Raw genomic sequence first — 72,089 nt, 5'->3', positions numbered from 1 at the left:
CTTCATGTAGTGAGTCTCATATCTTGTGCTTCAAAGTAGCACCATGTTCTTCATATAGATTTTCTCCTATGTTGTCACTTTCATATACTAGTGGGATTTTTCATTATAGAACTTGGCTTATATATTCCAACGATGGGCTTCCTCAAATGCCCTAGGTCTTCATGAGCAAGCAAGTTGGATGCACACCCACTTAGTTTCTTTTGTTGAGCTTTCATACACTTATAGCTCTTAGTGCATCCGCTGCATGGCAATCCCTACTCCTTGTATTGACATCAATTGATGGGCATCTCCATAGCCCGTTGATTAGCCGCGTTGATGTGAGACTTTCTCCCTTTTTGTCTTCTCCACATAACCTCCGTCATCATATTCTATTCCACCCATAGTGCTATATCCATGGCTCACGCTCATGTATTGCGTGAAGGTTGAAAAAGTTTGAGAATACTAAAGTATGAAACAATTGCTTGGCTGACACCGGGATAGGCATGAGGGGTACCTTGTGTTAAGAAAAGGGAGCATACAAGACTATATGATTTTTGTAGGGATAACTTTCTAAAGCATTGATGTTTTGAAAGACATGATTGTTTGTTGGGATGCCCTAAGTATTATTGCTTTTATGTCAAATGATAGATTATTGCTTTGAATCACTCGTGTCTTAATATTCATGCCATGATTATACATATGATCAAGATTATGCTAGGTAGCATTCCACATCAAAAATTATCTTTTTTTATCATTTACCTACTCGAGGACGATCAGGAATTAAGCTTGGGGATGCTGATACGTCTCCGTCGTATCTATAATTTTTTATTGTTCCATGCCAATATTATTCACTTTCATATACTTTTTGGCAACTTTTTATATTATTTTTGGGACTAACATATTGATCCAGTGCCCAGTGCCAGTTCCTGTCTGTTGCCTGTTTTTTGTTTCACAGAAACCCAATATCAAATGGAGTCCAAACGGGAAAAAACGGACGGAGATTTTTTTTTGGAATATTTATGATTTTTGGAAGTAAAATCAACGCGAAACGGTATCCGACGTGGGCACGAGGTAGGGGGCGCGCCCTACCCCCCCAGGCGCGCCCCTGACCCTCGTGGTCCACCCGTAAGGCGGTTGACGCTCTCCTTCTGGCGCAAGAAAGCTAATTTTATGAGAAAGATCTGGGCGAAAGATTCACCCCAATTGGAGTTACGGATCTCCGGATATAAAGGAAACGGTGAAGGGGTAGAATCTGTCAACGCAGAGAACGCAGAAACAGAGAGATAGATCCAATCTTGGAGGGGCTCTCGCCCCTCCCAAGCCATGGGAGCCAAGGACCAGAGGGGAAACCCTTATCCCATCTAGGGAGAAGGCCAAGGAAGAAGAAGAAGAAGGGGGGCTCTCTCCCCCTTGCTTCCGGTGGCGCCGGAACACCGCCGGGGGCCATCATCATCACCGCGATCTGCACCAACACCGCCATCATCTTCACCAACATCTCCATCACCTTCCCCCATCTCTATGCAGCGGTGTAACCTATCTCTTACCCGTTGTAATCTCTACTTAAACATGGTGCTCAACGATATATATTATTTCCCAATGATGTATGGCTATCCTATGATGTTTGAGTAGATTTGTTTTGTCCTAATGGCTATTTGATGATCGTGATTGGTTTGAGTTGTATGCTTTATTATTGGTGCTGTCCTATGGTGCCCTCCGTGTCGCGCAAGCATGAGGGATTCCCGCTGTAGGGTGTTGCAATACGTTCATGATTCGCTTATAGTGGGTTGGTGAGTGACTGAAACACAAATCTGAGTAAGAGGGATTGTTGCGTATGGGATAAAGGGGACTTGATGCTTTAATGCTATGGTTGGGTTTTACCTTAATGAATCTTTAGTAGTTGCGGATGCTTGCTAGAGTTCCAATCATAAGTGCATATGATCCAAGTAGAGAAAGTATGCTAGCTTATGCCTCTCCCTCAAATAAAATTGTAATAATGATTACCGGTCTAGTTATCGATTGCCTAGGGACAAATAACTTTCTTGTGACAACAAGCTCTTTACTTTTACTAATTTAGTTGTGTCTTTATCTAAACAGCCCCTAGTTTATGTTTACGTGCTCTTTATTATCTTGCAAACCTATCCTTTCACACCTACAGAGTACTTCTAGTTTCATACTTGTTCTAGGTAAAGCGAACGTCAAGCGTGCGTAGAGTCGTATTAGTGGCCGATAGGACTTGAGAGAGTATTTGTTTTACCTTTAGCTCCTCGTTGGGTTCGACACTCTTACTTATCGAAAGAGGCTACAACTATCCCGTATACTTGCGGGTCATCACCCACCACCACCCAAATTTCCTGATCATCGCATTAAGGGTTTGCGAAAACCTCTAGGAAGCTTAAAAATGACATAGAGAATATATGCACTACTTGGTAAAATGGACTTGATCAGCACTTCTTTCCCTGCCAAAGACATAGTTTCCTAGATCCACCATGTACCTTGTCCCGTAAGCGGTCCTTGATATATTTAAATGCCCAAGTCTTCTCATTGAAGGATTCATTAGCACCATAAAGTATACATTTCACCTCCTCTCTAACACCAATGGGACATCCCTTGCTGAAGAAATAGATGATTTCTCACAATTTATGGGTTGACATGAAGCCTAAAAAATATATCAAATATTTTGTTAACATCCACTATCCCCACACCATTTGCTCAGAAAAATAACAGGTTGTCATTTGCAAACAATAAATGGTTAAATAGTGGAGATTGAGGCACCACCTAAATACTACCCAGATTATATTACTTGACAAGAGGCATGGAAGTACCTGTGCTGCTAACAAGAAAATGGATCATGAAATAGGGCCCCCCTGACGGATACCGTGAGAGGGTCTAAATTCATGAAGCTTCTTTCCATTGAACAAAGCTGAGAATTTCACTCATCTAACCAAACTCGTCACAATAGACACCCACCGCTCATTGAATTTTTGGGGTACCATAAGTATGGTGGATGTTCAGATTGCTACAGACTGTTCTGTTTTTGACAGATTCTGTTTTTGATGCATAGTTTTCTTGTTTTGATGAATCTATCAATTTATATCAGTGGATTAAGCCATGGAAAAGCTATATTACAGTACACACAATGCAAAAACAAAATATGAATTGGTTTTCAACAGTACTTAGAGTGGTGATTTGCTTTATTATACTAACGGATCTTACCGAGTTTTCTGTTGAAGTTTTGTGTGGATGTAGTGTCTAATCGAGGATGTCTCGATATGAGGAAAAGGAAGAGAGGCAAGAGCTCAAGCTTGGGGATGCCCGAGGCACCCCAAGTAAATATTCAAGGAGACTCAAGCGTCTAAGCTTGGGGATGCTAGGGAGACATCCCCTCTTTCTTCAACAAGTATCGGTATGTTTTCGTGTTCGTTTTGTTGATGCATTATGTGCAAGTCTTGGAGCGTCTTTTGCATTTAGTTTTCATTTTTCTTTTATGCACCATGCTGGTATGAGATAGTCCTTGGTTGATTTATAGAATGCTCTATGCACTTCACTTATATCTTTTGAGTATGGTTTTATAGAATGCTTCATGTGCTTCACTTATATCATTTGAAGTTTGGATTGTCTGTTTCTCTTCACATAGAAAACCGCCATTTGTAGAATGCACTTTTGCTTCACTTATATTTGTTAGAGCGGGGGCATATCTTTTGTAGAAAGAATTAAACTCTCTTGCTTCACTTATATCTATTTAGAGAGATTACAGGAACTGGTCATTCACATGGTTAGTCATAAAATCCTACATAAACTTGTAGATCGCTGAATATGATATGTTTGATTCCTTGCAATAGTTTTGCGATATAGAGGTGATAATATGTGGGAGGTACTAGTAGATGGTTGTGTTTAGTAAAGATGTTGGTGTTAAGGTTTGTGATTCCCGGAGCATGCACGTATGGTCTACTAACTATGTAACCAAATTGGCGTGCATTGTATTTTGATTGTTTATCTTTGCGTGAAGGTCGGGGGCGCGCGATGGTTAACTCCTACCAACCTCTCCCCTAGGAGCATGCGTGTAGTACTTTGTTTCAAGGGCTTCTAAATTTTTGCAATAAGTATGTGAGTTCTTTATGACTAATGTTGGGTCCATGGATTATACGCACTCTCACCCTTCCATCATTGCTATCCTCTTCGGTACCGTGCATTGCCCTTTCTCACCTCGAGAGTTGGTGCAAACTTTGCCGGTGCATCCAAACCCCATGACACGATACGCTTTGTCACACATAAGCCTCATTATATCTTCCTCAAAACAGCCACCATACCTACCTATTATGGCATTTCCATAGCCATTCCGAGATATATTGCCATGCAACTTCCATCGTCATCATATTCATGACTTGAGCATTCATTGTCATATTGCTTTGCATGATCGTAAGATAGCTAGCATATGATGTTTTCATGGCTTGTCCGTTTTTTGATGTCATTGCTACGCTAGATCATTTCACATCCCGGTACACCGCCGGAAGCATTCATATAGAGTCATATCTTTGTTCCAGTATCGAGTTGTAAGTAAATAAAAGTGTGATGACCATCATTATAGAGCATTGCCCCATAAAAAAGGAAAGGCCAAAGAAGCCTAAATAAAAAAAGGGGGCCAAAGAAGACCACCAAAAAAAAAGGGGGCAATGTTACTATCTCTTTTTCCACACTTGTGCTTCATAGTAGCGCCATGTTCTTCATGTAGTGAGTCTCATATCTTGTGCTTCAAAGTAGCACCATGTTCTTCATATAGATTTTCTCCTATGTTGTCACTTTCATATACTAGTGGGATTTTTCATTATAGAACTTGGCTTGTATATTCCAATGATGGGCTTCCTCAAATGCCCTAGGTCTTCATGAGCAAGCAAGTTGGATGCACACCCACTTAGTTTCTTTTGTTGAGCTTTCATACACTTATAGCTCTTAGTGCATCCGCTCCATGGCAATCCCTACTCCTTGTATTGACATCAATTGATGGGCATCTCCATAGCCCGTTGATTAGCCGCGTTGATGTGAGACTTTCTCCCTTTTTGTCTTCTCCATATAACCTCCGTCATCATATTCTATTCCACCCATAGTGCTATATCCATGGCTCACGCTCATGTATTGCGTGAAGGTTGAAAAAGTTTGAGAATACTAAAGTATGAAACAATTGCTTGGCTGACACCGGGATAGGCATGAGGGGTACCTTGTGTTAAGAAAAGGGAGCATACAAGACTATATGATTTTTGTAGGGATAACTTTCTGAAGCATTAATGTTTTGAAAGACATGATTGTTTGTTGGGATGCCCAAAGTATTATTGCTTTTATGTCAAATGATAGATTATTGCTTTGAATCACTCGTGTCTTAATATTCATGCCATGATTATACATATGATCAAGATTATGCTAGGTAACATTCCACATCAAAAATTATCTTTTTTTATCATTTACCTACTCGAGGACGATCAGGAATTTAGCTTGGGGATGCTGATACGTCTCCGTCGTATCTATAATTTTTGATTGTTCCATGCCAATATTATTCACTTTCATATATACTTTTTGGCAACTTTTTATATTATTTTTAGGACTAACATATTGATCCAGTGCTCAGTGCCAGTTCCTGTCTGTTGCATGTTTTTTGTTTCGCAGAAACCCAATATCAAACGGAGTCCAAACTGGAAAAAACGGACGGAGATTTTTTTTGGAATATTTATGGTTTTTGGAAGTAAAATCAACGTGAAACGGTATCCGAGGTGGGCACGAGGTAGGGGGCGCGCCCCTGACCCTCGTGGTCCACCCGTAAGGCGGTTGACGCTCTCCTTCTGGTGCAAGAAATCTAATTTTATGAGAAAGATCTGGGCGAAAGAGTCACCCCAATCGGAGTTACGGATCTCCGGATATAAATGAAACGGTGAAGGGGTAGAATATGTCAACGCAGAGAACACAGAAACAGAGAGATAGATCCAATCTTGGAGGGGCTCTCGCCCCTCCCAAGCCATGGGAGCCAAGGACCATAGTGGAAACCCTTCTCCCATCTAGGGAGAAGGCCAAGGAAGAAGAAGAAGAAGGGGGGATCTCTCCCCCTGTGACGCCTCCGATTCAATCGTACACTAATCATACACGCAAACCTGTACGGTCAAGATCAGGGACTCACGGGAAGATATCACAACACAACTCTAATGCAAAAATAAGTCATACAAGCATCATAATACAAGCCAGGGGCCTCGAGGGCTCGAATACAAGTGCTCGATCATAGACGAGTCAGCGGAAGCAACAATATCTGAGTACAGACATAAGTTAAACAAGTTTGCCTTAAGAAGGCTAGCACAAACTGGGATACAGATCGAAAGAGGCGCAGGCCTCCTGCGTGGGATCCTCCTAAACTACTCCTGGTCGTCGTCAGCGGGCTGCACGTAGTAGTAGGCACCTCCAGCGTAGTAGGCGTCGTCGACGGTGGCGTCTGGCTCCTGGGCTCTGACATCTGGTTGCGACAACCAGTTAGAAAGGAAAGAGGGAAAAAAGGGAAGAAAGCAACCATGAGTACTCATCCAAAGTACTCGCAAGTAAGGAGCTACACTACATATGCATGGGTATATGTGTAAAGGGCCATATCAGTGGACTGAACTGCAGAATGCCAGAATATAAGGGGGATAACTAATCCTATCGAAGACTACGCTTCTGGCAGCCTCCGTCTTGCAGCATGTAGAAGAGAGTAGACTGAAGTCCTCCAAGTATCATCGCATAGCATAATCCTACCCGGCAATCCTCTCCTCGTCGCCCTGTTAGAGAGCGATCACCGGGTTGTATCTGGCACTTGGAAGGGTGTGTTTTATTAAGTATCCGGTTCTAGTTGTCATAAGGTCAAGGTACAACTCCAAGTCGTCCTGTTACCGAAGATCACGGCTATTCGAATAGATTAACTTCCCTGCAGGGGTGCACCACATAACCCAACACGCTCGATCCCATTTGGCCGGACACACTTTCCTGGGTCATGCCCGGCCTCGGAAGATCAACACGTCGCAGCCCCACCTAGGCCTAACAGAGAGGTCAGCACGCCAGTCTAACTCCTATGGCGCAGGGGTCTGGGCCCATCGCCCATTGCACACCTACGCGTTGCGAGGGCGGCCGGAAGCAGACCTAGCAACCTCCATTACAAAGGAAGTCACGTTACGCGGTCCAATCAGGCGCGCACCGCTCAGTCGCTGGCGTCACGAAGGCTTCGGCTGATACCACGACGCCGGGATACCCATAACTACTCCCGCGTAGATGGTTAGTGCGTATAGACCAAATGGCCAGACTCAGATCAAATACCAAGATCTCGTTAAGCGTGTTAAGTATCCGCGAACGCCGACCAGGGCCAGGCCCACCTGTCTCCTAGGTGGTCTCAACCTGCCCTATCGCTCCGCCACAAAGTAACAATCGGGGGGCCGTCGGGAACCCAGGCCCACCTCTACCGGGATGGAGCCACCTGTCCTTTCAGCCCCCTCATCAGAATCACTTGCGGGTACTCAACGAGCTGACCCGACTTTAGTCACCATCTGTATAGTATGTAAGTATGTATAGTATACCCGTGATCACCTCCCGAGTGATCACGGCCCAATAGTATAGCAAGGCAGACTGACAAGAATGTAGGGCCAATGATGATAAACTAGCATCCTATACTAAGTATTTAGGATTGCAGGTAAGGTATCAACAGATGTAGCAACAATGTCAGGCTATGCATCAGAATAGGATTAACGGAAAGCAGTAACATGCTACACTACTCTAATGCAAGCAGTATAGAGGAGAATAGGCGATATCTGGTGATCAAGGGGGGGGGGCTTGCCTGGTTGCTCTGGCAAGAGAGGGGGGTCGTCAACTCCGTAGTCGTACTGGGTTGCAGCGGCGTCGGTCTCGATGTCTAGCGGAAAGAAGTAACGGAGGGGGAACACAATAAATATAAAGCAAACATAGCATAACAGGACAACAAGCAGAGCTAGACGTGTTCTAACGTGGTGCTACACGATACCGGCGAGGGGGGGGAGTCAACCGGGAATGTTTTTCCGGTTCCGGACCTGTGTCAGACAGATGACCGGAGGGGGAAAGTTCCATGTTCAGCATGCTAGGGGCATGTGACAGATGAACGGACCGCGTAATCGAATTCGTTGGATTTTTTTGAACAACTTTCAAATAGAAAACATTTTCATCTGATTTAAGGTTTAATTACGACGAATTTCTAAAGATTTAAACATTTTCTAAAATTCCTATTATCTATTTACTCTAATAATACTAGATAACAGAATACTTTTCACACCAACTAGGGGGCTAGCCATGTTTATGACAGCGGGGCAAGGAGTTCAGTTGACCAAGTCAATGTCCAGTCAGCAGTCAACTAGTTTGACTGTTGACTGAGTCAAACTAACAAGGGGCCCGCATGTCATAGGCCCATGTTCAGATAGAGAAGTTTTAATAGACTGTTTAAGTGATGGGGCCACTTGTCATATACACTATTTTTGTTAACCCAATAAATAAAAGATAATCAACAGGGGTGGCCCACTTGTCATCTACACATTTGACTAATTAAACAAATAAACTAACCTAATCTATTTCTAGACTAATCAAACTCTAGCCAAATACACCGGCCAGAAGCACAACCGGCTGTGCACATACGCTCGGGCACAAGAGGCACCGGCGCCACAAGCATCAGCAAACACTAGGCAGCAACGGCACATGCAGCAACATCAAAACAGCAGTGGCGGTCGCAGGGAACAACGAGCAGCGGCAGCAGCAGCCGAAGGCAGCGGCTGAGTGCAGCAGCGGGGCTGTCGACGGAGCAACACGCGGCTGGCGAAGGCGGCTCCCGGGGCAGCCACGAGCGGCAGTAGGAGCAGCGCCGCAGTAACGCATCAGCAGCAGTTTCTGCGCGTACATGGAGCTCCGGCCACGGTCGCGGGACAGCGTCAAGCGCAGCAGGGCGCACGCGGATGGGGACGGCTCCGGCCAGGGCGGGCGATGACCGGCGAGCGGGCGGCGCGGGCACGGACGGCGAGCAGGGGGGCCAACACGGCGCGCGACGACGGCAACCGCGGCAACAGCAGAAGGGAGCAGCGAGTGGGGGCGCGCGGGCCTGAGGCGGGGGCGGGGTGAGGCAGCAGCGGCGGTGGCCAGTGACGGCAAGCAACAGTAGTAGAGCAGCATCAGATGGCAACAGCAACAGCGCAACGAAGCAGAGCAGCAACTGCACGCATGTACGCGTACGCGCGAGTTCGGACACGACGGTGACGGCGCCCTACGTTGTTCAAATCGAAGGGGAAAAAGGAGGATTCGAGGGATGAGCTCACCGCGAACTCGGAGGTGTGGTCTGGGAGGCCTTGGACGGGGCGGAGCAGTGCAAATCGACGGAGTTCAGTGGCGGTCGTAGTTGGGGAAGAAGATGCAGTCGACGACGGGGTGGCGGCCTCCCAGCTCCGATTCGGAGTTGTAGCCGATGAAGTCGACCCCCGCAGAGCTTCTGGACATGGAGAGGCGGCGAGGGGCGTGCGGTGGCTGCGCGTACGACGGCGGCGCGGCCATGAGCGCCTCGGGCAAGAAGAAAACGAAGGGGGCAAGCGAGGGAGGGGAATGGGTGACCTAGGGTTTGGTCGAGGGGGCTCTGGGGATGCTCTTATCCATCCCCTCGACCGCGGGATGAACGATAGCGGCGGCATCGGCGGCCATGGCGGGGTGGATGCCCGCCACGCCATCCCCTAGTGTACAGAGGAAAAGGATGAGGGGTACTGGGTTGGGCCTTGCACTGTGGTCTTACGGCCCAGTCCATAGTAGGGGCCTTTTACTTTCCTATTATCTTTACTGTTTCATACTTACACCGTTGTTTTCTATTTTTAGCTACAACTTGATATTTATTTGAGTGAGCAAACAATTTTTGTTATAAACAAAACTTGGCACATAATACAGTACGTTAGCATAGGGCCACACACAAAGTTTCTTGTGGTTTGGAAAAGGTAGGAATATATGTTGGAATTTGAACGACCAAATTAAACGTTGTTGGTCCACCAAAATATTTCCATGGGAAAAATAAAAATCCAATTTGAGTTGATTTCTTCATGACAATTAATTCACGAATACTTGCAACCCATCAAACATTTTTATTTGACAGAATAAAGAAATAAGAATTTGACTTGTATTTCAAAAGGAATTTGGATTTGATTTTTCTCAAGTGGCAATGTGGCTTAGTCAAACTTGATGACATGGCATCATTAGTGTGAGGTTACTGTAGTTCAACTACCGGGGTGTTACAAATCTCCTCCACTACAAGAAATCTCGTCCCGAGATTTAAGAGGTGGAGTAAGGGAAAAGACTCGGGAAGGACGAAGCTCAAAACAAGATAGGTACGCGGGGACTATGAACAAAGTCACCTTACGAGTTGAAATTCAAAAAAGTCATCGAGAGTAAGGTGAGGTGCAATAAGGAGTTTCAACCTGGTAGACAACCGCTTGTTGCCTGAAACAAGGGGTGAAAGAGGTTCAGAGCAATGGTAATAAGTATTGCGTGTGATAGCAGGATAGATCGCCTCTCGGAAGGCGGCTCAGGATTTTCATATGAAGCCAAGCGTGAGAAATAACCTTAAAAACAAGGGTGTACAGGAGAGTCGGGTTTCGATCTTGTGGAACTATGGGTTATGGGCCCACCATGTGGGTTAAAAGCAGGAAGGCGCTAACATCTTGAATGGTTATGATAGCGAGGCAGGTTAGCGGATAGCCTGTCAGTTATGTTGGCAACAAAGTTTGGTACCAAGGGCGTGGGACAAAGATAACCATTTTTCTGCTCGTAAGATGAGGCAGACCAATAGGCAAAGTTCTTGTCCATCGGTGGTTACCGAAATGTCATCAACAATAGTAACAGGGTCTTACTGACAGAATTGTACACCGAGGTGCTTACTTAAGCAGGGATTTATCTTTGCTCAGACAAGTTAGATTACAAGAAAGGTGAAACGAAACAATGGAAAGGAAAATGTGATTATTATGATAATCAGACCAATGGAAAGGAAATGTGTTTATACCCAAGTATTAGAGTATAACTTTCCCAAGGAAAGGCAGTGCATGATAGGGCTCCAGGTATTAAACCTTTAGACAAAGGGGCAAGGAATTTATGAGGTTTACCCATACAACGGTGTTTGGATATTGATCAAGAACAGTTAGCATTGCGCTCCCAATGTTCTTGTTGATGATCGGAGTACCACACACATGCTTCGGAATAGTGTTGACATGGTCATCAGGGAAAGGCCAGACTTCGGATACACAAAGGATCCATCGGAACAACTTATAAAATAAGTCATACAATTTCAGCAAGAAAAAGATGATTTTGTGGCCGGCGGGCTCAGAAACAATTCATCGAGGGGGCAAGGATGGTATTTCTCATCATGAATTCGACTGATATCCTGGAACAGCGCAGAATGTTGGTGATGATCACGACACATTTGTCGAGAGATTTCATGAAGATGTAATTGATCGGCGATGACATCAAGTCAAAGGAATGATGAAACGAAAGGTTATTGGAACCCTGGGTACAATACAAACTCAAAATCAAGCTTTCTGTTCAAGGCGAAAAATGATAAGACAAGGAAGATCGATGTAAGCTTAGCTCATCGCGAAAGTGGTGCTCCGGAAATAAGGACCAGGTAGTACAGTCAAAATCGGCACGATACAGATACAAAATGACGTGATCGAGTACAAACTCGTAAGTAAAGAAGATTACTAATAGTTGTTTAATCGCGATGTGGACTCGACTCAGTTATCGGTGTCCTTGAGTGTTTAATGACTCAGAGCCCGTGAAAAATATTGGAATCAATGAGAATGTAGTACTTGATGGAGAACTCATAAGAAGTTATGCAGTTCTGTGATAATCTCGAGATACCGGGGTGTAATACTCGACGAAAGATCAAAGTAAAGGTTAGACTGGTGTATTGATCCACAGAAGACAAGTGCTTAAACTTGCCCGAGAAATGGGATCAAAGAAGAACATATGGTCGGAACCACAATTGCAAAAGATCAATTCTCCGATACCAAAGGATATTATGTCAAGGAAACAACTATTATCGCAAGAAGCTTCCATGGTAGGATCTACATCGTGTCCATGGGCATGAACACAAAGGTTCAAGGTCGACCCCCACTTCCTCAATGCATAACCTTCCATTCACCTCTCGTATTTCAAAAATGACATTAGTTGTTGAACATTTTACCTGGTACAATACCAGATAAGTATGACCCGTGAAATCTTTCGGGTTCGCACCGATTAGGGAAGGTAATGGTTCAACCCATCGGGGCATCTAGGAATATATACCACAAACTTCAGAGTAAAGAACTCAAGCTCGGGAGCTGAGCATGGTTGACAAAAGCAGGGGATACAATTTATCAAAGGCCTTATGTATCTGAGGAAAAGCTCACAAGGTTAATGAATACGAAGGACGGTGTCGGACAAAATCCAACAAAGGACCTGGCGGTCCCTAAGGGATTTGATGTGAGCATCGGTACTCAACCGGAAGAAGAAAGAATGCAAGGAGATCTGATTATAGAAACAACCGACTAAGTCAAGCTCAAATGCAAAAGGAATTAAGATTTCCAAACGAAGGGATCAGAAGCAAACACTCTGATAAAGGATGGATAATTTGAATACACTTAGGGGTACAATCGACGGCAATTTAATTGGCTGAGAACCAGCTCATGTTCAAAATGACGTCTAAGCCGAAAGGATAATTTTCAGGGAATAAATGATGATTGTGTGCATTCACACACATGTTGAATTAACAAGATCAGAATGTCGATCACAAAGTATTTTAATGAATATTGCTAGACATATGGAAGTAACCATTATGCAAGCAGGTAAAGAAGATCAAGAGCAATAGGCTACTAAGGATTTTGGAAGAGCCAATGGCATTTAGAAGCATTTTGCGAAACACCTAAACAACTGGGGATGAGCGGATAATCGATAAGTGCGAGGAATTATCCGTAGGGGTATTTATGAGGAAAAGGAGCTGCAAGGCAGCAGACACAAAGGATTCTCGGAATATCCGAGGTATTTCAGGGTATCTTGTAATATCAAGATAAAATTGGAAATGAAGTTATGGACGACAAGTGTATGTAGCTTTCCATAGGGATTTATCGGTGGTATGAAATTGCAACGACGAAGGGCACAAGGGTCTCAAGGAAACATCGGAGAGTATCTTCAAAATTTTCTGGTGCAGCAGGCGATCATCTGGACTAAAGGGGCTCACCGGGAGAAAGTATTATCAAGAACCTAGAGTCAGAGTTTGTAAAATCGTTTAACCCAAATAGAAGAGATGTCAGAGTCCCAGAGTATAGGTCGAGGAATAAAAGATCATAATTCCACCCAATGGCGACGTGGGCCCATAAGGCACACAGCCATGTTAGTAAAAGTTTTTCAATAACTAGACTCGACTTCGGCCAAGAAGTTGGAAAGGGGGATTCCTACAGGCAGTCGGCTCTGATACCAACTTGTGACGTCGCCGATTCAATCGTACACTAATCATACACGCAAACGTGTATGATCAAGATCAGGAACTCACGGGAAGATATCACAACACAACTCTAATGCAAAAATAAGTCATACAAGCATCATAATACAAGCCAGGGGCCTCGAGGGCTCGAATACAAGTGCTCGATCATAGACGAGTCAGCGGAAGCAACAATATCTGAGTACAGACATAAGTTAAACAAGTTTGCCTTAAGAAGGCTAGCACAAACTGGGATACAGATCGAAAGAGGCGCAGGCCTCCTGCCTGGGATCCTCCTAAACTACTCCTGGTCGTCGTCAGCGGGCTGCACGTAGTAGTAGGCACCTCCAGCGTAGTAGGAGTCATCGTCGACGGTGGCGTCTGGCTCCTGGGCTCTGACATCTGGTTGCGACAACCAGGTAGAAAGGAAAGGGGAAAAAAGGGAAGAAAGCAACCGTGAGTACTCATCCAAAGTACTGCAAGCAAGGAGCTACACTACATATGCATGGGTATATGTGTAAAGGGCCATATCAGTGGACTGAACTGCAGAATGCCAGAATATGTGTGGGATAACTAATCCTGTCGAAGACTACGCTTCTGGCAGCCTCCGTCTTGCAGCATGTAGAAGAGAGTAGACTGAAGTCCTCCAAGTATCATCGCATAGCATAATCCTACCCGGCGATCCTCTCCTCGTCGCCCTGTTAGAGAGCGATCACCGGGTTGTATCTGGCACTTGGAAGGGTGTGTTTTATTAAGTATCCGGTTCTAGTTGTCATAAGGTCAAGGTACAACTCCAAGTCGTCCTGTTACCGAAGATCACGGCTATTCGAATAGATTAACTTCCCTGCAGGGGTGCACCACATAACCCAACACGCTCGATCCCATTTGGCCGGACACACTTTCCTGGGTCATGCCCGGCCTCGGAAGATCAACACGTCGCAGCCCCACCTAGGCCTAACAGAGAGGTCAGCACGCCGGTCTAACTCCTATGGCGCAGGGGTCTGGGCCCATCGCCCATTGCACACATGCCCGTTGCGAGGGCGGCCGGAAGCAGACCTAGCAACCTCCATTACAAAGGAAGTCACGTTACGCGGTCCAATCAGGCACGCGCCGCTCAGTCGCTGACGTCTAGAAGGCTTCGGCTCATACCACGACGTCGAGTGCCCATAACTGTTCCCGCGTAGTTGGTTAGTGCGTATAGGCCAGTAGCCAGACTCAAATCAAATATCAAGATCTCGTTAAGCGTGTTAAGTATCCACGAACGCCGACCAGGGCCAGGCCCACCTGTCTCCTAGGTAGTCTCAACCTGCCCTGTCGCTCCGCCACAAAGTAACAGTCGGGGGCCGTCGGGAACCCAGGCCCACCTCTACCGGGATGGAGCCACCTGTCCTTTCAGCCCCCTCATCAGAATCACTTGCGGGTACTCAACGAGCTGACCCGACTTTAGTCACCATCTGTATAGTATGTAAGTATGTATAGTATATACCCATAATCACCTCCCGAGTGATCACGGCCCAATAGTATAGCAAGACAGACTGACAAGAATGTAGGGCCAATGATGATAAACTAGCATCCTATACTAAGTATTTAGAATTGCAGGTAAGGTATCAACAGATGTAGCAACAATGTCATGCTATGCATCAGAATAGGATTAACGAAAAGCAGTAACATGCTACACTACTCTAATGCAAGCAGTATAGAGGAGAATAGGCGATATCTGGTGATCAAGGGGGGGGGGCTTGCCTGGTTGCTCTGGCAAGAGAGGGGGGTCGTCAACTCCGTAGTCGTACTGGGTTGCAGCGGCGTCGGTCTCGATGTCTAGCGGAAAGAAGTAATGGAGGGGGAACACAATAAATATAAAGCAAACATAGCATAACAGGACAACAAGCAGAGCTAGACGTGTTCTAACGTGGTGCTACACGATACCGGCGAGGGGGGGGGAGTCAACCGGGAATGTTTTCCCGGTTCCGGACCTGTGTCAAACAGATGACCGGAGGGGGAAAGTTCCATGTTCAGCATGCTAGGGGCATGTGACAGATGAACGGACCGCGTAATCGAATTCGTTGGATTTTTTTGAACAACTTTCAAATAGAAAACATTTTCATCCGAGTTACGGTTTAATTACGATGAATTTTTAAAGATTTAAACATTTTCTAAAATTCCTATTATCTATTTACTCTAATAATACTAGATAACAGAATACTTTTCACACCAACTAGGGGGCTAGCCATGTTTATGACAGCGGGGCAAGGAGTTCAGTTGACCAAGTCAATGTCCAGTCAGCAGTCAACTAGTTTGACTGTTGACTGAGTCAAATTAACAAGGGGCCCGCATGTCATAGGCCCATGTTCAGATAGAGAAGTTTTAATAGACTGTTTAAGTGATGGGGCCACTTGTCATATACACTATTTTTGTTAACCCAATAAATAAAAGATAATCAACAGGGGTGGCCCACTTGTCATCTACACATTTGACTAATTAAACAAATAAACTAACCTAATCTATTTCTAGACTAATCAAACTCTAGCCAAATACACCGGCCAGAAGCACAACCGGCTGTGCACATACGCTCGGGCACAAGAGGCACCGGCGCCACAAGCATCAGCAAACACTAGGCAGCAACGGCACATGCAGCAACATCAAAACAGCAGTGGCGGTCGCAGGGAACAACGAGCAGCGGCAGCAGCAGCCGAAGGCAGCGGCTGAGTGCAGCAGCGGGGCTGTCGACGGAGCAACACGCGGCTGGCGAAGGCGGCTCCCGGGGCAGCCACGAGCGGCAGTAGGAGCAGCGCCGCAGTAACGCATCAGCAGCAGTTTCTGCGCGTACATGGAGCTCCGGCCACGGTCGCGGGACAGCGTCAAGCGCAGCAGGGCGCACGCGGATGGGGACGGCTCCGGCCAGGGCGGGCGATGACCGGCGAGCGGGCGGCGCGGGCACGGACGGCGAGCAGGGGGGCCAACACGGCGCGCGACGACGGCAACCGCGGCAACAGCAGAAGGGAGCAGCGAGTGGGGGCGCGCGGGCCTGAGGCGGGGGCGGGGTGAGGCAGCAGCGGCGGTGGCCAGTGACGGCAAGCAACAGTAGTAGAGCAGCATCAGATGGCAACAGCAACAGCGCAACGAAGCAGAGCAGCAACTGCACGCATGTACGCGTACGCGCGAGTTCGGACACGACGGTGACGGCGCCCTACGTTGTTCAAATCGAAGGGGAAAAAGGAGGATTCGAGGGATGAGCTCACCGCGAACTCGGAGGTGTGGTCTGGGAGGCCTTGGACGGGGCGGAGCAGTGCAAATCGACGGAGTTCAGTGGCGGTCGTAGTTGGGGAAGAAGATGCAGTCGACGACGGGGTGGCGGCCTCCCAGCTCCGATTCGGAGTTGTAGCCGATGAAGTCGACCCCCGCAGAGCTTCTGGACATGGAGAGGCGGCGAGGGGCGTGCGGTGGCTGCGCGTACGACGGCGGCGCGGCCATGAGCGCCTCGGGCAAGAAGAAAACGAAGGGGGCAAGCGAGGGAGGGGAATGGGTGACCTAGGGTTTGGTCGAGGGGGCTCTGGGGATGCTCTTATCCATCCCCTCGACCGCGGGATGAACGACAGCGGCGGCATCGGCGGCCATGGCGGGGTGGATGCCCGCCACACCATCCCCTAGTGTACAGATGAAAAGGATGAGGGGTACTGGGTTGGGCCTTGCACTGTGGTCTTACGGCCGAGTCCATAGTAGGGGCTTTTTACTTTCATATTATCTTTACTGTTTCATACTTACACCGTTGTTTTCTATTTTTAGCTACAACTTGGTATTTATTTGAGTGAGCAAACAATTTTTGTTATAAACAAAACTTGGCACATAAATACAGTACGTTAGCATAGGGCCACACACAAAGTTTCTTGTGGTTTAGAAAAAGTAGGAATATATGTTGGAATTTGAACGACCAAATTAAACGTTGTTGGTCCACCAAAATATTTCCATGGGAAAAATAGAAATTCAATTTGAGTTGATTTCTTCATGACAATTAATTCACAAATACTTGCAACCCATTGAACATTTTTATTTGACAGAATAAAGAAATAAGAATTTGACTTGTATTTCAAAAGGAATTTGGATTTGATTTTTCTCAAGTGGCAATGTGGCTTAGTCAAACTTGATGACATGGCACCATTAGCGTGAGGTTACTGTAGTTGAACTACCGGGGTGTTACACCCCCTTGCTTCCGGTGGCGCCGGAACGCAGCTGGGGGCCATCATCATCACCGCGATCTTCACCGACACCGTCGTCATCTTCACCAACATCTCCATCACCTTCCCCCATCTCTATGCAGCGGTGTAACCTATCTCTTACCCGTTGTAATATCTACTTAAACATGGTGCTCATAGATATATATCATTTCCCAATGATGTATGGCTATCCTATGATGTTTGAGTAGATCTGTTTTGTCCTAATGGCTATTTGATGATCGTGATTGTTGCTACATCTGTTGATACCTTACCTGCAATTCTAAATACTTAGTATAGGATGCTAGTTTATCATCATTGGCCCTACATCTTGTCAGTCTGCCTTGCTATACTATTAGGCCGTGATCTCTCGGGAGGTGATCACGGGTATATACTATACATACATACATATTATACAGATGGTGACTAAAGTCGGGTCAGCTCGATGAGTACCCGCAAGTGATTCTGATGAGGGGGCTGAAAGGACAGGTGGCTCCATCCCGGTAGAGGTGGTCCTGGGTTCCCGACGGCCCCCAACTGTTACTTTGTGGCGGAGCGACAGGGCAGGTTGAGACCACCTAGGAGACAGGTGGGCCTGGCCCTGTTCGGCGTTCGCGGATACTTAACACGCTTAACGAGATCTTGGTATTTGATCTGAGTCTGGCCATTTGGTCTATACGCACTAACCATCTACGCGGGAGTAGTTATGGGTATCCCGGCGTCGTGGTATCAGCCGAAGCCTTCGTGACGCCAGCGACTGAGCGGCGCGCGCCGGATTGGAACGTAAGCTTGCTCTTGTATTAAGGGGGCTAGTTCTGCTTTCGGCCGCCCTCACAACGTGCAGGTGTGCTAAGGGCAATGGGCCCAGACCCCTGTACGCTTAGGTTTAGACCGGCGTGCTGGCCTCTCTGTTGTGCCTAGCTGGGGCTGCGACGTGTTGATCTTCCGAGGTCGGGCATGACCCAGGAAAGTGTGTCCGGCCAAATGGGATCGAGTGTGTTGGATTATGTGGTGCACCCCTGCAGGGAAGTTAATCTATTCGAATAGCCGTGATCTTCGGTAACAGGGCGACTTGGAGTTGTACCTTGACCTTATGACAACTAGAACCGGATACTTAATAAAACACACCCTTCCAAGTTCCACAGACAACCCGGTGATCGCTTTTCCATAGGGCGACGAGGAGAGGATCGCCGGGTAGGATTATGCTATGCGATGCTACTAGAGATACTACTTGGAGATGCTAGTTGGGGGACTTCAATCTACTCTCTTCTACATGCTGCAAGACGGAGGCTGCCAGAAGCGTAGTCTTTGATAGGACTAGCTATCCCCCTCTTATTCTGGCATTCTGCAGTTCGGTCCACTGATATGGCCTCCTTACACATATACACATGCATATGTAGTGTAGCTCCTTGCTTGCGAGTACTTTGGATGAGTACTCACGGTTGCTTTCTCCCCCCTTTTCCCCCCTTTCCTTTCTTTCTGGTTGTCGCAACCAGATGCTGTAGTCCAGGAGCCAGACGCCACCGTCGACGATGACCCCTACTACACCTAAGGTGCCTACTACTACGTGCAGCCCGCTGACGACGACCAGGAGTAGTTTAGGAGGATCCGAGGCAGGAGGCCTGCGCCTCTTTCGATCTGTATCCCAGTTTGTGCTAGCCTTCTTAAGGCAAACTTGTTTAACTTATGTCTGTACTCAGATATTGTTGCTTACGCTGACTCATCTATGATCAAGCACTTGTATTCGAGCCCTCGAGGCCCCTGGCTTGTATTATGATGCTTGTATGACTTATTTATGTTTTAGAGTTGTGTTGTGATATCTTCCTGTGAGTCCCTAATCTTGATCGTACACGTTTGCGTGCATGATTAGTGTATGATTGAATCAGGGGCGTAACAAGTTGGTATCAGAGCCAACTGCCTGTAGGAACCCCCCTTCCAACTCCTTGGCCGAAGTCGAGTCTAGACATTGCAAAACTTTTACTAACATGGTTGTGTGTCTTACGGGCACATGTTGCCATTGGGTGGTAGTAGGATCTTTTATTCCTCATCCTATACTCTGGGACTCTGATCTCTCTTCTATTCGGGTTAAATGAATTTTGCTAAATCTAACATTAGGATCTCGTTATCGCTTTCACCCGGAGAGCCCTTATTATTGATGATCATCTACTGCACGTGAAGACCCTGAAGATAGTCCCCGCTGTTAACCCGAGAACTTTAGTTCATCGCGTTTGCAATCCCCCTTCACCGTAAACCCTTAGGGATAACTACTTGCCATTTTTATTCTTACCTTCATCCCTAGTTGGTCTTGTTATTACAAGATACCCTAAAAAACTCGTCGTTGTTTCGATAATCCTTTGAGCTTATTGCATTGCTGTTCTTTGTCACATGAATACCCCTTCAAATAAATCCTCGCACTTGTCGAGTATCCGCTCATCCCCAGTTGTTCATGTGTTTCACAAAAGTCTTCAAAATACTGTTCGATCTTCCGAAAATCCTCTGGAGCCTTTGGCTCTTGAAATTCTTGCTTGCTTGCATTATGGTTAATCCCATAAGTCTCGTAGTCTTATTGACATTCCCTGTCATTATCATTTTGAGTCTGTTGACTCAATATGTTTGCGAATACACGCAATCATCATTGATCCTTATAAATTACTTTTCCGGCTGAGCAACCATTCTTTTAACTGGAATTGGTTCTCGACCAATCCAATTGTCGTTGATTGTACCCTAAGGCTATTCAACTTATCCATCCCTAATCAGAGCATTGCTTCTGATCCCTTGATTTCGAAATCATAATTCCTTTGCGTTTGACAATTGAGTTAGTCAGTTGTTTCTATAATCTGATCTCCTTGCATTCTTCTTCCTCTAGTTGAGTACCGATGCTCACGTCAGATCCCTTGTGGTCCACCAGATCCTTTGTTGGATTTTATCTGACAACGCCCTTCATATTCAATAATCTTGTGAGCCTTTCCTCTGATACATAATGCCTGTGGTAAATTGTATCCTCTGCTTTCTCAACCATGCTCTGCCTTTGAGCTTGAGTTAATTACTTCTAAAGATTCTGGTATATGATTCTAAGATGCCCCGATGGGTTGAACCTATGCCTTCCTTAATATGTGTGAACTTGAAAGTTTTCACGAGTCGTACTCTTCTGGTATTTTGCCAGATAAAATTTCAACACTACAACTTCATTGAATGCGAGAAGTGAATGAAAGGTTGCGCATTGGAGAAGTGGGAGTCGACCTTGAACTTGGTGTTCATGCCCATGGACACGATGTACATCTTCTCATCGAAGCTTCTTTTAAAAATTAATTATTCCCTTGGTATAAGATCATCTTATATCTGGGATCTGGCCTTTTTGCAATCGTGGTTCCGACCATGTTCTCCTTTGAATACCATTTCTCGTGCAAGTTTAAGCACTTGTCTTGTGCAGAGCAATGCCCCAGTCCAACCTCTACTTTGATCTGTCATCGAGTATTACCCCCTGGTATCTCGAGATTATCATGGAACTACATAACTTCTTATGAGTCCTCCATCAAGTGCTACATTCTCACTGGTTCCAATTTTTCACGGGCCTGAGTTATTAAACACTCGAGAACACCGTTAAGTGAATCGAGTCTGTAATCCGATTCATTTAACTCTAAGTAATTTTCATTACTTATGAGTTTAATAATCCTTCAAGTCATTCCTAGCCTAATCGGCTACATCATTATCGTGCTAATTTTAACTGTGCTACCGGGCCCTTAATTCCGGAGCGCAACTTTTGATGATGAGCTAAGCTTATGCCGATTTGCTCGTCTTATCGTTCCACTTTGAACGACAAGCTTGAATTCGAGTTTGTGTCGTACTCATGGTCCCAAGAACATTTCGCTCCATCATTCCTTTGGCTTGATGTCATCGCCGACCGATTACATCTCCATGAAACCTCTTGACAAAATTTATCATGATCATCATCAACATTCTGATGCTCTTCCAAGATATCTATCGAATTCTTGATGAGAAATACCACCCTTGCTCTCGATGAATTGTGTTATCATCGACCACTTTATTGCCTTTCGTGCAACATAAACTTGTTCGTGTTCTGTGTTATACCTTGAGTTCCTTACTAACCAGTAATTGTTCTTCTTTACCTTGGACATTAGCATCTCTTATGTCCTCAATGTTGTGAGAATTTCACCACCTCTGGAGAATTCTTGATACAAGTGATACTTATCACCATCACCAGTCTTTTCTTGGTCACCGTGTTATTTCTAACCACCGACAAATGGATTGTGCTGTGTAATTCCAAAACTTCTAGCAACCCTATTGCTTTGAAGTTAATGGTCGGCCGTTCATTCTTAGACTATCGATTATTGAATCACCATTCCGATGTTGGTTGTGCAACCCAGCCCATATTTCGGGTGCACCTTTCAACCAATGTTTAATTGTGTATGTTCCCTCGAGCATACATCATTATACCATTTGATCTGACTAATGTTATCTCCTTGTTCACTTAATTGTGGAAACCATCTCTTGGAAGTCTCGATGAATTGTCGCTGAGTTCATCAGCTACCTCCTTATCCCTTCATTGGTTTAATGATGAGCTTTTGTTTCAGAACTCGCTTCCGTAGTAAATTTCCCGAGAATCTTACAATGTCATCTCGTCATTTGTGTTGCACCTTTTCTTCTCTGGCCTCCTAAGTCAAAGGTATCCTGACACCAATCGGATCTGAACCTCGGTCAGATATGATGGTTGGGACATTTCCAAGAGTTATAACATTGGTCTTTTATGACTCGGTAAGGTGATGGCATGTCCAGCACACCTGGCCGGAGGACCTACTGCTATAATTTCTTTTTAGCAAGGTTAACCATTCTTTCATGAGGAAATCATAGGACTTATTCTATGAGTTGTTCATGATGGATGCCTTGTGTGTCCAAAGTCCGAACTTTGCTTAAAGACCATGTCAATGCTATCACGAAGCATGTATGTGGTACTCCTATCATCAATAAGAACACTTGAAGCACAATGCTAAATTTTCTTAATCAAATTATCCAAACATCGTTGTATGGGTAATGTCATGAAATTTCTCTCCCCTTCCCTAATGCGTTTTCTACTTATTATCCTGTCATGGATATCATGCTCTGTTTGTCTTTGGGAAGGATATACCCCTGAAATATGTGTTTAAACACATTTTCCTTTCCATTGTTTTGTTTAACCTTTCTTGTAATCTGACTTAACTGAGCAGTGATACTCCCCCTGCTTAGGTAAGCATCTCATTGTACAACCGTGTCAGTAAGACCCTGTTTCTTTTGTTGATAGCATTCCGGTAACCACCGATGGACGAGAACCTTGCCTATTGGTCCGCCTCGTTCAACGAGCAGGAAAATGGTTCTCTTCGTCCCTCGCCCTTGGTACTGATGTTATGGCCGACATAACTGATAGTCTATCCTCTGGCATGCCTTGCTATCATAACCGTGCAAGATGTCACCGCTCTTTCAACGTTTAACCCACATGGTGGGCCCATAACCCATAGTTTCACAGGATCGAAACCTAACTCTCCTGTACACCCTAGTGTCAAAGTTATTCCTCACACTTGGCTTCGTATGTAATTCATGGGTCACCTTCCTAATGCTCTATTCTGGTATCAGACGCAATACTTACTCTCGTTGCTCTGAACCCCTTTCTCACTCTGGTTTAGACTTCGAGCAACTATCTATCCGCTTGGAACCTCTTATTGAACCTTCATACCTTACTCTCGACATATTTTATAGGTTCAATTCGAGAGGTACTCTTATGCTCATTCATGGGTTAACCCTAGATTGTTTCCCTCATAAGCATTCCGTCGTAGCCGAGTTCCCCCTTACCTATTCGTAAGTACGTTGGAGTTCCCGAAGAAAAGGACGACTTCGCCATGATGACCTGAAGCAGAGAAATAAAGACGTCAATGTAACGGATCGACCTCTTCGAGAAGAGCAACCAAAGACGAGAAGAACCGTTAGAATTTCGTAACCAAAACTTTCCCCCTTGCACCCCTCTTAAATCTCGGGACGAGATTTCTTGTAGTGGAGGAGAATTGTGATGCCCGGATAATTAGGCTACAGTAATCCCGCGTTAACGATGCCACATTACCTCGGTTACTGTTGCTAACCTCGTGTTAGTTCGAAACCGATTCAATTCAAATTCAAAATCAATCTAACAATAAAAGTTTTCAAAAATTAAAACAAAAATGTTCGGTGGTTGCCGAATATTACAAAGGTAATTGTAGTGAAGTAAACACATTTTTAGAAAATGCCTAAGTAATTTAAAGTGATTTAAAACAGAAAATAAAATAAATAAAAGAAGAAAAGGAACAGGACCCCCCCCCCCGGGCCAGCCGACCCAACAGGTCGGCCCATTCGGCCACCGGCCCAACTGGGCAAAGGCCCAGCCGGCCACTCCCCCTCCATATTCCCCCACCCCGAAACCTTATCCACCCCCACTCCACCGACACTCCCCCCCGCCCCCAAAATATCTCCTCCCTCCTCTCCCCGATTGGATCGGGATCGAGGAGGAGGTCGTCGACGCCGACGCCGGCGCCCGGAGCTCCCCGCCACCGGACTGCTTCGCCCTCCCCCGCCGGACTGCCCCCCTACGCACGTCGTCCCCGTCGTCCCCCCCCCGACCGTCCCCGAGCCCGCTGCTAGTTTCCCTACCCCCGCCGACATGAGCTCCCTCCTCTCCCCCTTTCCCTTTATCGTCGGCGCCGTCCGCACCCAGCCGCGGCCCCGCACAGCGGTCGCCACGCCCGACGGCGCGCGTCGTGCGCCCCTCGCGCGTCCGGCCACCGCACTCGCCCCGCGCGACGCGCCCTCATGCGCGAGCACGCGCCCGCCTCCCCTGCGCCGGCCGCGCTCACCGCGACCCAGGGCCGCCCTGGCCACGTCCACCGCTTGCCCTGGCCGCGTACGCACGCGCCGGCCGCGTCCATGGAGCGCCCCCCCCTCCCCGCGCTCCCTCTCGTCCTCTCCCCGCGCCCGACCACGCCTCTCATCGCCGTTGGTCACCGCGCCTGGCCCCGTGGCGCCCCTGTTCGCCCCTCTCCACCCTGCACGTCGTCGCCGGCCCCCTCCACCGTACCTCCCTCGTCGCCGGCCCGGCCTCCTACCACGGCCCCGCCGTGCCGCTGCTCCGGTCACGGTCGCCGTGCGCCCGCGCCGCACCCCTGGGGGCTTCGCCCGCATCCACGCCCAGCGCCCGTTCGGGCATGCGCCCGTTCGGGCGACAACCATCGCCTGCGCCCGAAACCCGCAAGGCCCCCCTGTGGGCCAATGACAGTGGGGGCCCACGCCCAGAACGTTAAAGAAAAGGAGACAAGGAGAATTAAAAATAGAAATAATAAATAGAAATAAAAATGATTTAATAAAATTAATTATTAACTAAATTAGTTATTTAATGAATTAATTAAGTTAATTAATCCGGTTTAATTAATTTAATTAACTAGTTAGGTTAATTAAATGGTAATTAAATGAACTAATCTCTAGTTAACCTAAACAGTGTATGACAGGTAGGTCCCACTAGACCCACTAGTCAGGTTGACCAAGTCAACTCTGTTGACTGCTGATGTCAGCATGACATCATGCTGATGTCATAAATCCATTTTTGAATTAATTTAAATAATTAATTAAATTCCAGAAATTAATAAAATCTTTAGAAAATCATATCTTTTAATCCGTAACTCGGATTAAAATATTTTCAACATGAAAGTTCCTTAGAACGACGAGACGAATTCGGATACGCAGCCCGTTCGTCCGCCACACACCCCTAACATATCAAACTCGCAACCTTCCCCCTCCGGCTCCTCTGCCCGAAAACACGGAACATCGGGAATACTTTCCCGGATGTTTTCCCCCTTCGCCGGCATCACCTCATACTGCGTTAGGACACACCTAGCACCGCTCTTTGTCATGTCTTCGTCGTCTTGCTTATGTTTGCACTGTATTTATTGTTTCTTCCCCCTATTCTCTTCGGTAGACTACGAGACCGATGCTGCTGCTGCCCAGTTCGACTACGGAGTTGACGACCCCCTCTCTCTTGCCAGAGCAACCAGGCAAGCCCCCCCCCCCCTTGATCACCAGATATCGCCTATTCTCCTCTATACTGCTTGCATTAGAGTAGTGTAGCATGTTACTGAATTCCGTTAATCCTATTCTGATGCATAGCCTGACATTGTTGCTACAGTCATTGATACCTTACCCGCAATCCTAAATGCTTAGTATAGGATGCTAGTTTATCATCATTGGCCCTACATTCTTGTCAGTCTGCCTTGCTATACTATTTGGCCGTGATCTCTCGGGAGGTGATCACGGGTATATACTATACATACATACATACTATACAGATGGTGACTAAAGTCGGGTCAGCTCGATGAGTACCCGCAAGTGATTCTGATGAGGGGGCTGAAAGGACAGGTGGCTCCATCCCGGTAGAGGTGGGCCTGGGTTCCCGACGGCCCCCGACTGTTACTTTGTGGCGGAGCGACAGGGCAGGTTGAGGCCACCTAGGAGACAGGTGGGCCTGGCCCTGTTCGGCGTTCGCGGATACTTAACACGCTTAACGAGATCTTGGTATTTGATCTGAGTCTGGCCATTTGGTCTATACGCACTAACCATCTACGCGGGAGTAGTTATGGGTATCCCGGCGTCGTGGTATCAGCCGAAGCCTTCGTGACGCCAGCGACTGAGCGGCGCGCGCCGGATTGGAACGTAAGCCTGCTCTTGTATTAAGGGGGCTAGTTCTGCTTTCGGCCGCCCTTGCAACGTGTAGGTGTGCTAAGGGCGATGGGCCCAGACCCCTGTGCGCTTAGGTTTAGACCGGCGTGCTGGCCTCTCTGTTGTGCCTAGGTGGGGCTACGACGTGTTGATCTTCCGAGGCCGGGCATGACCCAGGAAAGTGTGTCCGGACAAATGGGATCAAGCGTGTTGGGTTATGTGGTGCACCCCTGCAGGGAAGTTAATCTATTCTAATAGCCGTGATCTTCGGTAACAGGACGACTTGGAGTTGTACCTTGACCTTATGATAACTAGAACCAGATACTTAATAAAACACACCCTTCCAAGTTCCACAGACAACCCGGTGATCGCTTTTCCATAGGGCGACGAGGAGAGGATCGCCGGGTAGGATTGTGCTACGTGATGCTACTGGAGATACTACTTGGAGATGCTACTTGGGGGACTTCAATCTACTCTCTTCTACATGCTGCAAGACGGAGGCTGCCAGAAGCGTAGTCTTCGATAGGACTAGCTATCCCCCTCTTATTCTGGCATTCTGCAATTCAGTCCACTGATATGGCCTCCTTACACATATACCCATGCATATGTAGTGTAGCTTCTTGCTTGCGAGTACTTTGGATGAGTACTCATGGTTGCTTTCTCCCCCCTTTTTCCCCCTTTCCTTTCTTTCTAGTTGTCGCAACCAGATGCTGTAGTCCAGGAGCCAGACGCCACCGTCGACGATGACCCCTACTACACCGGAGGTGCCTACTACTACGTGTAGCCCGCTGACGACGACCAGGAGTAGTTTAGGAGGATCCCAGGCAAGAGGCCTGCGCCTCTTTCGATCTGTATCCCAGTTTGTGCTAGCCTTCTTAAGGCAAACTTGTTTAACTTATATCTGTACTCAGATATTGTTGCTTCCGCTGACTCGTCTATGATCGAGCACTTGTATTCGAGCCCTCGAGGCCCCTGGCTTGTATTATGGTGCTTGTATGACTTATTTATGTTTTAGAGTTGTGTTGTGATATCTTCTCGTGAGTCCCTGATCTTGATCGTACACGTTTGCGTGCATGATTAGTGTACGATTGAATCGGGGGCGTAACACCTCCTCTCTAACACCAATGGGACATCCCTTGCTGAAGAAATAGATGATTTCTCACAATTTATGGGTTGACATGAAGCCTAAAAATATATATCAAATATTTTGTTAACATCCACTATCCCCACACCATTTGCTCAGAAAAATAACAGGTTGCCATTTGCAAACAATAAATGGTTAACTAGTGGAGATTGCGGCACCACCTAAATACTACCCAGATTATATTACTTGACAAGAGGCATGGAAGGACCTGTGCTGCTAACAAGAAAATGGATCATGAAATAGGGCCCCCCTGACGGATACCGTGAGAAGGTCTAAATTCATGAAGCTTCTTTCCATTGAACAAAGCTGAGAATTTCACTCATCTAACCAAACTCGTCACAATAGACACCCACCGCTCATTGAATTTTTGGGGTACCATAAGTATGGTGGATGTTCAGATTGCTACAGACTGTTCTGTTTTTGACAGATTCTGTTTTTGATGCATAGTTTGCTTGTTTTGATGAATCTATCAATTTATATCAGTGGATTAAGCCATGGAAAAGCTATATTACAGTAGACACAATGCAAAAACAAAATATGAATTGGTTTGCAACAGCACTTAGAGTGGTGATTTGCTTTATTATACTAACGGATCTTACCGAGTTTTCTGTTGAAGTTTTGTGTGGATGTAGTGTCTAATCGAGGATGTCTCGATATGAGGAAAAGGAAGAGAGGCAAGAGCTCAAGCTTGGGGATGCCTGAGGCACCCCAAGTAAATATTCAAGGAGACTCAAGCGTCTAAGCTTGAGGATGCTGGGGAGGCATCCCCTCTTTCTTCAACAAGTATCGGTATGTTTTCGGATTCGTTTCGTTCATGCATTATGTGCAAGTCTTAGAGCGTCTTTTGCATTTAGTTTTCATTTTTCTTTTATGCACCATGCTGGTATGAGATAGTCCTTGGTTGATTTATAGAATGCTCTATGCACTTCACTTATATCTTTTGAGTATGTCTTTATAGAATGCTTCATGTGCTTCACTTATTGTTGGGGAACGTAGCAGAAATTCAAAATTTTCCTACGTGTCACCAAGATCTATCTATGGAGAAACCAGCAACGAGGGGAAGGAGAGAGCATCTACATACCCTTGTAGATCACTAAGCGGAAGAGTTCAAGTGAACAGGGTTGATGAAGTCGTACTCGTCGTGATTCAAATCACCGATGATCAAGTGCCGAACGCACGGCACCTCCGCGTTCAACACACGTACAGCCCGGTGACGTATCCCACGCCTTGATCCAGCAAGGAGAGAGGGAGAGGTTGAGGAAGACTCCATCCAGCAGCAGCACAACGGCGTGGTGGTGGTGGAGGAGCGTGGCAATCCTGCAGGGCTTCGCCAAGCACCACGGGAGAAGAGGAGTACTTGGGAGAGGGGGAGGGCTGCGCCAGAACTTCGTGTGTAGCTCCCATGCGTCTCCCCACTATATATAGGGGGTGGAGGGGCTGGTTTCTTGCCCTCCAAGTCCATTGGGGCGTTGGCCAAGGTGGGAGGAAAGAAATCCCATCATTTCCTTCCCCACCGATTGTTATCCCCCCCTTTTTAGGGATCTTGATCTTATCCCTTCGGGATATGATCTTATTCCTTCTAAGGGGGGGATCTTGGTGCGCCTTGACCAGGGGTGTGGGGCCTTTCCCCCACTACCCACGTTCATGTGGGTCCCCCCATGCAGGTGGGCCCCACTCCGGAACCTTCTAGAACCTTCCCGGTACAATACCGAAAAATCCCGAACATTTTCCGGTGGCCAAAATAGGACTTCCCATATATAAATCTTTACCTCCGGACCATTCCGGAACTCCTCGTGACGTCCGGGATCTCATCCGGGACTCCGAACAACATTTGGTAACCACATACAAACTTCCTTTATAACCCTAGCGTCATCGGACCTTAAGTGTGTAGACCCTACGGGTTCGGGAGACATGTAGACATGACCGAGACGTTCTCCGGTCAATAACCAACAGCGGGATCTGGATACCCATGATGGCTCCCACATGTTCCACGATGATCTCATCGGATGAACCACGATGTCAAGGACTTAATCAATCCCGTATTCAATTCCCTTTGTCTATCGGTATGTTACTTGCCCGAGATTCGATCGTCGGTATCCAATACCTTGTTCAATCTCGTTACCGGCAAGTCACTTTACTCGTTCCGTAACACATCATCCCGTGATCAACTCCTTGGTCACATTGCGCATATGATGATGTCCTACCGAGTGGGCCCAGAGATACCTCTCCGTTTACACGGAGTGACAAATCCCAGTCTCGATCCGCATAAAACAATAGATACTTTCGGAGATACCTGTAGTGCACCTTTATAGTCACCCAGTTACGTTGTGACGTTTGATACACCCAAAGCACTCCTACGGTATCCAGGAGTTACACGCTCTCATGGTCGAAGGAAGAGATACTTGACATTGGCAAAGCTCTAGCAAACGAACTACACGATCTTTGTGCTAGGCTTAGGATTGGGTCTTGTCCATCACATCATTCTCCTAATGATGTGATCCCGTTATCAACGACATCCAATGTCCATAGCCAGGAAACCATGACTATCTGTTGATCACAACGAGCTAGTCAACTAGAGGCTCACTAGGGACATATTGTGGTCTATGTATTCACACGTGTATTACGATTTCCGGATAATACAGTTATAGCATGAATAAAAGACAATTATCATGAACAAGGAAATATAATAATAACACTTTTATTATTGCCTCTAGGGCATATTTCCAACAGTCTCCCACTTGCACTAGAGTCAATAATCTAGTTCACATCGCCATGTGATTAACACTCACAGGTCACATCGCCATGTGACTAATACCCAAGAGTTTTAGGTTTGATCATGTTGCTTGTGAGAGAGGTTTTAGTCAACGGGTCCGAACCTTTCAGATCCGTGTGTGCTTTACAAATCTCTATGTCATCTCCTAGATGTAGCTACCACGCTCTATTTGGAGCTATTCCAAATAACTGTTCTACTTGGAGCTATTCTAAATTGTTGCCCCATAATACGTATCCGGTATCTCTTCTTAGAGCTATCCGGATAGGTGTTAAGCTTGCATCGACGTAACCTTTACGACGAACTCTTTTACCACCTCCATAATCGAGAAAATTCCTTAGTCCACTAGTTACCAAGGATAACTTTGACCGCTGTCTGTGATCCATTCATGGATCACTCTTGTACCCCTTGACTGACTCATGGCAAGGCACACTTCAGGTGCGGTACTCAGCATGGCATACTGTAGAGCCTATGTCTTAAGCATAGGGGACGACCTTCGTCCTTTCTCTCTATTCTGCCGAGGTCGAGCTTTAAGTCTTAACTTCGTACCTTACAACTCAGGCAAGAACTCCTTCTTTGACTGGTCCATCTTGAACACCTTCAAGATCATGTCAAGGTATGTGCTCATTTGAAAGTATTATTAAGCATTTTGATCTATCCTTATAGATCTTGATGCTCAATGTTCAAGTAGCTTAATCCAGGCTTTCCATTGAAAAACACTTTCAAAATAACCCTATATGCTTTCCAGAAATTCTACGTCATTTCTGATCAACAATATGTCAACAACATATACTCATCAGAAATTCTATAGTGCTCCCACTCACTTCTTTGGAAATACAAGTTTCTCATAAACTTTGTACAAACCCAAAATCTTTGATCATCATCAAAGCATACATTCCAACTCCGAGATGCTCACTCCAGTCCTTAGAAGGATTGCTGGAGCTTTGCATACTTATTAGCATCTTTCGGGATTGACAAAACCTTCCGGTTGTATCACATACAACCTTTCCTCAAGAAAATCGTCGAGGAAACAATGTTTTGACATCCTATCTGCAAGATTTCATAAATAATGCAGTAATCGCTAATATAATTCCAACAGACTCTTAGCATCGCTACGAGTGAGAAAATCTCATCGTAGTCAACTCCTTGAACTTGTCGGAAAACATCTTAACGACAAGTCGAGCTTTCTTAATGGTAATTCTTACCATCATTGTCTGTCTTCCTTTTAAAATCCATCCGTACTCATTTGCCTTACGACCATCGAGCCGTTCTGCCAAAGTCTTCACTTTGTTTTCATACATGGATCCTCTCTCGGATTTTATGGCCTCAAGCCATTTATCGGAATCCGGGCCCACCATCGCTTCTCCATAGCTCGTAGGCTCATTGTTGTCTAGCAACATGACTTCCAAGACAGGATTACGTACCACTCTCAAGTAGTACGCATCCTTGTCATCCTACGAGGTTTGGGAGTGACTTGATCTGAAGTTTCATGATCACTATCATAAGCTTCCACTTCAATTGGTGTAGGTGCCACGGGAACAACTTCCTGTGCCCTGCTACACACTGGTTGAAGTGATGGTTCAATAACCTCATCAAGTCTCCACCATCCTCCCACTCAATTCTTTCGAGAGAAACCTTTCCTCGAGAAAGGACCTGATTCAAGAAACAATCCTTTATTGCTTTTGGATCTGAGACAGGAGGTATACCCAACTGTTTTGGGTGTCCTATGAAGATGCATTTATCCGCTTTGGGTTCTAGCTTATCAGCCTGAAACTTTTTCACATAAGCGTCGTAGCCCCAAACTTTTAAGAAACGACAACTTAGGTTTCTCTAAACCATAATTCATACGGTGTCATCTCAACGGAATTACGTGGTACCCTATTAAAGTAAATGTGGTTGTCTCTAATGCCTAACCCATGAACAATAGTGGTAATTCGATAAGAGACATCATGGTACGCACCATATCCAATAGGGTGCAACTATGATGTTCGGACACACCATCACACTATGGTGTTCCAGGCGGTATTAATTGCGAAACAATTTCCACAATGTCTTAATTGTGTGCCAAAACTCGTAACTCAGATATTCATCTCTATGATCATATCATAGACATTCTATCATCTTGTCACGAAGATCTTAAACTTCACTCTGAAATTACTTGAACCATTCAATAATTCAGACTTGTGTTTCATCAAGTAAATATTCTCAACATCTACTCGAATCATCTGTGAAGTAAGATCATAACGATATTCACTGCATGCCTCAGCACTCATTGGATTGCACACATCAAAATGTGTTACTTCCAACAAATTGCTATCTTGTTCCATTTTACTGAAACGAGGCTTTCAGTCATCTCGCCCATGTGGTATGATTTGCATGTCTCAAGTGATTCAAAATCAAGTGAGTTCAAACGGTCCATTTGCATGGAGTTTCTTCATGCATATACACCAATAGACATGGTTCGCATGTCTCAAACTTTTCTAAACGAGTGAGTCCAAAGATCCATCAACATGGAGCTTCTTCATGCGTTTTATACCATTATGACTTACATGGCAGTGCCACAAGTAAGTGGTACTATCATTACTATCTTATATCTTTTGGCATGAAAATATGTATCACTACGATCGAGATTCAATAAACCATTCCTTTAGGTGCAAGACCATTGAAGGTTTTATTCAAATAAATAGAGTAACCATTATTCTCCTTAAATGAATAACCGTATTGCGATAGACATAATCCAATCATGTCTATGCTCAACGCAAGCACCAAATGACAATTATTCAGGTTTAATACTAATCTTGATGGTAGAGGGAGCGTGCGATGTTTGATCACATCAAACTTGGAAATGCTTCCAACACATATCGTCGGCTCACCTTTAGCTAGTCTCCGTTTATTCCGTAGCTCTTTATTTCGAGTTACTAACACTTAGCAACCGAACCGGTATCTTATACCCTGGTGCTACTAGGAGTACTAGTAAAGTACACATTAGCATAATGTATATCCAATATACTTCTATCGACCTTGCCAGCCTTCTCATCTACCAAGTATCTAGGGTAGTTCTGCTCCAGTGGCTGTTCCCCTTATTACAGAAGCACTTAGTCTCGGGTTTGGGTTCAACCTTGGGTTTCTTCACTAGAGCAGCAGCTGAATTGCCGTTTCATGAAGTATCCCTTTGTTCCCTTGCCCTTCTTGAAACTAGTGGTTTCACCAACCGTCAACAATTGATGCTCCTTCTTGATTTCTACTTTCGCGGTGTCAAACATCACGAATATTTCAAGGATCATCATATCTATCCCTGATATGTTATAGTTCATCACGAAGCTCTAGCAGCTTGGTGGCAATGACTTTGGGGAAACATCACTATCTCATCTGGAGGATCAACTCCCACTCGATTCAAGTGATTGTTGCGCTCAGACAATCTGAGCACAAGCTCAACGATTGAGCTTTTCTTCCTTAGTTTGCAGGTTAAGAAAATCGTCGGAGGTCTTATACCTCTTGACGTGGGCACGAGCCTGAAATCCCCATTTCAGCCCTCGAAACATCTCATATGTTCCGCGACGTTTCGAAAACGTCTTTGGTGCCTCTACTTAAACCATTTAACTGAACTATCACGTAGTTATCAAAACGTGTATGTTCGATGTTCGAAACATCCACAAACGACGTTTGGGGTTCAGCACACTGAGCAGTGCATTAAGGACATAAGCGTTCTACTGTCCGCATAATTGCTACTATCAACTTTCAACTATATTTTCTCTAGGAACATATCTAAAACAGTAGAACTAAAGCGCGAGCTACGACATAATTTGCAAAAGGTCTTTTGACTATGTTCAGGATAATTAAGTTCATCTTATGAACTCCCACTCAGATAGACATCCCTCTGGTCATCTAAGTGATTACATGATCCGAGTCAACTAGGCCGTGTCCGATCATCACGTGAGACGGACTAGTCATCATCGGTGAACATCTTCATGTTGATCGTATCTACTATACGACTCATGCTCGACCTTTCGGTCTCCGTGTTCCGAGGCCATGTCTGTACATGCTAGGCTCGTCAAGTTAACCCTAAGTGTTTTCGCTGTGTAAAACTGTCTTACACCCGTTGTATGTGAACGTAAGAATCCATCACACCCGATCATCACGTGGTGCTTAGAAGCGACGAACTGTAGCAACGGTGCACAGTTAGGGGAGAACACTTCTTGAAATTTTGTAAGGGATCATCTTATTTACTACCGTCGTCCTAAGTAAACAAGATGCATAAACATGATAAACATCACATGCAATCAAATAGAGTAGTGACATGATATGGCCAATATCATATAGCTCCTTTGATCTTCATCTTCGGGGCTCCATGATCATCTTGTCACCGGCATGACACCATGATCTCCATCATCATGATCTCCATCATCGTGTCTTCATGAAGTTGTCATGCCAACGACTACTTCTACTTCTATGGCTAACGCGTTTAGCAATAAAGTAAAGTAATTTACATGGCGTTGTTAAATGACACGCATGTCATACAATAAATAAAGACAACTCCTATGGCTCCTGCCGGTTGTCATACTCATCGACATGCAAGTCGTGAATCCTATTACAAGAACATGATCAATCTCATACATCACATATCATTCATCACATTCTTCTTAGCCATATCACATCACATAGCATACCCTGCAAAAACAAGTTAGACGTCCTCTAATTGTTGTTTGCATGTTTTACGTGGCTGCTATGGGTTTCTAGCAAGAACGTTTCTTACCTATGCAAAACCACAACGTGATATGCCAATTGCTATTTACCCTTCATAAGGACCCTTTTCATCGAATCCGTTCCGACTAAAGTGGGAGAGACTGGCACCCGCTAGCCACCTTATGCACCAAGTGCATGTCAATCGGTGGAACCTGTCTCACGTAAGAGTACGTGTAAGGTTGGTCCGGGCCGCTTCATCCCACAATACCGTCGAAACAAGATTGGACTAGTAACGGTAAGCATATTGTACAACATCAACGCCCACAACTACTTTGTGTTCTACTCGTGCAAAGAATCTACGCAATAGACCTAGCTCATGATGCCACTGTTGGGGAACGTAGCAGAAATTCAAAATTTTCCTACGTGTCACCAAGATCTATCTATGGAGAGACCAGCAACGAGTAGAAAGAGAGTGCATCTACATACCCTTGTAGATCGCTAAGCGGAAGCGTTCAAGTGAACGGGGTTGATGGAGTCGTACTCGTCGTGATTCAAATCACCGATGATCAAGTGCCGAACGCACGGCACCTCCGCGTTCAACACACGTACAGCCCGTGACGTATCCCACGCCTTGATCCAGCAAGGAGAGAGGGAGAGGTTGAGGAAGACTCCATCCAACAGCAGCACAACGGCGTGGTGGTGGTGGAGGAGCGTGGCAATCCTGCAGGGCTTCGCCAAGCACCACGGGAGAAGAGGAGTACTTGGGAGAGGGGAGGGCTGCGCCAGAACTTCGTGTGTAGCTCCCATGCGTCTCCCCACTATATATAGGGGGTGGAGGGGCTGGTTTCTTGCCCTCCAAGTCCATTGGGGCGTTGGCCAAGGTGGGAGGAAAGAAATCCCATCATTTCCTTCCCCACCGATTGTTATCCCCCCTTTTTAGGGATCTTGATCTTATCCCTTCGGGATATGATCTTATTCCTTCTAAGGGGGGATCTTGGTGCGCCTTGACCAGGGGTGTGGGGCCTTGCCCCCACTACCCACGTTCATGTGGGTCCCCCCATGCAGGTGGGCCCCACTCCGGAACCTTCTAGAACCTTCCCGGTACAATACCGAAAAATCCCGAACATTTTCCGGTGGCCAAAATAGGACTTCCCATATATAAATCTTTACCTCCGGACCATTCCGGAACTCCTCGTGACGTCCGGGATCTCATCCGGGACTCCGAACAACATTCGGTAACCACATACAAACTTCCTTTATAACCCTAGCGTCATCGAACCTTAAGTGTGTAGACCCTACGGGTTCGGGAGACATGTAGACATGACCGAGACGTTCTCCGGTCAATAACCAACAGCGGGATCTGGATACCCATGATGGCTCCCACATGTTCCACGATGATCTCATCGGATGAACCACGATGTCAAGGACTTAATCAATCCCGTATTCAATTCCCTTTGTCTATCGGTATGTTACTTGCCCGAGATTCGATCGTCGGTATCCAATACCTTGTTCAATCTCGTTACCGGCAAGTCACTTTACTCGTTCCGTAACACATCATCCCGTGATCAACTCCTTGGTCACATTGCGCATATGATGATGTCCTACCGAGTGGGCCCAGAGATACCTCTCCGTTTACACGGAGTGACAAATCCCAGTCTCGATCCGCATAAAACAATAGATACTTTCGGAGATACCTGTAGTGCACCTTTATAGTCACCCAGTTACGTTGTGACGTTTGATACACCCAAAGCACTCCTACGGTATCCAGGAGTTACACGCTCTCATGGTCGAAGGAAGAGATACTTGACATTGGCAAAGCTCTAGCAAACGAACTACACGATCTTTGTGCTAGGCTTAGGATTGGGTCTTGTCCATCACATCATTCTCCTAATGATGTGATCCCGTTATCAACGACATCCAATGTCCATAGCCAGGAAACCATGACTATCTGTTGATCACAACGAGCTAGTCAACTAGAGGCTCACTAGGGACATATTGTGGTCTATGTATTCACACGTGTATTACGATTTCCGGATAATACAGTTATAGCATGAATAAAAGACAATTATCATGAACAAGGAAATATAATAATAACACTTTTATTATTGCCTCTAGGGCATATTTCCAACACTTATATCATTTGAAGTTTAGATTGCCTGTTTCTCTTCACATAGAAAACCGCCATTTGTAGAATGCACTTTTGCTTCACTTAAATTTGTTAGAGCGGGGCATATCTTTTATAGAAAGAATTAAACTCTCTTGCTTCACTTATATCTATTTAGAGAGATTACAGGAACTGGTCATTCACATGGTTAGTCATAAAATCCTACATAAACTTGTAGATCGCTGAATATGATATGTTTGATTCCTTGCAATAGTTTTGCGATATAGAGGTGATAATATGTGGGAGGTACTAGTAGATGGTTGTGTTTAGTAAAGATGTTGGTGTTAAGGTTTGTGATTCCCGGAGCATGCACGTATGGTCTACTAACTATGTAACCAAATTGGCGTGCATTGTATTTTGATTGTTTATCTTTGCGTGAAGGTCGGGGGCGCGCGATGGTTAACTCCTACCAACCTCACCCCTAGGAGCATGCGTGTAGTACTTTGTTTCAAGGGCTTCTAAATTTTTGCAATAAGTATGTGAGTTCTTTATGACTAATGTTGAGTCCATGGATTATACGCACTCTCACCCTTCCATCATTGCTAGCCTCTTCGGTACCATGCATTGCCCTTTCTCACCTCGAGAGTTGGTGCAAACTTCGCCAGTGCATCCAAACCCCGTGACACGATACGCTCTGTCACACATAAGCCTCATTATATCTTCCTCAAAACAGTCACCATACCTACCTATTATGGCATTTCCATAGCCATTCCGAGATATATTGCCATGCAACTTCCATCATCATGATATTCATGACTTGAGCATTCATTGTCATATTGCTTTGCATGATCGTAAGATAGCTAGCATGATGTTTTCATGGCTTGTCCGTTTTTTGATGTCATTGCTACGCTAGATCATTGCACATCCCGGTACACGGCCGGAAGCATTCATATAGAGTCATATCTTTGTTCCAGTATCGAGTTGTAAGTAAATAAAAGTGTGATGACCATCATTATAGAGCATTGCCCCATAAAAAAGAAAAAAAAGGAAAGGCCAAAGAAGCCTAAATAAAAAAGGGGGCCAAAGAAGCCCACCAAAAAAAGGGGGCAATGTTACTATCTCTTTTTCCACCCTTGTGCTTCAAAGTCGCGCAAGCATGAGGGATTCCCGCTGTAGGGTGTTGCAATACGTTCATGATTCGCTTATAGTGGGTTGGTGAGTGACTGAAACACAAAGCTGAGTAAGAGGGATTGTTGCGTACGGGATAAAGGGGACTTGATGCTTTAATGCTATGGTTGGGTTTTACCTTAATGAATCTTTAGTAGTTGTGGATGCTTGCTAGAGTTCCAATCATAAGTGCATATGATCCAAGTAGAGAAAGTATGCTAGCTTATGCCTCTCCCTCAAACAAAATTGCAATAATGATTATCGGTCTAGTTATCGATTGCCTAGGGACAAATAACTTTCTCGTGACAACAAGCTCTTTACTTTTACTAATTTAGTTGTGTCTTTATCTAAACAACCCCTAGTTTATGTTTACGTGCTCTTTATTATCTTGCAAACCTATCCTTTCACACCTACAAAGTACTTCTAGTTTCATACTTGTTCTAGGTAAAGCGAACGTCAAGCGTGCGTAGAGTCGTATCAGTGGCCGATAGGACTTGAGAGAGTATTTGTTCTACCTTTAGCTCCTCATTGGGTTCGACACTCTTACTTATCGAAAGAGGCTACAACTATCCCGTATACTTGCGGGTCATCACCCACCACCACCCAAATTTCCTGATCATCGCATTAAGGGTTTGCAAAAACCTATAGGAAGCTTAAAAATGACATAGAGAATATATGCACTACTTGGTAAAATGGACTTGATCAGCACTTCTTTCCCTGCCAAAGACATAGTTTCCTAGATCCACCATGTACCTTGTCCCGTAAGCGGTCCTTGATATATTTAAATGCCCAAGTCTTCTCATTGAAGGATTCATTAGCACCATAAAGTATACATTTCACCTCCTCTCTAACACCAATGGGACATCCCTTGCTGAAGAAATAGATGATTTCTCACAATTTATGGGTTGACATGAAGCCTAAAAATATATATCAAATATTTTGTTAACATCCACTATCCCCACACCATTTGCTCAGAAAAATAACAGGTTGTCATTTGCAAACAATAAATGGTTAACTAGTGGAGATTGCGGCACTACCTAAATACTACCCAGATTATATTACTTGACAAGAGGCATGGAAGGACATGTGCTGCTAACAAGAAAATGGATCATGAAATAGGGCCCCCCTGACGGATACCGTGAGAAGGTCTAAATTCATGAAGCTTCTTTCCATTGAACAAAGCTGAGAATTTCACTCATCTAACCAAACTCGTCACAATAGACACCCACCGCTCATTGAAACCCAACTTGATCATAATGGACTCCAAATAGTTCTACTCCACTCTGCCATAGGCTTTCAACATGTCAAGCTTAAGAGCATTGTTGGTTCTTTTTAACTTTATTTCTCATCATAAAATGCAGACACCCGTATGCATAAATTAAGTCGGCCCGCGACAAAGGCTTAGTGTAAGACCGAGCGTGCACTCACGTCAGGCATCACTATAAATGGGCCGACCCACGTAGCTTCGAGGTTAGCGTGCCCCCCCCCCCACCCCCTCCCGTTTTTTATTCGTTCCTCTTTTTTCGTTCTTATTTCTAAAATATTGCAAATAAATATATACCAAAACATAGCATTAACAAAAAAAAAATCAAAACTATGTATTTTAAAATATGTTAACACAATGTAAAACATTTCTTAGCTTAATTCAGAAAAAATGTTTGTGACATTTAAAATATGGTCACGCGTAAAAATTATGTGAATTTTTTTTAAAAAAATTATACAATGTAAAAAGTATTTGTGTAATTCCAAAAATATTGTGTACCATTTAATAAAAATGTACGTTACATTTAAAAAAATGCTCACACATTTCAAGAATATGTTCATGACATTTAAAAAAAATATCCATACAATCTACAAAAAGGTTCCCGAAGGTTAAAAAAATGTTTCATATCATTGAAAAAATATTTCACCATGTATTTTATAAATGTTAAAATATATTAAAAGCAAGTGTTTGAAACAGTGTTAATCATATATTTTAAAAATGTTAGATCTGTATAAACAATGTTTAATATGTATACAAAAAATGTACAATGTGTATGCAAAAATAGACACCAAAAAATATGTACTTGAAAAAAACTTTTAATCATGTATTTGAACAATATTAAACGTCAATAAAAATATTCCTAATGCATACAAAAAATGTAGATATTTGTTAAAAAGGAAAAAAACAAGAAAGGAAAAAAATGTTCACGTAGTTTTGAAATATCTTTATGGCCATTACAAATGTTTAACATGTATTTGGCAAAAGGTTTAACATTTATTCGAAAAAAATGTCCAAATATATACTTAAAAAATGTTCACCATGTGCTTAATAAATGGTCAATGTGCATCGAAAAAATATTTCACATGTACACTAAAAATGTAGATTGTGTAAAAATAGACATGCATAAAAAAAGAAAAAAAGAAAAGAAATAAAACACCATAGAAACTGGTGAATAAACGCCAACAAACTAAAGATAGCTGATGAAGAAACAAAGAAAAACATAAACAACAAAGAAAACCAAGGAAAACCGGTGAAGAAACGAAGCACAAGCAAGAAAACCACGAAAAACGGTGAAGAAGCGATGTTAAACAGAAAAACCTAAGAAAGACAGGGAAATTCGGTGAATAAACAAAGGAAAACCAAGAAAATCAAAGTAAAATGATGAAAAATTGAAAGGCAAAGAAAACCATGCAAAAAAATGGAAACAGAAGAAAAAAAACCTTTTTGAGAAATTAAAAAAACCTGCTACAAGATTAAAAAAACCATGCTATACTACTGGGCTGGCCCACGACCCGGCGCCTGAGGTGAGGCCAGGCAGGCCGTAGGTGGGTGTCCAGCCTATCAACGTAAGTTGTGCGACTCTCTGTTTGATGTCCAGTTCATTTATGCGTTTATCAGATTCTATGCGCACATCACAGCATCCATGAAATCATATATTGTGCCCCTCAAAAAATTGAAATCATATATTTTTCTAGGGTATTTATTTCCTGTAATTTTATTCATGAGTTTAGGAGTTCAAATGTCGAAGCTTACAACCTCACAAAGCATGCACTTTCATTAGGGGCGTCATGTTTGGTTAGCCCAACCCGGCAATCTCTTTTTCATCCATATAAACATTATGACTGGTTAATAAAAGCTTCGCGAGTTTGCCTCAATTTATTTTTAGGCGATCGTCACACCAGCCAACCCCTGCTTTCACTCTACATGTAAAGAGAAAGCAGCCTGCTGAGGAGTAGTCCATGACCGAAATACAGTTTTGTCACCTTGGCATCTGCAACTTCACGTGCACAAAACCGGAACATCACCTGGGGTTTTATAGTTCAGAGTTGAGTGCACTGAGCAGGACTGTAAGCGCTTGTAATAATATACAGTTGTAAAAGCTCTTGGTTCTAAAGAAAAGAAGCATCTTAACAGGCTTCAGATTCGATATCAAAAGAGACCAGCTCGACTATATACAATGGTTATCCATCTCCGTCCCTGATGTTCGTGTTCAGCTTCACTTTCTCCATGCAGCCAAGATGAAAGTTTAATACTAGTATATATGGACTGAGCTCTGAACTCTCAAGATACCACCTACGGGACAATCCACACGTGTTGCCTGGTGTTGCTCCCTTGGTCTCGCACACTCGCCCTGCAGCCCAGGCCTGCGACGCCGTAGAACAAAAAGAACCACTCCACAGTCCACACACAAGAGGTGTCCTGGAGATAGGCGTTATATTCCTTCACATCTTTCTTTACCAAAAACAAAAAGCGCCCCGATTCCTCCAGCTCCTTCCCTTATTCCTTCTCCCGGGAGCTCAGGGAGGGAGAAAGAAAGAGAAAGCATACGATTCCAAGCACTTACTTAACAAGCAACAACTGAATGTAATGTGCGCAAAGATAAAGTTCTCCTCCACACCCGCTTTCACCGGATTCAGCACGAAAGATAAAGCTATGGCCACAAAGTGTTCATTCCATGAAGTGCACAGCAGTTTTAGTTTATGCTCCTCATGACCGGCCATCATTGCTCACCATGCCAGCTGATGCTCGACGAATCTAGCAGCGACTTGGAGAAACAGATAAGCACCAGCATGCCGCAGTTGAACCGGAGCCAAGGTACATATATCATATCATGGGTGGGTACCATTTGCATCCCTCAATATATAAGTGAACAGAAAGGACTTATAATTGGTAAGCACATGGATTCCCTAAACAACTCTGGAGAAGACTGGTTGATCCAGATAACAGCAACCCAAATATACAAATAGCAAGCTATAAAGAACAACAAGGGATGTTATCTTGGATTGGACCACTCCTATTAGTTACCTTTAAAAGAATAAGCTTGTCAAACTTTTCCTATGCACACGGTCGCGCAGTATCAAAATTACAGTTGATTCTACTTGATTTACTATACATGAACAATTTTGTAAATTTCCCGTCAATTTTTCCACCAAAAACAAGAGGGGGCATCCTGCATCTGTGATTTGCAGAATAGCTTGAACATCAACTTGATTGCAGAGCAAACGAAAGGGTCAGATGACCACATGTTATATTAAAATCTCACCAATTAGAGTGAACTTAAATTATTATTATTGAACTGTGCCGACTACTCTCTCCATAATGAGAACTTTGTTCCCAAATTACAGAAGAGTATTCTGCACAACTTTTACTTTATGCCAGTTGAACCTATCTATAACTGAACTTGATGCATTTTCTATCAAAGCATGGAGAAAACAAATGATGGAAGTGAGACTGTAAGAAAACAGTCAGCTGTACAAGGACGTATGTAAAGGAAAGGCAACATAGAGCACTGAAATCAAGAAGCTAAATCGTAAATTTCAAGCTTACTTTATGTGCCTTATGAACTAGCAATCAAATTCAGAATACCGCTTCACAAACATGCACATCTGATCAGATTCGCCTATCCACTTTAATTTTTCCTGATAGCTGAACAAGTAAAAAACTTACCAGAGGAGACAAAAGGGAACCATATGCTTATTCCATACTTTGCTTTTGTGCAGTCCCAAGAAAGGCATCTGTAATAGAATGAGTTCCTTCTTCGCTTTATTTGCAGGCAAAACTTCATCCAATTCTTCTTCTAGATGCATTCAGTCAATAAGAAATTTAGCAACCCCGTTCTCATATGAACCAATAAATATATGCCGTAATAAACTGTATATCATGTTTGAGTATGCTGAAAATACATAAAGCAATACCATATGTGATTATGAAAATGCAGAATCATAACCATAAACCAATGCTGACCAAGTACAGATGCCCACAGTGTAAGTGCAGTGGACAGTGGAATTAGTTCTAAGCAAGCAAGAGGTAATCCAGGAATCATGTAAAGACAAAACTACAGCCACCGCCTAAAAGTTGTCCAGAGAACAAGGCTCCCTCCTTTTCCTATAAGGCTGATAAATAACATGACCGCCTCTAGTTTCCTCCCCTTTCATGTGTGCCAAGTGAAAGCAATATAAACCATATTTGATAGTGCAGAATGAGAATGCTGGTGTGTTCTGGGAATTGACAAATAAAAATATTTGTGCGCATAGGGTCCACAGGTACCTAAAGGAATAAGGATAATATCTCTTTTCAGTTGCTGTGAAGATTGGGTCAGGCTCAAGTGTTTCTTCCATCGATTCGAAATTCTTTCCTCAGTTGCCTGCCTTATAAGACTGGTGGTACCTGCATAAGATCTTGATATGAGTAGTCGTAGAGGCGTACTTGTTTAGAGCATAGGTCATCTCACTCTCAGCAAATAGAACTTCAAGGTTTGATGAACCCCTGATTACCAGAATAGAGAGCTCATACAGCTGCAACAGACAGTTCCTACAAGGATTGTGCAGTCACAAGCATACATCACCACTAACAGGAACTGAAAGAGGTACAAGTCTATGAGATGTGTCAAGTGTCATGCATGTGAAGTTTAGTTTTGCTCAATATATTGCTATCTATCCTAACCTGCAATATGTTCATGCAGATGTATCATCATCAACAACAGCTCCAGAGCCACAACCAGCTCTTAGCTTCTAGGCAGACTTTCCCTTCAGAGAGGCACTTACTTCTGCAAGGAGGAATTATTCCAGGAGAGTCAGGGCTTATACTCTCAACTGATGCTAAGCCCAGGTTAAAATGGACCCCTGAGCTACATGATCGTTTCGTGGAGGCAGTAAATCAACTCGGCGGACCAGACAGTAAGTATGCATTGAAACAGTTTTGCCACAGAAGCAACAACTGTAATGATGCTAACATCTAAACACTTCAATTTCCGGCAGAAGCCACCCCAAAAACCATTATGAGGCTCATGGGTGTCCCTGGACTAACATTATATCATCTTAAGAGCCATCTCCAGGTATCCATAGCATTTTATTACAGTGTTTTCTCTTCTTTTTTACAGAAAAAGTATATCATAATTTTCTGCATGCATTTCTTCAAGCAAGATACTAAATTGTTTTGTCTTTCACCTAGAAATACAGACTAAGCAAAAATCTCCATGTTCAAGCCAATGTCGGAAATTCAAGAACTGGTAAGTATAGCGCAATCATGTTATGAGCCTATCATTAAGCTTGATGTTGAGCACTTTTTTTTTTCATTCAGCAGCCGTAGGATGCACCATAGCAACAGAGAAACAATCTGAAGGAAATGGATCGCCAGTCGGCCACCACCTTAATACGCAGACAAACAAGTAAGACATAAATGAATCTATTCTTGTGCGTGTTTACAGAAGGTAACAACTTGCTATCTTATCAGATCAATGCACATAGGTGAAGCCCTACAGATGCAAATTGAAGTACAGCGACGGCTACATGAACAACTGGAGGTACAAAAGCAGCATAATATAAACTATATTACTTACAAGAGTCACTTCCCTCTGCATAAATATGAGCTATACCTGACTAATGCACTTAATGGATTACTTCTTGCTAGTACTATAAGTCCATTATGGCTGACCATCCAATAAATGTAGGATGCATATATATATTATCTAGAGACTATACACTAGAAACAGGAAAAAAATAGCTACAAGAGCACCACGGGTATATACAACTACATACAGAAAATTCAACAGAAAATTATGGACGATGGAAGCAAAAAGCACCATCAAGCAAGACCAACTTATCTTTCTTTTTTTGAGCCTCAGACCAACTTATCTTAACCATCATTTGGTATTTTAGTATTTTATTAGAAGTAAACTTCAAAGGTTGTGCTAATATCATTTTTTTAAATACCGATATTTTCTTCTTGATATGTAGAGTAATGAAAGAGCATGCAAGGAAAATCAGAAAAATTGTGATTAACTGTAAATCCTTAAGGCAACACTTTCTGTATATTCCGGTGTGAAAATATTGGAGCTGGCTCCTTTGCACTGCGTGAACATGGTCTTTCTATGTAAAATAATGCTTATATAAGGTAGAAGTTCACCACAGCTTTAATTCTCCTGAAGGGAAGAAATAAATGGTGTATTGCTAAAATAGTGATGGTCTGGTATCTAATGCGTAACGAATTAATGATACCCTTCAACAGGTGCAAAGACACCTGCAACTCCGGATTGAAGCACAAGGGAAGTACCTACAATCAATGTTGGAGAAGGCACACGAGACACTTGCAAAGCAGAATACAGGCTCGGGTGGTCTAGAAACTGCAAAGATGCAACTATCAGAATTGGTCTCAAAAGTATCAACAGAATGCTTCCATAATGCTTTTACAAGCTTTGAGGAGATTGAAGGATCACAGATGCTACGAAGGCACACCATGCAGCTTGGTGATGGATCAGTTGACAGCTGCTTAACTGCATGCGAGGGCTCACAAAAGGATCAAGATATCCTGTCAATGAGCCTTTCTGCTCAAAAAGGAAAGGAGATTGGAGGCATGGCATTCGATCTGCAAATGCAAGAAAGAGGACACGAGGATTTGTTTCTCAACAAGCTAAGCAGAAGGCCTCCAAACCACCATGAAGGACACGAGAGGAGAGACAGCTTGAGTATGACATACCAGGCAACGAAATTGGATTTAAACATGAATGACACAAATAATGGAACCCAGAATAGCGAGAAATTCGATTTAAATGGGTTCAGCTGGAGCTAGGAAACACACAAGACAAGAGTGCCAATTTCATAGTAGTGAGGTTATGTGAAACATAATGGTTCTTCCATTGACATGCATCCCACTGGAAGACCTGGAAAATCTTTGCTGTCAGCCATCGCAGTTCACCGAAATAAGTGATGGAAATTGACAATAAGATGCTTCTTGCAAGCCACATAAGTAGGCCATGTAGATTCCAGAGAAAGTATTCGAGAACTATGTTCGTTCTCCTTTATTATATGCTTTGCTGTGATTCTGTACCATAGAAATACCACGAATTTTGTTGCAACCCCATGCCCATGATGATTTGCATTGGATTGGTAATGCTAATTAAGGAACTTATCTTTTGCCTATTTTTTCTCCCATCGGCAATACGTCATGCAAAGGCTGTATGCGCGTCAAGCCATCAATAGACCGGAGAAATCCTCTCCTACTTTACCTAAAATGATACAAGTAATAAATAATGTGCCATTGCCTGACCCTGCTCACATCTAATGGATCTGCAAGACTACAACCCATACATATATAAGGAAAAAAAAGGTTAAATCCCTACACGGCTACACCATCCGTGCGCCGGTCCAGTCTTGATCAGTAAAATACTGCGAGGGACTTGATCATCGTATTTGCTATCACGAATAATCGTTTGCGGCGGCTACGAGCTAGTGGCAACCGGCGACGCACAAATCCAAGCCACAGTCGCTGAAACAACGGCTCCAGTTGCTTCCACGAGTCACGGAATCCATGAATAGCCCAACAAATCGCTATGCTTCATACGCGTAAGGAGAGGGGGGGGGGGGGGGGGGGGGGGGGATTTAGCGCATACCGGCCATAGTTGAACGCACGCTTCTTCCCCTCTCATATGGGACCTATCTATCTCCATCTGCATCCATTTCAGAAACCCAAACAAATTGATTTGGAGCTCGCCGCGGAGGTTGATGCGCACGGTGGTTCATCGCGGAGGAGGGTTTGGCTTCACCGGTGGTGAAAACGGCGATGCGAAGAATGTGGGCCTGATTGCTAGTCATCTCTTTCCCCCGGCAATAAACCCACAATAGCTTCTCCTGAGGCCCTCACGTTATCATGTAAGCCCACTTGACCTAAGTAAGCGTGCCCGTGGTATTGTAAGATGACGACCCCAGAAGCGGTATCAATTGAAAACATTAACATGCGCACAAGGAGCGAGCGTTGGTTGTGTCCACATCGGACTGGCTACGAGACAAAAACAAAGATGAAAAAACGACGATGAAAGCCAGATAACACCTCCCATGACTTTCCCTTCTTCACGAAGCCATGTCTTCTCCTACCCCACGCCTTTTCTTTCTCTCCCAAAAAATAGCATCACACAAGCTAGGGTTGCCGCCGCCGCCGCTGCCGCGCGCATCCCAGCTCCTCCAGCGCCCGCCACCGGAGAAGGCGCCCTCCTCTCCCTCGGCGGTTGCCACTCTGGCTGCGGTGGCGCAGGCACATGGACCGGGCCCGGCTCCAGCCGCGGCAACGCAAGGGGAGAAAGCGAACCCACGCCGAACGGGGTGCTGATGGTCGACCTGCTGGGGGCGCCGGGAACGCGCTGGGGGCGTGGGACCTGCCTCACACAGGCGCTGCTCGCAGCAGCTGCCATGGCCTCCACCGTCCGGTGCGTCCTCCCCTCCCACTCCACACCCCCCACCCTCTCTCTCTCTGGGTCTCGATCCATCTCCCCTATGCTCCGAAAGCAGATCCATTTCTTCCTCAAATTTTGGAACAGACATATTATTCTGTGCGAGGTGGGATTTTCTCGTTTTCAGTTACTCTTCAGCGATTTTCATATGTATGTGCTTCACGGAGCAGGAAATATGGGTCAAGTGAAATGAAATTGTGATACTTTGGTATGAATTTGCATAGGTGGTATTTGATTTTTAAATGCAGAAACAAAGGCATCTAACTGCAATCTCTGCTTCAGGAGCAAGACCTAAGATTAGAGGCCTGATAGGGTTTCCTGTGGAATGTTGTTCTGCAGGGGCTATGGATGTACTCCCTCCGGTCCTTTTTACTCTGCACATTGGTTTTGCCGAAAGTCAAACTTTGCTAAGTTTGACCAAATTTATATTAAAAATTATTAGCATCTATAATATCTAATAAATATAATATGAAAATATATTTCAAGATGAATCTAATGATATTGGTGTTGTTATGTGAATGTCTATAATTTTTTATATAAACTTGGTCAAAGTTGGATGAGATTGACTTCAGACAAACCTAATATGCAAAGTAAAAAGGACCGGAGGGAGTACGATGTGGACAAATACATTGTCTGGCTGGAGGTGGATTCTGAAGCAGCACTGCTACTTCAAGGATGAGTCTGTGGCATTTGCCCACAGTTCAGATGGATCTGCCATAAGGTATCAATAAAATTAGTTGCAACACTCCATGAAATTCATGTTGTTAAGCATCACAGAAACAGAAACATCTATAGTTTTGTGGTGCCTGGGCTTTTACTATAGGGTACTCCATGTGGTTCTTTGCCCCCATCTATGCTTTATTGATCTTTATATGCATTGAGTAAAATTTCTTTGTTTTTGACTGATGGTTCATTGATATTAAGTGAAATATGGTATTGCCCACTTACATATGTAATCAAGAAACATGCTTGTGTTCTCATGCGTTACCCCAAAACATTAGTTAGGTGACTGTCTGAGAATACTTGATGCCCAAAATATATGGATAATGCTATTCTATGTGTATTGTGTCCATGTGTCAGTTGAATCATCTCATATTGCTTTGAAGCTGCTACCTAAGTATCGAGAGATTGATTCTCTTTGTTCCAGCTGTTCTTGTTTTTAGCAGACAAATGTGGGAGAATGTACCAATTGAATATATTGGTTCTTGGGTTTATTATTAGAGCCCTTTATCTGCATATATACATAGGACGCGACATCAAATTTAGTTTTGCTTGTCTACACTTTAGTTATTTTTTTTCTTGGAACTTAGGAACCTAAGGTTTTGGTCGTTTCTTGTTTCCTGATAGTACAAGCATGTTACGCAAGGCTTCTTGATAAATGTCAAACTTGAAGGCGTATATTGGGTATGCTAGTAATTATTATCTAGGTATGCTGCTAATTATTGTTGGATGGATGTGAAATTTCTCTCCGTTCGTCTCTCCCGGTTGTGCTGCAGGTACTACCGTTTCTTGATTCTGTCTCAAGAAAACAACCACAGCCTCTTTTGATTGATTCCCAATTTTGTGTATATATAGCTATAAATATTTCTTGTTATGATTATTTGTTTTGCGTTCTTGATTATTTGATTTGTGTTCTTAATTGGGACGAGCTAGGAGGAACAAACACTATTTAGCTTCTGGATCTTCGTTTCGAATGACTCGATGTGGCCTTTGGCGATGGTCCTGCTAGATAGTTCATCGATGGAAGTAACAAGCAGTCCCAAGGCATAGATAAGCTCCTTTGTTTGATATATTTTAGCTCCGTCCAGCAGGATGGGCAACTGGCTTCTCTTCAATTATTTATATCTATCTGTTTTATTGTAGGTTTCACTAAATTTGATTTTCAGTTTTGTCTACATTGAGTTGTTTGTTGTTTGAATATTTTATCAAGTAGAACCTGGCTTCTCATGGACCTCCCGTCATTTTCCTAAACAATAGTTAGTATACTATACACATGAACTACAGTTACGGAGATCTGAACTAGAAATTGCCCTATGGTGTATTAACTCTTAAATATCGTGCACAATCATGTACATTAAATGTTTGGATAAGAAGTATGATGTTCTTGATTAACATAGTTTACTGCAGCAAATACTTTGCATGTGCCTCCAAAGTTCTCTTGCTTGCCGCTTCTGTTGCATCCTTCTGGCAACTTGACAGTAAACTGTTGGAGGTGATATATGGTTGTCCCTTCCATTGCCTGGTTTGCTACCAATGCTCATTAATTTTTTGCATTTCTTCTATGCCTAAAGTCGTCCAGCAGTTTTGATATGTAGTTGCTTCTTCTGCCAATGTTATTCTGGCATTAGCGAACTGCTCGCCTATAATTTTTACTGTGCAAATAAATAAACGTGCATAATTTGTATTTCATCATCTACAATTCTGGGTTATTTTATATTCTTGGTTGAGTTCTACTTTATTAGCCAAGAAATTATCTATTTGATTTGCCCGAATACACAGTAAGGCCTACTCCTTCTCTTTTATTGGAGCCATAGTTTGATTGAACCATAATGAGGTTACAAGTAATTTCTATTTTGACATCTATACATTTTATTTGCTTCGCATTCTTGATTGAGACGAGCGAGGAGGAACATTGACTATTTAGCTAGGCAATCACATCTAAGACAAAACGTCCACAGTTGTTGTATGAGTCAAAGCTATACAGAATACTTCCAAGGAGGAAGCAATATACGTGTTTTCTTTTCGCTTCCTTGCTCTTGCTTAGTCCATCATTCTCTTTTATCCACAAAGTAATCAACTGACATTCCCTTTTGTTTGGCAGCTGGAATTCAAAATTTCATGTGCTTTGGTTAGATGATGATTACAACGTGGCCAGGCCTTGATGATTTTTTAGGTTTTGTAACAGGAAGTCGTCTCTAAAAAGTAAAAATTGTATCATGCTTGCTGATCAAATGGTATGTTGTACGATTAAAACTTAATATTCCCTTGGCTTCATTACTTTGGTCCAGCTTCGTTTTAATCTCTTCCATTTCATCATGTGGACTTTAAGTGAATTCCTTTTTGTTAGATCAATCATGTTGAGTTCGTGCATTCCATTGATCTAACACGATGAGAATATAGAGATATGTTGACACACCAGCACATTCCGTTGTCATACAGGTAAATATTATTACCCCTTATTGATATACTTGATTGTTCGCTGTGTACTGCTTTATTCGCTACCTGTACCTAGACTTGAGGCATGTTGTGTCATTTGTTCCTTGTAAACTTTTCTTAGCTTCATATATTTGTCTGTTTACGTATCATAATTTGTTTTTGCATTTCTCTGTAGAACAAAGCTAAGGGGATGATACATAATCTCCTAGATATGTGCTGATGTACTCCTTACGAGGAAGTTGTTGAACATTACCACACGTAATGTGGTGGCTGCTGCGACTCGTGGTGCTTTGAGTGCACAACCTTCGCCTGCTCTCCCCGGCGTCTACAGCGACGACCATTGCTTCTTCCGTGATGCCCTCGAATGGACATGGGTTGCATCGAGGACTACTACGATGGTGAGCAGAGCGAGTATGACCTGGAGAGCCTCGACGATGGCACGGATGAGCAGCTGCTCTGTGCCGGCAAGTCTTGTGACTGCAATTGAACGACATGACGGAGAGGTGCTAGATACAGGGTTAAGGTTGCTTGTTTATTTGCTGAGTTTGATACACTTTTGGACAAGTGTGTAATGGTTGCACCTTGTAACCAGGTAGATAGCTCACTGATAGTCCTCTAGGTTTAACATACTTTTAGCTCTAATGTACTTGGCTTGCTTTACCGTCATTCATTCAAAAAAATCCTAAAAAATACATGCATGTGTGCTATCAATTAAAGCCACAGCCAATTGAAAAGGGCGCTCACTACCTGGCACCGCACAAGTATCACTCAGGAGGCGCCACCGCCACCCCAACCACTAGTTGAGTGTGCAAGGCGTGTTGGAGCGGTGGACGTCAGGGGAGCGGCCCCAAGAGCTTTGCAACTTCGACGACTTAGGGCGTGTTTGGTTGCCCGCATCGAGCCCAACTAGGCCCGCGCAGGAAGGGAGAGGCCTGTTTGGTTGCCTGGTTTCACTGTTGGACCTGCATCGCACGCTTCTCAAAACAGCCCAGAGCCTGGCTCGTTGGAAACGCTCGGATCGGCAGTTTTTCGCGAGCCAGGTTGAGTGCGGCGCGAGGTCGCACGGGCGGGTGCGAGGCAAGGGCGAGGGGGGATGGCGGGAGATGGAAATCTGGCGCGTCGTCCCGGCGCCAAATCTAGCCTCACCCCCCTTCACTCGCTCACCCATAGCCACTGCCCTCCCCCCTTCTTCCCTACTGCCTCACCATCGGCGGCGGCTGCGATTTCAGATCTGCGCTAGAGGCAGCGGCGGCGGAAGAGGCGGTGGCGTTTGCGGCGGATCTGGTGCTCCCCTTGCTGTTGGCCATCGTCTGGTCGACCTAGTCTATGCCATGGCTCCTCGTACGCCGTCCTCGTCTCTGATGTCGGTAAGCAGCACCCCCTCCCCCCTTTGTTAGCTCAGTGGTTAGGCCGTTAAGCTAGGTGTAGGATTGATTTCCCACTGAACGAACCGCTGATGTCGACTAGGTTATGGACGCACGGATGAGGCTGATAATCCAGGCAGCAGCACTGATAAGTGTGATTCAGGCATGGGTCATGTTCATGCACCAGAGAGCTGTTTGTCATGCTGGGAGACCTTTGATTCGCTATGGTCCATTGTTTCCCCGGGAACAGGAGATGATCCAAAATCTGAACTACATCTACAACTGCAATGATGTCGAGGCTCTGTGGATGCTTCGAATGAAAAGAGCACCATTTGCCAGGCTTGTCGAGACCTTCAGGAGCAGGGGGCTGCTACAAGATAGCATCAACACCAGTGTCGAAGAGCAAGTGCCATGTTCCTCCATGTTGTTGGCCATAGCCAGAGGTTCAGGGTCATTCAAAACACGTTTAGGAGATCAATGGAGACCATCTCTAGGTACTTCAAGCAAGTGCTTTTTGCCATTGGGGAGCTTAGAGGAGAGATTATCAGGAGACCATCTGGTCAGACTCCACCCAAGATTCACGGAATTCACGGAAGCCTAAGATGGTATCCATACTTCAAGGTGAGCATTGACAATATACATTATTCATGGCTTGATATGCTTGTATTATTCAAGTTGAGCACTAACGCAGGCTTGTGATGCCATTTTCAGGATTGCATTGGGGCAATAGATGGTAATCATGTCACTGCCAGAGTTCCTAGTGTTGGGGAACGCGGTAAATTCAAAAATTTCCTACGCACACGCAAGATCATGGTGATGCATAGCAACGAGCGGGAGAGTGCTGTCCACGTACCCTCGTAGACCGTAAGCAGAAGCATTATGACAACGCGGTTGATATAGTCGTACGTCTTCACGATCCGACTGATCCTAGTACCGAAAGTACGGCACCTCCGCGATCTGCACACGTTTGGCTCGGTGACGTCCCACAAACTCACGATCCAGCAGAGTGTCGAGGGAGAGCTTCGTCAGCACGACGGCGTGATGATGGTGATGATGAAGCTACTGGCACAGGGCTTCACCTAAGCATTGCAATGATATGATCGAGGTGGATTATGGTGGAGGGGGCACCGCACACGGCTAAGAGATCAATAATCAACTTGTGTGTCTATGGGGTGCCCCCCTCCTCCGTATATAAAGGAGTGGAGGAGGGGGAGGGCCCGCCCTCCATGTGTGTCTATGGTGAACGTAGAGCTTATCACACCCGATCATCACGTGGTGTCTCGGCACGACGAACTTTCGTAATGGTGCATACTCAGGGAGAACACTTGTACCTTGAAATTTAGTGAGAGATCATCTTATAATGCTACCGTCGATCTAAGCAAAATAAGATGCATAAAGGATAAACATCACATGCAATCAATATAAGTGATATGATATGGCCATCATTATCTCATGCCTTTGATCTCCATCTCCAAAGCACCGTCATGATCACCATCGTCACCGGCGCGACACCTTGATCTCCATCGTAGCATCGTTGTCGTCTCGCCAACTATTGTTTCTACGACTATCGCTACCGCTTAGTGATAAAGTACAAACAATTACAGGGCGATTGCATTGCATACAATAAAGCGACAACCATATGATTCCTGCCAGTTGCCGATAACTCTGTTACAAAACATGTTCATCTCATACAATAAAATTTAGCATCATGTCTTGACCATATCACATCACAACATGCCCTATAAAAACAAGTTAGACGTCTTCTACTTTGTAGGTGCAAGTTTTACATGGCTGCTACGGCCTGAGCAAGAACCGTTCTTACCTATGCATCAAAACCACAACGATTTTTCGTCAAGTATGTGTTGTTTTAACCTTGAACAAGGACCAGGCGTAGCCATACTCGATTCAACTAAAGTTGGAGAAACTGACACCCACCAGCCACCTGTGTGCGAAGCACGTCGGTAGAACCGGTCTCGCGTAAGCGTACGCGTAATGTCGGTCCGGGCTGCTTCATCCAACAATATCGCCGAATCAAAGTATGACATGCTGGTAAGCAGTATGACTATTATCGCCCACAACTCACTTGTGTTCTACTCGTGCATATAACATCTACGCATAAACATGGCTCGGATGCCACTATTGGGGAACGCGGTAAATTCAAAAAATTTCTACGCACACGCAAGATCATGGTGATGCATAGCAACGAGTGGGAGAGTATTGTCCATGTACCCTCGTAGACCGTAAGCGGAAGCATTATGACAACGCGTTTGATGTAGTCATATGTCTTCATGATCCGACCGATCCTAGTAGCGAAAGAACTGCACCTCCGCGATCTGCACACATTCGGCTCGGTGATGTCCCACAAACTCACGATCCAACAGAGTGTCGAGGGAGAACTTCGTCAGCACGACGACGTGATGATGGTGATGATGAAGCTACCGGCACAGGGCTTCGCCTAAGCACTGCAACGATATGACCGAGGTGGATTATGGTGGAGGGGGCACCACACACGGCTAAGAGATCAATGATTAACTTGTGTGTCTATGGGGTGCCCCCCTCCTCCGTATATAAAGGAGTGGAGGAGGGGGAGGGCCGGCCCTCCTATGGCATGCCCCATGGGGAGTCCTACTCCCATCGGGAGTAGGATTCCCCCCCCCCCTTCCCTAGTTGGACTAGGAGTGGAAGTAAGGGGGAGAGAGGGGGAAGGAAAGGGGGCCGGCCCCCACCCAATTCGGATTGGGCTTGAGGGGGGCGCTCCCTCTCCTATGCATCCCTCTCTTCTCTCCCACTATGGCTCAATAAGGCCCATATACCTCCCGGGGGGTTCCGGTAACCTCCCGGTACTCCGGTATATGCCCTAACTCACCCGGAACCATTCCGACATCCAAATATAGTCATCCAATATATCGATCTTTATGTCTCGACCATTTCGAGACTCCTCGTCATGTTCGTGATCATATCCGGGACTTCGAATACCTTCGGTACATCAAAACACATAAACTCATAATACCGATTGTCACGAACGTTAAGCGTGTGGACCCTACGGCTTCAAGAACTATGTATACATGACCAAGACACATCTCTGGCCAATAACCAATAGCGGAACCAGGATGCTCATATTGGCTCCCACATATTCTACGAAGATCTTTATCGGTCAAACCGCATAACAACATACGTTGTTCCCTTTGTCATCGGTATGTTACTTGCCCGAGATTCGATAGTCGGTATCTCAATACCTAGTTCAATCTCGTTACCGACAAGTCTCTTTACTCGTTCCGTAATGCATCATCCCGTAACTAACTCATTAGTCACATTGCTTGCAAGGCTTATAGTGATGTGCATTATCGAGAGGGCCCAGAGATACCTCTCCGACAATCGGAGTGACAAAACCTAATCTCGATCTATGCCAACTCAACAAACACCATCGGAGACACCTATAGAGTACCTTTATAATCACCCAGTTACGTTGTGACGTTTGGTAGCACACAAAGTGTTCCTTCGGTATTCGGGAGTTGCATAATCTCATAGTCATAGGAACATGTATAAGTCATGAAGAAAGCAATAGCAACAGACTAAACGATCAAGTGCTAAGCTAACAGAATGGGTCAAGTCAATTAGATCATTCCCTAATGATGTGATCCCGTTTATCAAGTGACAACTAATGTCTATGGCTAGGAAACTTAACCATCTTTGATTAACGAGCTAGTCAAGTAGAGGCATACTAGTGACACTCTATTTGTCTATGTATTCACACATGTACTAAGTTTCCGGTTAATACAATTCTAGCATGGATAATAAACATTTATCATGTTATAAGGAAATATATAAATAACAACTTTATTATTGCCTCTAGGGCATATTTCCTTCAGTCTCCCACTTGCACAAGAGTCAATAATCTAGATTACATTGTAATGATTCTAACACCCATGGGGGTTTGGTGCTGATCATGTTTTGCTCACGAGAGAGGCTTAGTCAACGGGTCTGCAGCATTCAGATCCGTATGTATCTTGCAAATCTCTATGTCCCCTTCTGACACTTGATGACGGATGGAATTGAAGCGTCTCTTGATGTGCTTGGTTCTCTTGTGAAATCTGGATTCCTTTGCCAAGGCAATGGCTCCAGTATTGTCACAAAAGATTTTCATTGGACCCGATGCACTAGGTATGACACCTAGATCGGATATGAACTCCTTCATCCAGACTCCTTCATTTGCTGCTTCCGAAGCAGCTATGTACTCTGCTTCACACGTAGATCTCGACACGACGATTTGCTTAGAACTGCACCAACTTAGAGCTCCACCGTTCAATATAAATACATATCCGGTTTGTGACTTAGAGTCATCCGGGTCAGTGTCAAAGCTTGCGTCGACGTAACCATTTACGACGAGCTCTTTGTCACCTCCATAAACGAGAAATATTTCCTTAGTTCTTTTCAGGTATTTCATGATGTTCTTGATAGCTGTCTAGTGATCCACTTTCGATTACTTTGATACCTCCCTGCTAAACTAATAGCAAGGCACACATCAGGTTTGGTACACAACATTGCATACATGATAGAGCCTATGGCTGAAGCATAGGGAACATCTTTCATTTTCTCTCTATCTTCTGTAGTGGTCGGGCATTGAGTCTGACTCAACTTCACACCTTGTAACACAAGCAAGAACCCTTTCTTTGCTTGATCCATTTTGAACTTCTTCAAAACTTTATCAAGGTATGTGCTTTGTGAAAGTCCAATTAAGCGTCTTGATCTATCTCTATATATCTTAATGCCCAATATATAAGCAGCTTCACCGAGGTCTTTCATTAAAAAACTCTTGTTCAAGTATCCTTTTATGTTGTCCAGAAATTCTATATCACTTCCAATCAATAATATGTCATCCACATATAATACTAGAAATGCTACAGAGCTCCCACTCACTTTCTTGTAAATACAGGCTTCTCCAAAAGTCCGTATAAAACCATATGCTTTGATCACACTATCAAAACGTTTATTCCAACTCCGAGAGGCTTGCACCAGTCCATAAATGGATCGCTGGAGCTTGCACACTTTGTTAGCATCCTTTGGATTGATAAAACCTTTGGGTTGCATCATATACAACTCTTCTTCCAGAAATCCATTCAGGAATGCAATCTTTACATCCATTTGCCAAATTTCATAATCATAAAATGGAGCAATTGCTAACATGATTCGGATAGACTTAAGCATCGCTACGGGTGAGAAGGTCTCATCGTAGTCAACTCCTTGAACTTGTCGAAAACCTTTCGCAACAAGTCGAGCTTTGTAGACAGTAACATTACCATCAGCGCCAGTCTTCTTCTTGAAGTTCCATTTATTCTCGATGGTTTGCCGATCATCGGGCAAGTCAACCAAAGTCCACACTTTGTTATCATACATGGATCCCATCTCAGATTTCATGGCCTCAAGCCATTTCGTGGAATTTGGGCTCATCATCGCTTCCTCATAGTTCGTAGGTTCATCATGGTCGAGTAACATGACCTCCAGAATAGGATTACCGTACCACTCTGGTGCGGATCTTACTCTGGTTGACCTATGAGGTTCGGTAGTAACTTGATCTGAAGTTTCATGATTATTATCATCAGCTTCCTCACTAATTAGAGTAGGGATCACATGAACTGATTTCTGTGCTGAACTACTTTTCAATAAGGGAGCAGGTACAGTTACCTCATCAAGTTCTACTTTCCTCCCGCTCACTTCTTTCGAGAGAAACTCCTTCTCTAGAAAGGATCCATTCTTAGCAACGAATGTCTTGCCTTCGGATTTCTGATAGAAGGTGTACTCAACAGTTTCCTTTGGGTATCCTATGAAGACACATTTCTCCGATTTGGGTTCAAGCTTATCAGGTTGAAGCTTTTTCACATAAGCATCGCAGCCCCAAACTTTCAAAAACGACAACTTTGGTTTCTTGCCAAACCACAATTCATAAGTTGTCGTATCAACGGATTTAGATGGTGCCCTATTTAACGTGAATGCAGCCGTCTCTAAAGCATAATCCCAAAACGATAGCGGTAAATCAGTAAGAGACATCATAGATCGCACCATATCTAATACAGTGCGGTTACAACGTTTGGACACACCATTACGCTGTGGTGTTCTGGGTGGCGTGAGTTGTGAAACTATTCCGCATTGTTTCAAATGAAGACCAAACTCGTACCTCAAATATTCTCCTCCACGATCAGATCATAGAAACTTTATTTTCTTGTTACGATGATTTTTCACTTCACTCTGAAATTCTTTGAACTTTTCAAATGTTTCAGACTTATGTTTCATCAAGTAGATATACCCATATCTGCTCAAATCATCTGTGAAGGTGAGAAAATAACGATACCCGCCACGTGCCTCAATATTCAACGGACCACATACATCAGTATGTATGATTTCCAACAAATCTGTTGCTTGCTCCATTGTTCCGGAGAACGGAGTTTTAGTCATCTTGCCCATGAGGCATGGTTCGCAAGTACCAAGTGATTCATAATCAAGTGATTCCAAAAGTCCATCAGAATGGAGTTTTTTCATGCGCTTTACACCAATATGACCCAAACGGCAATGCCACAAATAAGTTGCACTATCATTATCAACTCTGCATCTTTTGGCTTCAATATTATGAATATGTGTGTCACTACTATCGAGATCAATAAAAATAGACCACTCTTCAAGGGTGCATGACCATAAAAGATATTACTCATATAAATAGAACAACCATTATTCTCAGATTTAAATGAATAACCGTCTCGCATCAAACAAGATCCAGATATAATGTTCATGCTCAAGGCTGGCACCAAATAACAATTATTCAGGTCTAAAACTAATCCTGAAGGTAGATATAGAGGTAGCGTGCCGACCGCGATCACATCGACTTTGGAACCATTTCCCACGCGCATCATCACCTCGTCCTTAGTTAATCTTCGCTTAATTTGTAGTCCCTATTCGAGTTGCAAATATTAGCAATAGAACCAGTATCAAATACCCAGGTGCTACTGCGAGCATTAGTAAGGTACACATCAATAACATGTATATCACATATACCTTTTTTCACCTTGCCATCCTTCTTATCCGCCAAATTCTTGGGGCAGTTCCACTTCAAGTGACCAGTCCCTTTGCAGTAGAAGCAGTCAGTCTCAGGCTTAGGTCCAGACTTGGGCTTCTTCACTTGAGCAACAACTTGCTTGCCATTCTTCTTGAAGTTCCCTTTCTTCCCTTTACCCTTTTTCTTGAAGCTGGTGGTCTTGTTGACCATCAACACTTGATGCTCCTTCTTGATTTCTACCTCCACAGCCTTTAGCATTGCGAAGAGCTCGGGAATTGTCTTGTTCATCCCTTGCATATTATAGTTCATCACGAAGCTCTTGTAGCTTGGTGGCAGTGATTGAAGAATTCTGTCAATGACACTATCATCAGGAAGATTAACTCCTAGCTGAATCAAGTGGTTGTTATACCCAGACATTTTTAGTATATGTTCACTGACAGAACTATTCTCCTCCATCTTGCAGCTATAGAACTTATTGGAGACTTCATATCTCTCAATCCGGGCATTTGCTTGAAATATTAACTTCAACTCCTGGAACATCTCATATGCTCCATGACATTCAAAACATCGTTGAAGTCCCAGTTCTAAGCCGTAAAGCATGGCACACTGAACTATCGAGTAGTCATCAGCTTTGCTCTGCCAGACGTTCACAACGTCCGGTGTTGCTCCTGCAGCGGGTTTTGCACCTAGCAGTGCTTCCAGGATGTAATTCTTCTGTGCAGCAATGAGGATAATCCTCAAGTTACGGACTCAGTCCGTGTAATTGCTACCATCATCTTTCAACTTAGCTTTTTCAAGGAACGCATTAAAATTCAAAGGAACAGTAGCACGGGCCATTGATCTACAACAACAAAGACATATAAAATACTATCAGGTACTAAGTTCATGATAAATTAAAGTTTAATTAATCATATTACTTAAGAAATCCCACTTAGATAGAAATCCCTCTAATCATCTAAGTGATCACGTGATCCAAATCTACTAAACCATGTCCGGTCATCATGTGAGATGGAGTAGTTTTCAATGGTGAACATCACTATGTTGATCATATCTACTATATGATTCACGTTCGACCTTTCAGTCTCAGTGTTCCGAGGCCACATCTGCATATGCTAGGCTCGTCAAGTTTAACTCGAGTATTCTGCGTGTGCAAAACTGGCTTGCACCCATTGTATGTGAACATAGAGTTTATCACACCCGATCATCACGTGCTGTCTCGGCACGACGAACTTTCGCAACGATGCATACTCAGGGAGAACACTTGTACCTTGAAATTTAGTGATAGATCATCTTATAATGCTACCGTCGATCTAAGCAAAATAAGATGCATAAAGGATAAACATCACATGCAATCGATATAAGTGATATGATATGGCCATCATCATCTTGTGCCTTTGATCTTCATCTCCAAAGCACCGTCATGATCACCATCGTCACCGGCGCGACACGTTGATCTCCATCGTAGCATCATTGTCGTCTTTCCAACTATTGTTTCTACGACTATCGCTACCACTTAGTGATAAAGTAAAGACAATTACAGGGTGATTGCATTGCATAAAATAAAGCGACAACTATATGGCTCCTGCCAGTTGCCGATAACTCTGTTACAAAACATGATCATCTCATACAATAAAATTTAGCATCATGTCTTGACCATATCACATCACAACATGCCCTGTAAAAACAAGTTAGACGTCCTCTAGTTTGTAGTTGCAAGTTTTACGTGGCTGCTACGAGCTGAGCAAGAACCGTTCTTACCTACGCATCAAAACCACAATGATTTTTCGTCAAGTATGTGTTGTTTTAACCTTAAAAAAGGACCGGGCGTAGCCACACTCGATTCAACTAAAGTTGGAGAAACTGACACCCGCCAGCCACCTGTGTGCGAAGCACGTCGGTAGAACCAGTCCCACGTAAGTGTACGCGTAATGTCGGTCCTGGCTGCTTCATCCAACAATACAGCCGAATCAAAGTATGACATGCTCGTAAGTAGTATGACTATTATCGCCCACAACTCACTTGTGTTCTACTCGTGCATATAACATCTACGCATAAACCTGGCTCGGATGCCACTGCTGGGGAACGCGGTAAATTCAAAAATTTCCTACGCACACGCAAGATCATGGTGATGCATAGCAACGAGCGGGAGAGTGTTGTCCACATACCCTCGTAGACCGTAAGCGGAAGCGTTATGACAACGCGGTTGATGTAGTCGTATGTCTTCACGATCCGACTGATCCTAGTACCGAAAGAACGGCACCTCCGCGATATGCACACATTCGGCTCGATGACGTCCCACAAACTCACGATCCAGAAGAGTGTCGAGGGAGAGCTTTATCAGCACGATGACGTGATGACGGTGATGATGAAGCTACCGGCACAGGGCTTCGCCTAAGCACTGCAACGATATGACCGAGGTGGATTGTGGTGGAGGAGGGCACCACACACGGCTAAGAGATCAATGATTAACTTGTGTGTCTATGGGGTGCCCCCCTCCTCCGTATATAAAGGAGTGGAGGAGGGGGAGGGCCGGCCCTCCTATGGCGCTCCCCATGGGGAGTCCTACTCCCACCGGGATTAGGATTCCCCCCCTTCCCTGGTTGGACTAGGAGTCGAAGGAAGGGGGAGAGAGGGGGAAGGAAAGGGGGGTCGGCCCCCACCCAATTCGGATTGGGCTTGTGGGGGGCGCGCCCCCTCCTATGCCTCCCTCTCTTCTCTCCCACTATGGACCAATAAGGCCCATATACCTCCCGGGGGGTTCCGGTAACCTCCTGGTACTCCGGTATATGCCCGAACTCACCCGGAACCATTCCGACATCCAAATATAGTCGTCCAATATATCGATCTTTATGTCTCGACCATTTCGAGACTCCTCGTCATGTCCGTGATCATATCCGGGACTCCGAACTACCTTCGGTACATCAAAACACATAAATTCATAATATCGATCGTCAGGAACGTTAAGCGTGCGGACCCTACGGGTTTGAGAACTATGTAGACATGACCGAGACACGTCTCCGGCCAATAACCAATAGTGGAACCTGGATGCTCATATTGGCTCCCACATATTCTAGGAAGATATTTATCGGTCAAATTGCATAACAACATACGGTGTTCCCTTTGTCATCGGTATGTTACTTGCCCGAGATTCGATCGTCGGTATCTCAATACCTAGTTCAATCTCGTTACCGACAAGTCTCTTTACTCATTCTGTAATGCATCATCCCATAACTAACTCATTAATCACATTGCTTGCAAGGCTTATAGTGATGTGCATTACCGAGAGGGCCCAGAGATACCTCTCTGACAGTCGGAGTGACAAATCCTAATATGGATCTATGACAACTCAAAAAACACCATCGGAGACACCTGTAGAGCACCTTTATAATCACCCAGTTACGTTGTGACGTTTGGTAGCACACAAAGTGTTCCTCCGGTATTCGGGAGTTGCATAATCTCATAGTCATAGGAACATGTATAAGTCATGAAGAAAGCAATAGCAACATACTAAACGATCAAGTGCTAAGCTAACGGAATGGGTCAAGTCAATCACATCATTCCCTAATGATGTGATCCCGTTTATCAAATGACAACTCATGTCTATGGCTAGGAAACTTAACCATCTTTGATTAACGAGCTAGTCAAGTAGAGGCATACTAGTGACACTCTATTTGTCTATGTATTCACACATGTACTAAGTTTTCGGTTAATACAATTCTAGCATGAATAATAAACATTTATCATGATATAAGGAAATATATAAATAACAACTTTATTATTGCCTCTAGGGAATATTTCCTTCAGTCTCCCACTTGCACAAGAGTCAATAATATAGATTACATTCTAATGATTCTAACACCCATGGAGTCTTGGTGTTGATCATGTTTTGCTCGTGAGAGAGGCTTAGTCAACAGGTCTGCAACATTCAGATCCGTATGTATTTTGCAAATCTCTATGCCCCCTTCCAACACATGATGACGGATGGAATTGAAGTGTCTATTGATGTGCTTGGTTCTCTTGTGAAATCTGGATTCCTTCGCCAAGGCAATGGCTCCAGTATTGTCACAAAAGATTTTCATTGGACCCGATGCACTAGGTATGACATCGAGATCGGATATGAACTCCTTCATCCAGACTCCTTCATTTGCTGCTTCCGAAGTAGCTATGTACTCCGCTTCACACGTAGATCCCGCCACGACGCTTTGCTTAGAACTGCACCAACTTACAGCTCAATCGTTCAATATAAATACATATCCAGTTTGTGATTTAGAGTCATCCGGATCAGTGTCAAAGCTTGCGTCAATGTAACTATTTACGATGAGCTCTTTGTCACCTCCATAAACAAGAAACATATCCTTACTCCTTTTCAGGTATTTCAGGATGTTCTTGACCGTTGTCCAGTGATCCACTCCTGGATTACTTTGGTACCTCCCTGCTAAACAAATAGCAAGGCACACATCAGGCCTGGTACACAGCATTGCATACATGATAGAGCCTATGGCTGAAGCATAGGGAACATCTTTCATTTTCTCTCTATCTTCTGCAGTGGTCGGGCATTGAGTCTGACTCAACTTCACACCTTGTAACACAATCAAGAACCCTTTCTTTGCTTGATCCATTTTGAACTTCTTCAAAACTTTATTAAGGCATGTGCTTCATGAAAGTCCAACTAAGTGTCTTGATCTATCTCTATAGATCTTAATGCCCAATATATAAGCAGCTTCACCGAGGTCTTTCATTAAAAAACTCTTGTTCAAGTATCCTTTTATGCTATCCAGGAATTCTATATCATTTCCAATCAATAATATGTCATCCACATATAATATTAGAAATGCTACAGAGCTCCCACTCACTTTCTTGTAAATACAGGCTTCTCCAAAAGTCTGTATAAAACCATATGCTTTGATCACACTATCAAAACGTTTATTCCTACTCCGAGAGGCTTGCACCAGTCTATAAATGGATCGCTGGAGCTTGCAAACTTTGTTAGCATCCTTTGGATTGATAAAACCTTTGGGTTGCATCATATACAACTCTTCTTCCAGAAATCCATTCAGGAATGCAGTCTTTACATCCATTTGCCAAATTTCATAATCATAAAATGCAGCAATTGCTAACATGATTCAGACAGACTTAAGCATCGCTACGGGTGAGAAGGTCTCATCATAGTCAACTCCTTGAACTTGTCAAAAACCTTTCGCAACAAGTCGAGCTTTGTAGACAGTAACATTACCATCAGCGTCAATCTTCTTCTTGAATATCCATTTATTCTCGATGGCTTGCCAATCATCGGGCAAGTCAACCAAACTCCACACTTTGTTCTCATACATGGATCCCATCTCAGATTTCATGGCCTCAAGCCCTTTCGCGGAATCTGGGCTCATCATCGCTTCCTCATAGTTCGTAGGTTCGTCATGGTCAAACCGCATAACAACATACGTTGTTACCTTTGTCATCGGTATGTTACTTGTCCGAGATCCGATCGTCGATATCTCAATACCTAGTTCAATCTCATTGCCGGCAAGTCTCTCTACTCATTCCGTAATGCATCATCCCGTAAGTAACTCATTAGTCACATTGCTTGCAAGGCTTATAGTGATGTGCATTACCGAGAGGGCCCAAAGATACCTCTCCGACAATAGGAGTGACAAATCCTAATCTCGATCTATGCCAACTCAACAAACACCATCGGAGACACCTGTAGAGCACCTGTATAATCATCCAGTTACGTTGTGATGTTTGGTAGCACACAAAGTGTTCCTCCGGTATTCGGGAGTTGCATAATCTCATAGTCATACAAACATGTATAAGTCATGAAGAAAGCAATAGCAACATACTAAACGATCGAGTGCTAAGATAACGGAATGGGTAAAGTCAATCACATCATTCCCTAATGATGTGGTCCTGTTTATCAAATGACAACTCATGTCTATGGCTAGGAAAATTAACCATCTTTGATTAACGAGCTAGTCAAGTAGAGGCATACTAGTGACACTCTATTTGTCTATGTATTCACACGTGTACTAAGTTTTTGGTTAATACATTCTAGCATGACTAATAAATATTTATCATGATATAAGGAAATATATAAATAACAACTTTATTATTACCTCTAGGGCATATTTCCTTCACCTAGGTCACAGTCTGCAGCATACAGGGGGAGGAATCATGACACAAGGCAGAATGTGCTTGCTGTTGTTGACTTTGATCTGAAGTTCACATATGCCCTAGAGGCAATAACAAAGTTGCTATTTATATTTACTTATATCATGATAAGTATTTATTATTCATGCAAGAATTGTATTAACCGGAAACTTAGTACATGTGTGAATACATAGACAAAACAGAGTGTCCCTAGTATGCCTCTACATGACTAGCTCGTTAATCAAAGATGGTTATGTCTCCTGACCATAGACATGTGTTGTCATTTGATGAATGGGATCACATCATTAGAGAATGATGTGATGGACAAGACCCATCCATTAGCTTAGCATTATGATCGTTACATTTTATTGCTACTGCTTTCTTCATGACTTATACATGTTCCTCTGACTATGAAATTATGCAACTCCCGAATACCGTAGGAACACCTTGTGTGCTATCAAACGTCACAACATAACTGGGTGATTATAAAGATGCTCTACAGGTGTCTCCGAAGGTGTTTGTTGGGTTGTCATAGATCGAGATTAGGATTTGTCACTCCGTGTATCAGAGAGGTATCTCTGGGCCCTCTCAGTAATGCTCATCACTATAAGCCTTGCAAGCAATGTGACTAATGAGTTAGTTGCGGGATGAAGAATTACAGAACGAGTAAAGAGACTTGCCGGTGACGAGACTGAACTAGGTATGATGATACCAACGATCGAATCTTGGGCAAGTAACATACCGATGACAAAGGGAACAACGTATGTTGTTGTGCGGTTTGACCGATAAAGATCTTCGTAGAATATGTAGGAGCCAATATGAGAATCCGGGTTCCACTATTGGTTATTGATCGGAGATGTGCCTTGATCATGTCTACATAGTTCTCGAACCCATAGGGTCCGCGCGCTTAACGTTCGATGACGATTTGTATTATGAGTTATGTGTTTTTGATGACCGAAGTTTGTTCAGAGTCCCGGATGAGATCACGGACATGAAGAGGAGTCTCAGAATGGCCGATACATAAAGAATGATATATTAGACGATGTTATTCGGACACTGGAAGAGTTTCGAGAGGTACGAGGCAAAACGGAGTGCCGGAGGGGTTACCGGAACCCCCCGAGGAAGCAATGGGCCATCATGGGCCATAGGGGAGAGAGAGGACATCCCACAAGGGGGTGCCCCCCATGGGGAATCCGAATAGGACTAGGGGAGGGGGTGCGGCCCCCCTTTCCCTCTCCCTTCCTTCTTCCCCCTTCCACTAAAGGGAATCCTACTAGGACTTGGAGTCCTAGTAGGACTCCTCTCTCTTGGCGCGCCCTACAGGGGCCGGCCGGCCTCCCCCTCTCCTCCTTTATATACGGGGGCAGGGGGCACCCCAAAGCACATCAATTGTTCTCTTTGCCATGTGTGGTGCCCCCTCCATAGTATACTCCTCCGGTCATAGCGTCGTAGTGCTTAGGCGAAGCCCTGCACGGATCACATCATCAACACCGTCGCCACATTGTCGTGCTGATGGAACTATCCCTAGACCCTCTACTGGATCAAGAGTTCAAGGGACATCATCGAGCTGAACGTGTGCTGAACACGGAGGTGCCGTACATTCGGTACTTGGATCGGTTGGATCGTGAAGACGTTCGACTACATCAACCGCGTTAACTAACGCTTTCGCTTTTGTTCTACGAGGGTACGCGGACACACTCTCCCCCTCGCATTGTTATGCATCTCCTAGATAGATCTTGAGTGATCATAGGAATGTTTTTGAAATTACATGCTACATTCCCCAACAGTGGCATCCGAGTCAGGTCTATGTGTAGATGATATGCACGAGTAGAACACAAAGAGTTGTGGGCGATAATAGTCATACTGCTTACCACCAACGTCTTACTTTGATTCGGCGGTATTATTGGATGAAGTGTCCTGGACCGACATTACATGACCGCGTTCATGAGACTGGTTCTACCGACGTGCTTTGCACACAGGTGGCTGGTGGGTGTCTGTTTCTCCAACTTTAGTTGAATCGAGTTTGACTACGGTCAGTCCTTGTTGAAGGTTAAAACAGCACACTTGACAAAAAATTGTTGTGGTTTTGATGCATAGGTAAGAACGGTTCTTGCTAGAAGCCCGTAGCAGCCACGTAAAACTTGCAACAACAAAGTAGAGGGCGTCTAACTTGTTTTTGCAGGGCTTGTTGTGATGTGATATGGTCAAGACATTATGTGATATAAATTGTTGTATGAGATGATCATGTTTTGTAACAAAGTTATCGGCAACTGGCAGGAGCCATATGGTTGTCGCTTTATTGTATGAAATGCAATCGCCATGTAATTGCTTTACTTTATCACTAAGCGATAGCGATAGTCATAGTAGCAATAGTTGGCGAGACAACAACGATGCTACGATGGAGATCAAGGTGTCAAGCCAATGACGACGGAGATCATAACGGTGCTTTGGAGATGGTGATGGCCATATCATGTCACATATTTTGATTGCATGTGATGTTTATCTTTTATACATCTTATTTTGCTTAGTACGGCGGTAGCATTATAAGATGATCCCTTACTAAATTTCAAGGTATAAGTGTTCTCCCTGAGTATGCACCGTTGCTATAGTTCGTCATGCCGAGACACCATGTGATGATCGAGTGTGATAAGCTCTACGTTCACATACAATGGGTGCAAGCCAGTTTTGCACATGCAGATTACTCGGGTTAAACTTGACGAGCCTAGCATATGCAGATATGGCCTCGGAACACTAAGACCGAAAGGTCGAACGTGAATCATATAGTAGATATGATCAACATAGAGATGTTCACATTGAAAACTACTCCATCTCATGTGATGATCGGACATGGTTGAGTTGATTTGGATCACGTGATCATTTAGATGACTAGAGGGATGTCTATCTAAGGGGGAGTTCTTTAGTAATATGATTAATTGAACTTTAATTTATCATGAACTTAGCCCTGATAGTTTTTTTTTTGCATATCTATGTTGTTGTAGATCAACGGCCCATGCTACCGTTCCCTTGAATTTTAATGCGTTCCTAGAGAAAGCTAAGTTGAAAGATGATGGTAGCAATTACACAGACTGGGTCCTTAACCTAAGGATTATCCTCATTGCTGCACAGAAGAATTATGTCCTTGAAGCACCACTAGGTGTACCACCTGCGCCAGCAACTGCAAACATTGTGAATGCCTGGCAGTCGCGTGTTGATGACTACTCGATAGTTCAGTGTGTCATGCTTTACGGCTTAGAATCGGGACTTCAAAGACGTTTTGAACGTCATGGAGCATATGAGATGTTCCAAGAGTTGAAGTTAATATTTCAAGCAAATGCCCGAATTGATAGATATGAAGTCTCCAACAAGTTTTATAGCTGCAAGATGGAGGAGAATAGTTTTGTCTGTGTCTGTGAACACATACTCAGAATGTCTGGGTACCATAACCACTTGACTCATCTGGGAGTTAATCTTCCTGATGATAGTGTCATTGATAGAGTTCTTCAAACACTGCCACCAAGCTATAAAGGCTTCATGATGAACTATAATATGCAAGGGATGGAAAAGACTATTCCCAAGCTCTTCGCGATGCTAAAGGTTGCGGAGGTAGAAATCAAGAAGGAGTATCAAGTGTTGATGGTTAACAAGACCACTAGCTTCAAGAAAAAGGGCAAAGGGAAGAAGGGGAACTTCAAGAAGAATAGCAAGCAAGTTGCTACTCCAGGGAAGAAACCCAAGTCTAGACCTAAGCCTAAAACTGAGTGCTTCTACTGCAAAGGGACTAGTCACTGGAAGCAGAACTGCCCCAAGTATTTGGCTGATAAGAAGGATGGCAAAGTGAAAGGTATATTTGACATACGTGTTATTGATGTGTACCTTACTAATGCCCGTAGTAGCGCCTGGGTATTTGATACTGGTTATGTTGCTCATATTTGAAACTCGGAATAGGGGCTACGGATTAAACGATGATTGGCTGAGGACAAGGTGACGATGCGCGTCGGAAATGGTTCCAAGGTTGATGTGATCATCGTCGCCACACTACCTCTACATTTACCTTCGGGATTAGTTTTAGACCTGAATAATTGTTATTTAGTGCCAGTGTTTAGCATGAACATTATATCTGGATCTTGTTTGATGCGAGACGATTATTCATTTAGATCAGAGAATAATGGTTATTCTATTTATATAAGCAATATCTTTTATGGTCAGGCACCCTTGTTAACCGGTCTATTTTTGTTGAATCTCGATCGTGGTGATACACATGTTCATAATATTGAAGCCAAAAGATGCAAAGTTGATAATGATTGTGCAACTATTTGTGGCACTGCCGTTTAGGTCATATTGGTGTAAAGCACATGAAGGAACTCCATGCTAATGGGCTTTTGGAATCACTTGTTTATGAATCACTTGGTGCTTGCGAACCATGCCTCATGGTCAAGATGACTAAAACTCCGTTCTCCGGAACAACGGAACGAGCTATTGACTTATTGGAAATAATACATACCGATGTATGCGGTCCAATGGGTGTTGAGGCTCGTGGCGGGCATCATTATTTTCTGACCTTCACAGATGATTTGAGCAGATATGTGTATATCTACTTAATGAAACATAAGTCTGAAACATTTGAAAAGTTCAAAGAATTTCAGAGCGAAGTGGAAAATCATCGTAACAAGAAAATAAAGTTTCTACGATCTGATCGTGGAGGCGAATATTTGAGCTACGAGTTTGGTCTTCATTTAAAACAATATGGAATAGCTTCGCAACTCATGACACGTGGAACACCACAGCGTAATGGTGTGTACGAACGTCGTAACCATACTTTATTGGATATGGTGCGATCTATGATGTCTCTTATTGATTTACCGCTATCGTTTTGGGATTATGCTTTAGAGACGGCTGCATTCACGTTAAATAGGGCACCATCTAAATCCGTTGAGACGACACCATATGCACTGTGGTTTGGCAAGAAACCTAAGCTGTCGTTTCTTAAAGTTTGGGGCTGTGATGCTTATGTGAAAAAGCTTCAACCTGATAAGCTCGAACCAAAATCAGAGAAATGTGTCTTCATAGGATACCCAAAGGAAACTGTTGGGTACACCTTCTATCAGAAATCCAAAGGCAAGATATTCGTTGCTAAAAATGGATCCTTTCTAGAGAAGGAGTTTCTCTAGAAAGAAGTGAGTAGGAGGAAAGTAGAACTTGATGAGGTAATTGTACCTGTTCTCAATTTGGAAAGTAGCTCATTCGAGAAATCTATTCATGTGATGCCTACACCAACTGGAGAGGAAGCTAATGATAAAGATCATGAAACTACAGACCAAGTTGCTACAGAACCTCGTAGGTCAACCAGAGCACGATCCGCACCTGAATGGTACGGTAATCCTGTTCTGAAGGTCATGAATTACTTGACTATGACGAACCTATGAACTATGAAGAAGCTATGATGAGCCCAGATTCCGATAAATGGCTTGAGGCCATGAAATCTGAGATAGGATCCATGTATGAGAACAAAGTGTGGACTTTGGTGGAATTGCCCAATGATCGGCAAGCCATTGAGAATAAATGGATCTTCAAGAGGAAGACGGTCTCTGATGGTATTGTTACTATCTACAAAGATTGACTTGTCGCAAAAAGGTTTTCGACAAGTTCAAGGTGTTGACTACGATGAGATTTTCTCACTCATAGCGATGCTTAAGTCTGTCCGAATCATTTTAGCAATTGCCGTATTTTATGAAATCTGGCAAATGGATGTCAAAACTGCATTCCTTAAATGGATATCTCTAAGGAGAGTTGTATATGATGCAAGCAGAAGGTTTTGTCGATCCTAAAGGTGCTGACAAGGTGTGCAAGCTCCAGCGATCCATCAATGGACTGGTGCAAGCATCTCGGAGTTGGAATATACACTTTGATGAGTTGATCAAAGCATATAGTTTAATACAGACTTGCGGTGAAGTCTGTATTTACAAGAAAGTGAGTGGGAGCACTACAGCCTTTCTGATAAGTATATGTGAATGACATATTGTTGATCGGAAATGATGTAGAATTTTCTGGAAAGCATAAAGGAGAGTTTGAAAGGAGTTTTCCAAATAAAGACCTCGGTAAAGCTGCTTACATATTGGGCATCAACGATCTATAGAGATAGATCAAAATGCTTGATAAGATTTTTCAATGAGTACATACCTTGACAAGATTTTGAAAGAGTTCAAAATGAACCAGTCAAAGAAGGAGTTCTTGCCTGTATTACAAGGTGTAAAGTTGAGTAAGACTCAAAGCCCGACCACGGCAGAAGATAAAAAGAGAATAAAAGTCATTCCCTATACCTCAGTCATAGGTTTTATAAAGTATGTCATGCTATGTACTAGACCAGTTGTGTGCCTTGCTATGAGTTTGGCGAGGGGGTAGGAT

At 44.1% G+C, this 72,089-nt stretch overlaps 1 protein-coding gene and 2 long non-coding RNA genes across 6 annotated transcripts; 2 read left to right on the top strand and 1 right to left on the bottom strand.

The window, feature by feature from the left end:
- Window positions 1-41,168: 41,168 nt before the first annotated feature.
- Window positions 41,169-47,415, bottom strand: LOC123092258 (uncharacterized). The gene is made up of 5 exons (XR_006444431.1): window positions 47,145-47,415; window positions 44,201-44,303; window positions 44,032-44,114; window positions 43,805-43,924; window positions 41,169-43,334 (listed from the first exon to the last, which is right to left on the bottom strand). It is a non-coding gene; the product is annotated as an uncharacterized lncRNA (long non-coding RNA).
- On the top strand, window positions 43,770-46,621 carry LOC123092256 (myb-related protein 2). Of its 2 annotated transcripts, none has more exons than XM_044513969.1 (7): window positions 43,770-44,123; window positions 44,220-44,433; window positions 44,515-44,591; window positions 44,708-44,765; window positions 44,840-44,924; window positions 44,990-45,059; window positions 45,764-46,621. In XM_044513969.1, exons 2-7 carry the CDS (start codon window positions 44,220-44,222, stop codon window positions 46,322-46,324), a joined length of 1,065 nt encoding a protein of 354 aa, XP_044369904.1. In that variant the 5' UTR covers window positions 43,770-44,123; the 3' UTR covers window positions 46,325-46,621. The 2 variants fall into 2 exon arrangements, with proteins under 2 accessions (XP_044369904.1, XP_044369903.1); XM_044513968.1 differs by having other exon boundaries at window positions 43,773-44,123; window positions 44,837-44,924.
- Window positions 47,416-47,539: 124 nt separating the features above from the next.
- LOC123092257 (uncharacterized) lies at window positions 47,540-51,826 on the top strand. 3 transcript variants are annotated; one of them, XR_006444429.1, is made up of 5 exons: window positions 47,543-47,954; window positions 48,318-48,699; window positions 49,632-50,932; window positions 51,046-51,137; window positions 51,310-51,826. It is a non-coding gene; the product is annotated as an uncharacterized lncRNA (long non-coding RNA). The 3 variants fall into 3 exon arrangements; XR_006444428.1 differs by having other exon boundaries at window positions 47,540-47,954; window positions 48,318-50,932; XR_006444430.1 differs by having other exon boundaries at window positions 47,545-47,949; window positions 48,577-50,932.
- Window positions 51,827-72,089: the final 20,263 nt, after the last annotated feature.

Source organism: Triticum aestivum, chromosome 4B (assembly GCF_018294505.1).
Source record: "Triticum aestivum cultivar Chinese Spring chromosome 4B, IWGSC CS RefSeq v2.1, whole genome shotgun sequence".
Lineage (NCBI taxonomy): Eukaryota > Viridiplantae > Streptophyta > Magnoliopsida > Poales > Poaceae > Triticum > Triticum aestivum.
Note: the sequence above shows the minus strand (reverse complement) of the source record. Positions and strands in the feature narration are given on the sequence as shown.

Coding starts and splice junctions, on each gene's coding strand:
- LOC123092256 (XM_044513968.1), top strand. CDS start 44,220: ATGTATCATCATCAACAACAGCTCCAGAGCCACAACCAGCTCTTAGCT. Junction 44,925..44,989: donor CTTAATACGCAGACAAACAA/GTAAGACATAAA, acceptor CTATCTTATCAG/ATCAATGCACATAGGTGAAG. Junction 45,060..45,763: donor GGCTACATGAACAACTGGAG/GTACAAAAGCAG, acceptor ACCCTTCAACAG/GTGCAAAGACACCTGCAACT.